This window comes from Astatotilapia calliptera, chromosome 5 (genome assembly GCF_900246225.1).
Source record: "Astatotilapia calliptera chromosome 5, fAstCal1.2, whole genome shotgun sequence".
NCBI lineage: Eukaryota > Metazoa > Chordata > Actinopteri > Cichliformes > Cichlidae > Astatotilapia > Astatotilapia calliptera.
In genome coordinates this window covers 28,009,112-28,081,200 of record NC_039306.1, presented here as the reverse complement: position 1 = coordinate 28,081,200, position 72,089 = coordinate 28,009,112, and the positions used below count along the sequence as shown (strand labels likewise).

Below are 72,089 nucleotides of genomic sequence, written 5' to 3'. Positions count from 1 at the left end.
TGAATTTTGCTCTTCTTGAAAAAGTGTATCAGATATGGAAGAGGATTAGGGCCACCGGAAAAAAAAAAAAAGGTCCGAATTCTGACTTTTTTTCTCAGAATTCTGGAAAAGAAGAAAAAAAGACATGCCCACGTTTTGTTTTTGTTTTTTTCTGGTGTGCACCGAGTGACAGATATTATTAAATCACAACCTGGAGCCAGACAAAGATGAGAAAAGAAGGAGGGCAGTGAGAAGAAGAGGAAAGAAGTGCACCTTTCCAGCAAAGCTCAGACACATTACTATGGCAGACTTCCCAGTGTCCTGCACATCAGAGCCCAATCAAATATTCTATTACATTATTCTCCAATTTCTGCCCCCTATCAACTTCTGGGGCCCAGGGGCCTTGCTAGCACTGTCGGCCGAGGAAATGTTTCCTCTGCATCCATCTGTGGTGATGCGAGGACATATTGGAAATCAAAGCAGGAACAGGAGGAGGGAGCAGAGGGCAGGTCCCTTGGCTCCTGGATGGCTCCTCTTCGGCCAGGAATTGCCACTCTGTGGAAAGAGGTAGTAGGGAGAGGTGAATTTGTATGTTAAATGCATACATGCACACACTCCTTACTGTACATACATCTGTTCATGGATGTGGTTGAGCCTTATGCATACAGAAGTAGAAATACAAGCCAGAACATTTGTTCTTCACTTTTCAAATTTGAACTTTATATATTTCCAGTCACCAAAGTTGAAAGTAGACATGGAGATAGTCACATGGGATTAAATGTGCATTCTCACCAAGGACAGCAAACTCTCACATAGGTCAGGTTCAGCAGAGTCAGACATTTTCAAGCTGAGGAATCAGACAGCAGCAGAAAAAAGCAGATAAAAAAATATCAAGAGAACAAAACCCTGCTCAAAAAACAAGGTCAGAGAAAACTGCAAAACTGAAAAGTAAGGATACTGTTGGTGCCAACCCACAAGAAGTAAGCAGTCTTGAAAAAGGCATAAACACTAGCGAGGACACCCATTGAGGACTCACATCAATTAATAATCTGGCCTCTGCTCAAACTGCCTACTGATTCCCTCTGAGCGGGTTTTACTGAGCATTCTGTAATCTTCCCCTTCCCCAAAATATCCCCCTTCAGGAGACATTTCCTACGGCCTCAACTCATATCTCTGCAACACAGTTGGTCAGCAATGTGGTCCTGGCTTGGAACCACAGCTGCAGAGACTCGGATGGAGTTCATCACTGCAGAGGAGGGCAGAATTTTGGAAATCTGGTATTAACAGGCTTGCTTCTTATAATTTCTAATGAGTTAGTAAAGTTAGCCAAGAAGCATTTATAGATTTAGAAGCTTTGTGCAATAAAAACTTTCTCTCTAAACGTGCAGCTACCCCTAAATCCACTTCGCAGCTTTGTGGTTGGACTGGAAAACATACAAACAAACCAAAATACTTGCTTCTGACGTGTGACATCAACTAGCTTCATGCTGTACTCGTTCTAACTGTTACCAGCTTCTGTTTTTGTCATATTTACATTTATGGACTGGATCACAGGTCCCACAGTTGAGACAACAGGAACCACTTTTTTCAGAACCATCCTAATATTACATTTTAATATTGCATTTGTCTATTTGCACAATATTTCTCTGTGAATAGTCTCTGGATTGTTCGTTTATTTAAACAAATAAGTTATAACTCTAAATATCTGACAGTTTTCTTATCCATCTCAAAAATTGGTACACATGGTATTAATGTGTGTACATTATTATCTGCCCTAATAAGAGAGCAAAATGTTATACCACTACTCATATGAATCCAAAAACCAAATCTGATTTCACTGTGGCGACTATTCTCATCAAGGGCTTCTCCTTATGCACCAGTCAACCCTATAAACCTCAGGCTACAGTTCTCCACATCAACACAAATCCTCATCTAATGAAGACAGATATAAAGGCTTTCTTTTAGTGTTTAGGTATGAATATGTGTAAATACAAAGCTGACAATACAAAGCAAAGATGAAATCTAGCCTAAGGAGATTTTAAAGTGATCGCTACAATGATTCTACAGTGGTTGCCAGATGGTTGCCAACTGGTCTCTAGTCCAGTCTTACCATATCCCCCCATCAGTTTATGATCAAACACAAGTGAAGAATGATGAGAAGCTTTTCCCCTCACTGTCATTCAAACTACTACTAATGGGTGGCGAGTGATCACATGATTCACCCTGGCAGCTATGTGCATTATGCACCCCGAACGAAAACAAACAAGCCACTGGCTTCTGTTTAACCTTTGGAAAAAATGAACAGATAAACAAATGAAAGGGGGAGAAGTGGAAATAATGAGCAACTGATAACCGTCAGCTGGCGGTCAAACGCTGGTGTGCCACATACGCTTTTTTTCCACCTAAACACACACTCACAGTGTGCCCCTCACTCCAATCACCACCTCCCGGCTGCCCAGCAGGAGACTCGGGTTGATCTCACAGCAGTGTGACAGGACAGCAGGAGCGCCTAGGTGGGTGGTCAAAGGAACAACAGAGGTTAGTGAATAGAGGGGCATGATGAAAGCATGTGTGTGTCTGTGGAAAGAGTGCAGTGTGTAGCCACTATGTCCACTGACAGTGGCCTGAAGATCACGCCAAGGGCACTCCAGCCAGCTACTCTTCTAGCCAGCCCCCTGTCTTTAGCGGCTCAGTGTGCATATGGGACTGTGTGTGTGTGTGTGTCACAGCACATGAGGCTATCTCTATATCTGTGTGTGTACGTGTGATTCACCTATGACCAGCTCTGCTCGCTCGGAGGCAGCTCTTTGTCTTTGTGCTGACAGGGTGAAGATGATCGACTGCTCTGTACCTCCAGTTTCACGCCAAAGAGACAGAGAGGTTTATGCAGTGAACACGTTTCACAGTATATGTTAGAGCTTTGCTTTGTTTCGGTGTAAAGTGCCAAAACATTGGATTTTTTAACAACTAAAAGTCAGCTATGTTTGATATTTGGGTAAGTGACTCTCTCAAATGAGATTAAACTAAACTGTGTGTCCAGAGGGATTATATAATATCAGAATATTATTAGTTATCTAAATTGAATAAAGCTCTCAGAAATGAAAACCATATGTCTAAGAGGGTTCATTCTTCACATGTAATCTCCCTTTTTTGTTGCGATAAGCCTGAATAGTACAATGTTTAAAAATGGAGAGGGGAAAAAAGTACCACGAGGGGATATGTGTGTGAAGGCAGGAATGAAAGAAGTAGTGATATGATCATTTGAAATGATAAGGCTAGACTCATGAAGACTTAATTGTTTTTTTTTTATATATCTGAGGCTTTATGGACAATGTTTTCCTCTTCTGCTCTCCACATAAACTAAAAAGATTTCAGGTCATGCATATTCTCTGTATTCGTTCAGACATTCATGAGTAGTGAACCCTTTTCCAGGACATGTCATGAAAATAATTGCACACTTCCTCATCCAGAAAGATGGTCAACATCAAGATCAGAAGGAAAAAAATGAAGCCAAAATGAAATTTGATCTAGCGTAATATAAGAAAAAATAAAGTCAAAGGGAAAACTCTGAGTACAGAAATATCAGAGCCAAACACCAGTATAACTGTGCAGAACGATAATAACCCTTAACTTGGTTACATCTTTGTTTTTCAGGACATTACAGGTGAGAAGATCTTCACCCACAGTGTTGATTGTTTCTTCTTAAAAACTTAATCAACTGATAGGAAATCAGTTGAGCCCCTAGTTCAACATTTGATTGGTTTTTACGGTCATTATTTTCACAGCAAAGATGTCAAGCACTGTATACTTCAGATTTCCACTTTGCTGGTTGACTTGAGTGTCTGTGGGGTTTGGACATTCGATTTTACATTATTTTTATAAATTGCTTTGCCTAAAAGAAATACAAGTTAAAATATAACCAGATTAGTAAAAGCAACTGTGACAGCCCTTCATGAGTTAGTAATGTTTTACGATGACTGGCTAATTGAAGTTTCTCCATTTCTTTGAGGAGGCAGGAAATCATGCCAAGACAGTGTTTCTCTTCCTCTCCTTTAATGTCATATTTCTAAGGCTGCTGATACCATTATGTCGACAAGAGTGTGCTGAATTACGGAGTTTGGCTTGCGTCCCTGGAGAGCATGAGCTGTTGGAATGATTAGTAAAGCATGTAACCAGCCTGCATCTTGTTGAGCCAGACAGACAGGGAACATATGTATGTGTGCCGGGCCTTTTAATCAACACATGGGCTGAGAGGATGCTTGCTACTGCCAAGGAATGAATGCGCTTCTTCCCTCTGTGCTTTGAGGGAAATAAGGTAAACCGCCACAACACGAGTGAATCCAAAATAAACGTGCGCTCAGATGTAGAAGCCAAGAAGCAATAAAAAAACCAAAAACCTCTCAACTGAAAGTGCTAAGCAAAATTATATTTACAGAGTGTGAACAGATAGGAATATTCAATCAGTTTTTATAGCCCACAGAGACACATACAGCAAAACCCAGCAGTCATTGTAATATCACTGGCCTAAATAGTGTTATTAAGCTGACAGTGGCTAATTAATTTTATTGGCGGCTTCATTTTCTCCCTCTCCCTGCGGTAAGAGTCCAGTGTCGTCGATAAACTGTGAGAGCGGTGTGACAGTGACCCTCTGGGCGCACGCAGGCCCCAGCGCCTCCTTACGCCGCCTGCCGTCACTCCCGTCCCGCCAAAGGCTCCCTGTAATTAAGAGCTACGCGCTGGGGAGCGCGTGCGTGCATTTATCTATGGAGCGATACATGGAGGGAGTATTATCAACAGGGGTAATAAAGCATGCTGTAGAAGATAACAGGGACAGATTAAAATGCTGTAAAAATCATCTGAAAAGTCAGTTCGTGTAAATAAAGGGAATCTTGATTTGTAAGATAGCTTAAAACATGTCAGTCTGAACTGTAGGTCGTGTCTTCTTTAAGTTGTGCACTGAAAAGCTGAGGCGTTCAGGTCAGGGGGCTAATACTCGCATCATTTTGTTAACTAAGTCTTTGAGTAGGCTTAACTTAACCACACTCAAGATCAGTAGCACAGAAACTGTTTACTATGAATTCAGCAGTATTTCGGTGCTGCAGTAGTTCGGTCTTCACATTTCCCCAACATCAACACACGTCACCTGCCTCCATGCTTCTTCAGACAGTAGTGGGAATGTGTATTAGCTGTGAGTTTAATCTTATTAAAGAGAACAAGGAAGACTGTTATTGTGGTAAAACGTGTTTTTAGGTTTTATATATTATGAGGAAAGCAGGGCTGTGGGTTAAGTGCAGGGAACAGGGTCTAAAGTCACAATACACTGACAGAAAGATTAACCCACAGTCATGCCCATCGTTTTTTAAGGGATTTATTGCATGAAAACAAATACAGTGGCTTCTATATTGTGCTTCATCATTGGCTTCACAGTGTGATGGTTTTAGCAATGGCTTAACAAGCAAAAGATCTCTGCTTCAAACCCAGGAGGAGACGTAGATCCCACAGTTTGTTGGCCATGCATGTTCACTGTATATTAACAGGAGTACATAAAGGTTAAATGTGTGTGAGAGGAAAGCTGAGAGCTATTTATCCCCGGAGCTTTGCTCCATATTTTCCCTCCCACCTCTTCCTCCTTGACATGGACGAAAGGTGAAGTGAGAGAGTGAGATGATGGGCTTCGCTTCCTGCAAACGTGCTCATCAGCGCGTTGCATTGATTGCACTAATATCTTCTCCGCAACAATCAATGACTCCGTGTCGTCCTGACACCGTTGCGTGTCTCACAGGCTGTCTCACAGCTGATGGAGACAAAACAGGCACATGTCCTTAAAACCGGCAGTTCTGTCTCAATCAAAAGAAATATATATGTTTTTAAATCATTCTTTAAATGTCAGAATGATGTATTTTTTACACCAGTTTGTCTTTCCACGAATTCTTTTTGTTCCGTTATCACGCGTTCATTATCCAGTAGAAAGAAAACAGAAATTACCGGTATAATTCGACCCTAACTGAGAGCTGGTGTCTGTGACTCTCGTGCGCTCTCCATCTCTGGCAGGGTGGCAGGTGTTAGATGAAATAGAGAAAATGAGCTCAGTGGAAAGACCCATTAGATGCCAGCAGCGGGGGCTCAATTGAACAAATAGAAACACTTTTGTCATCTTGGGTTCACCGTAGCCAGCTGAATGCAATCCTATCAGAGGCTAAACAGGAATGTGCAAACGTGCACATACATATGGGTTTGGATGTAATCCAATAACTACCCCGGCTAACTCGCAGGAATCACACAGAGATGTACGTTCACATACAAAATATTCCACTTTAGATCTAAATTGGCTGAATGTTCCCCACGCAGCAGCTCTTTAGGTAGGATGGAAGATTTCACTTTCAAAACTCCGGCAACTTCAGTGGAAGCCTGTAAAAAATACAAACTTTTTCATTTCAACATTTGATTGTGTTTGCTCCATTTTCATTTACATTTATTGACAATAACTACTCTTCATTTTGGGCAGATTTTACATCATATTTTCCCTTATTTACTGCAGCTGTGTTCTTCCTGTCCTGTTATCCATCAACGGCTTCTGTTTTTTCACCTACAGGATTACCAGCCGTAACGTTACCCACCTTCAGGTTATTCAAAATCAATTTTTATCCTGACCTTATTTCCAGCACAACCTCAGTACTTACTGGACCATACTGTATGCCATCTCTCCTCCTCCTCTTCTTCCTTCATCTGTTGACTTACTGTCACTGTCCCGCTCACCTTCTGGTGCTGGCACATGTGCTGAAATCCTCAGAGCAACTTCACCCCTCCTCCCCTAACGCTCGCAAATTTATTAATATGATTTACATAAAGTTAAAGTTCTCCTGGCAGCCAAGGAGGCCGCTCTAAAATAAGCTGTGGCGCTGACAGAGTCAATGTGTTATGTGTGTCATAGGCCCGAGGGGCTCTGGGGGCTGTTGGGCAGGGAACGTTATAGAGGGTCCCCGGGGGTCTGCTGGCCTGGAAATGACATGGAGTGAGGGAAGAGCCCCCATACTCCAGAATCAGTCATCTCATCTGCAGGGGGAGAGGAGGAAGGACAAAGACGCATCGCCCCACCGCAAGGCACGTACGCACACTCGTGGGAAAGGCACGCATGCACTCTCGCATGCACTCTCACACACACTCGCACATGCACGGACACACTCACCGGAATATAATATTTTATGTGTGATTTTTAAATATGGCTTTAGAGAAGGATTATCCAGGAGATGATGCGGGCCGATTATGGTTTCAGGACATCGGGGGCGCTTGAGCTCTCTAGAGAGGCCCAACGCAAGAGTGTATTTTTTTTTCTCATACCGCAAACAGATTTTAAAATAGGGTGAAAAAAAACCATTAATTTAATTTAACATTAAAACGGCCTGTTCACTCAAATGACAGGCATACAATGATGCTTTCTTTTCCTGTATTAGCACGGCTCGAGGGTGAATTTAACAAAAATTATATATTTATTAGGAGTTTATTAATTAAAAGCAGACATAATAAAACACAACTTAAAAATAAAATGACAATTTTAAGTATTTAAAGTTTCTCTATTAATAATGGAGCACTCATAACTCCTTTCAGTTACACAGTGACTGCAACAAAATCCGCTGTTAACATCGTCGAATGACCACCACATCTGAAAATAGCAGTGTGTGGTGTTGCTTACCTACCACAAGGTCAATATCTGCCCGCACCTGATGACAACCAGCTGATGTCAATCCATGCTGACAGCTTTTGGGCTTTTGAGTGGTTTGGGGCCAACCCCACATGGGAAATACAATCTAGTGTAACCAGTAATGGAGCAGAGGTGGTTAAAAGAAGAAGAACAGAAAATCCAACCCACCGCCACACTCGGAGCTATCCAAACAAAACTAAAAGAGAAAAATGTGAAAATCAAGACCTGCGGAAAAACCATTTTGCGCCTGCCTTCGATAAGCCGAAGGCCCGCTTTTCTTTTTTTCTCTCCTAAGGAAGAATAAGTATGACTGCATGGTCTGTGTTACAGCTGTGAAATTATCCCAGCGTGTCTCCTCTGAGCTGCATGACAATGAAAAGGCAAAATGTCAACACCTTGTTTTCCCCGCAAATATTTAAGAAAGCTGTGACTAAAGAAGTCCTCGGAGAGGGGAAAGGAACACAGAGGGGAGAATTAGCCGAAAGATTCGCGTACCGGTTTTCCCTGATGCTTCATCTTAATTACTGCCGTGCAAGCCATGCAAATCCGATTGGTCGTTTATGCCAGGAAATTCATAACCACGGTGCGATATTAATTACTCCGGTAGGATTCGCGCCATATTTGATATGCACGAGGCATTGGCGGTCATTACCAGCCTTGTGTTTCAGCCCTCAGCCCTGCGTGTCAGCGGTAATCAAATCTAAACGTTGACAACAACACATTCACTAATCAATATAGGATGGGAGGGATCCTTTGATGCTGGAATTTTAATCTCTTTTCCTTTCATGTGTGTGTGTGTGTGTGTCAATATACCATTAGTATCTCTCACACATGCACACACACAACTCTATTAATTTCTCTCCCAGGATGCTCATTGGATTTCCTCATTTAAAGCACGTCTTTTATGTTCCATTGTTCCTAAAGACATTAGATTAAGTGGAGTCAAATGCAATTACGGCACACAGTTGTTCAGCGAGGGCAAAGTGGGGTTATGTGTCACATTTGGGGGCAGTATAGGGAGAGAAGATGTATGCCATACTGCGATAATCACGCAATGCTCCCACTTCTCCTAATGCATGACCCGGAGAGAAAGATGAATGGTGGGGGGAGTGGACGACGATGTGAGAAAGAGTAATCTGAATGAGACACCGAAGAGAGAAGATGATGGACAGAGGAAGAAAGCCGGCCCTTAATTCCATCAGTGGAGCAACACTGACCTCTCCTGGCTAACGCACCTCTCCTGTCGGTGTCACTTTGTCGCTCGAAGTCCCCGGCAGTGGCTTTAAAATTGCTTTCTTAAATCATCCAGCGTGTGAGTGAGAGGGAACAGAGATCGAGCACGCTGAGGAGTAGAAATAATGAGGAAAAACACAAAGCACGCGGCCAATTACTGACTCGGGTTCTACATTGCTCTTATAAAAATGTAATCAATCACTCGCTCCAGTGTAGGCCACACACAATGCAACCCTCCCACCCCCCAAGTTTAACACTCTGCCTGCCACAGCAACAGGGAAAGGTCACCCAGGGGAGTGGGGGTGAGAGGTAACAGTGCATTCCAGTTTATAACACAGCCACACTTTTAGTAAATATAGAAATGATGGTTAAAGAAAATGAAGCACTTATAATGACAGTCAGCATTTCACTCTCATCCATATTCAGGAAGAACATGCAGGTTTTGCCTCTGAGAAACCCGAGCAGGTCTCTGTTCTTCTGTAAGAGCCACAGTGGGTTTTCAGACCGGCACTGAGGATGCCACCTGAAACTCACAGCAGCTTGAGCATGTTTGGAGAGGAGACAGGGTGGAGATGATGGTCTATATGGGAGGAGAGCATGGATAACAAACAAAAAGGGAAAAAGAAGCCGTAAAGTGGAGGCAAGTACACTGATGTGAAAGCATGTGGCCTGGTATTCATCCATGAACCCCTGTGATGCTTATATGTGCTCATAAGCAAAGATGAAAGATCCAAACAAGCATGGAGACACACACTTTCATGTCCCACTCTGAGTTCAATTTGACCATCTGCATACTGAGTTTATTCAACTGCAGGCAGCTTCTGTGCAAACAGTTATCAGAAATCATTGAATAAAAAAAAAAAAAATCTGTGTGTGTTTCTGTCTCACAGTCATCCTCTGCCTCGACTAATGATGTGTTGGCATGCGCATCGCAGCCACATAGCCATTCACAGGGCTGGCGCCTGTTAATGGTCCTGGCACCCCAAGCCACCCCAGTAAAGTGATCCGTCCAACTGGCTTAGCGGGCGCACACGCAGTCGTGGACCGAACAGATGCCACTCATTTCTGCTGGCCAAAGTGACCCAGCAATAAGCTGGCTAAGCACCTAAAAAAAATCTCAGCAAGCTAGTAATGAGAGAAATGAAGTCTCTGCTGTGTGACAACGCAGCGTGGCGCCCCGCCACAGTGACCGCCTTTCTCGCTCTCCTACTTTCTGTTTGTCCTTTTCCTGCTCTTGCCAGTTTTGGGGCTGATCCTGGCTTATTTGATATTTTGCTGACCCTCGCTCAGCTCCTCTATCGTTTCCCATGCTTCTTCTGCATCAGTGTCCTCTTTTTCCAATTGCTTTCTCCATCACGCAAAATTCAATATTTTTCTGCACCACTGTCCTCTCACTGGGCAGCACTGGTATGTTTTGTGTGTGTGTGTTTCCATGTACTTGTGCACCCGCGTGTGTTTTGCTGCTAGCTGATGCGCTCTATGACATATTGAGGAAATAAAAAGCTCCTCCGCGGGGACGGCTGTGGCCCACTAATTAAACACCTCCTATGCGACCTTATTGCAGGCGCCAGTTGCCATAGAATCGAGCTGCATCTTCTGGGCCCTGCGTCAAACTGCATCTCCTCCATCTCTGAATCACAGGAAAGAGGGAGAAGGAGAGGAAGGGCAGGAAGCTGCAAGGTCATTACCTCAACAAAAAAAACAACAACCCTCAATTACTAAACAAAATAAGCTTTACACAGAGCAGAGATATTGGCAGACTTGCTTCCGCAGCTCTGTGAATACTTTTAAGGTGGCAATTTGAGAACAATTTGTCCATGATCTGTTCATGTAAATTGCATAATGTGTAAACAGCGATGTGTTTCAGTTTTTGTCAGCTTGCACAATGTGAAGCTATTTAATAGCTTTTTAACGGCGCATGTTCTTAGGCAGCTTACTCTGTACACAAGATTATGTTTATCTCACAGACGGTGACTCGAAGAATGCAGCTCAAATATTAAAAAAAGAGGACAAAATTCAGGATAAACTTTATAAATCTTTTTGATAACATTAAAAAGCAGCAGCTTTAGCAGAGCTCTTGTGAATTAGTGCTGGTGACACTACATATTATAATGCATGGGGGAAAAAAATAGAAACACAAACATCAAGGCCCGAGGGGAAATGTGACTACCAACGTCTACCTGAATTGGATAACCAGGGACTCATTTGCACAGTCTCATTTGGCCATTCAGGCTTATTCCTGACAACATTGCATCTTTAGTCATTAGATGTACTGTAAGAACTTGTTGTGACTTGTCTGATTTTCCCCTCTGGTCATCTTTGTTTTGGTCAAATCTCAAAATCTGACTGCATGCCTGCCCCTCTCTGTCTGTGTTACAGTGATATGTTTTATTGCTAGCTTACTATCTGGGAAACTGCTAATGTCATACAGAACACACCGTGAACGCAGCAAAAAGGAGGGCAGGAAAAAAAAAACACAAGCAAACTGAGGGTTGAAATAACCAAGAGGAGACCTGGGAAACACAGCTGAACAGAATCTAACTACTGAGGCAGGGGAAGCAAAATTAAACATAAAACAGACAAGACAAGAGACTACCAAAATAAGACAGGAAGTAACTAAACATGGAAACAGGAACACAGACCTGATGCAAAGACAAAAAAGGGAAACAAACAATGAGACAAGTCATGCTTCATACAGGAGACAGACAAAACAAATGAGAACTAACAGAATCAAACAAGGAGCCGAATGTTTAATGTTTTGAACCATGTAATAACCAATGAAAGTCAAGCATGAGGATACCACATGCGCACTAAGGACTGAGGGATCCCCAAAAGCTTTTATTAATGCTATTCAGCCAGCAAATGAATGTAATAGTTGGAGAGATCCGCAGGTGTGTGTCTGTGTGTGCTAGTGTGCGTCTTGTGTGTCTGCTAGGGTCAAGCCCGCTGAATGAAGGTGTCCTCTGATTTGGTCCATTGTGGTGCGAGGGTCAGCGGAACAGAAGACTCAGCACCTGTCACCGGTCGAGTCCCACTCATCACTCACCGCCTCCATATGCTGCCCATTAAAATCAGACATGCGGGCACTCGGCTGGCAAAGTCCACACACCCAGTGACCCTCCTCACATCTGTTGACAAAGTCTTAAACACATGCAGCATGGAGAAGGGGGAAAGGACAGTCGGTAGGGGAGGCAGAACAAAGGGAAACGTTTACATGCTAAAAGTTCACTTTTCCGAACGCACAGCAGAGTAAACTGCGTGACAGATGTGCTCTTATCACTCACGGCATCTTGTGTCAGACAGCATGTCTGTTTATAGAGGGCTCACCAGGCTGAGGCCATTACTTATACCGAACAGAGAAACTACTTTTTTGTGTGTGTGTGTGTGTGTGTGTTAGTGGCAAATCTCTGTAGCGCAAATACTCATATTTTGAGTCACTCATTCATAATTCGTTTATGCAGACATGACCGCCACGAGGATTCATCTATAATAAGCTTTTTATGCAACCATAAACTGATTAAAGAAATCGGGACAGATGCCAAACCATTTAATCATTGAATAGGGTTATAAGATACAACTTCAGTGTGCAGTTGCTGTGTTAAAATGTGTCCATGTGGAAACAATGGGCACAGCAAAATGGTTGCGCTATAAAAGTAGCAGATACTGGATGCAAATGCAGTTATGTGCACAATCCCCTAAAGGGTTTCACGATTTGCTTGCCTGAGGTTGCCAGAGGGACGGAGAGGAATTAGTCTGCGGACGTGTTGCTGAGCCTCTCTTCCCTTAAAATTACTCATTTACAGTTTCTCACTGAAAAGAGTTAATTTATTCAAAAAGCAATGATAGCAGCCAGAAAACCCCTCATGTTGTATTGCTTTTAGTGGCAATTTTAATCCAAATCTTAAATGATAAAATGTTATTTTGTTTTTTTTAGAGTCAATGCTTTCTAAATCGCCTGTGGCACGAAGCCTCAGGCCCACTAATTTCCACACCATGCTTTTTTTTTCTTTTCTTTTTGTTTTTACCTGTAACGTAAACACAGAATAAACTAAAAGCCTCTTGTTTATTACAACATCTGATCTGGTTTGTTTTTGGACATTCACAGCAAAGGAGCACAATCAAGCCTTCAACTGATGCAGCGAGAGTACTGACTGAGATCATTTTTTGTCCCACATTACCTTCTATTCTTTGGCTCTGTGCTAAATCCAGAACTGAATTGATAATCCTTCTCCTCACATCTTGATTAATCAGCGCCCATCATGTATTAAAGACCTCATAGTACCATATAATCCTAACAGAGCACTTCACTCTCAGACTGCTGGATTACTTGTAGTTCCTAAAGTATGACTGGGAGGCAGAGCCTTCAGCTCTCAGGCCCCTCTCCTGTGGAACCAGCTCTCACTTTGGATTTGGGAGACAAACATACTTTTAAGATTAGGCCTAAAACAGTTTGATAAAGCTTATAATTAGGGCTGGAACAGGTGACCCTGAACCCTCCCTTAGTTATACTGCAATAGACTCAGGCTGCTGGGGTAATTCCCATGATGCACTGAGCATTTCTTCTTCACTCATCACTTTATTAGCTGTGTTTTTATACACGACTACTGTATTTAATAAATAGTAATTATTAAACCCTGGTTCTCCCATAATGTTTCTTTTATTCTGTCTCTTTCCTCTTTCCTCTCACCCCCAACTAGTCATGGCAGATGGCCGCCCCTCCCTGAGCCTCGTTCTTCTGGAGGTTTCTTCCTCTTAAAAGGGAGTTTTTCCTTCCCAAAGTCGCCAAGTGCTTGCTTATAGGGGTTGTGAGTTTCTTTGTAGTGTGCACTTTATATTACCTTACTAAGTGCCGTAAGGTGACTGTTGTTGTGAGCTGGCACCAAATACAAATGAATTGACTTAAACTACTGTATATTAAACAGATGCCTGAGAATAGCAGTAGGTAAAGTACAGAATATCCACACAGTTATACCAAACCAATAACTGAGGTGAATGATCTGGAGTCTGAAGACTGCAAGCTAGTTAAGGCATTTCACTCCATTTTCACTGCTCCACATGCACATAACATGCCTCAGTCTCCTCGCATTAGATGCCAAACACACCCTCAGACTTTGGTGGCCTATTTAACCATTTATTGGGTTAAAAAAAACATTTGGTGAGTTCAGTGGACATCCAAATAGGGTTCTATCCCATCTTTGCAATCCATCAGCAAAGATCAGGCTGTATCACAGATAGTGACATGTTATTTAACCCTAACCTTAGTTATACGTAATTAACCTTAATTTTCAACATAAAGAATGAAAAATGTTGAAATGAAGTCAAAAAAACTTCCACCCTCTCCCTTTGAGGTGCTGCCCTGCTCTGCAACACTCCCTGCTCTTACAGCCACTCCACTGCCGAAGTGCCCACCTGTGGGCTCTGCAGGGATTTTTGCTCATTACTGACTGAGCTTGAATGTTAGACAGCAGACTCTAACCATATTCTACTGTGGTTATAAATGATTTCAAACACGAATAGCTTAACTTACCTTTGAAAATTATCGGTTGCAGTGATAGCAGCATGAAAAATGCATTTCTAACAGCTTTGTATTTTGTGTGATCAGATCTCAAACCTTTACCTGATGCTGTTCATTGCAGTCAACCTTTGTGCACAGTACACTCAATCCATAGCTATTTTGTTATACTGCACTTGAGAATTACTGTTTATTCAATGTTAGTGAAGATATAAATTTCTTACTTTCATCTTACTGTTTTCAAGCAGTAAACCAAATTATATCTGCATGCCTTGATATGGTTCTAGCTAAAGTTTAGTGATTGTTTTTAATAGAATCAGCCATATGACTGCTTTGCAACAGGAATAATCAGCTGTACGGTTTAAAAGCTGCATGTAAGCAGTTTAACCTGAATTAGACCTTTACTGGAGAATAGCCAGTAGCCGAGGTAAGGACATGCATATAAGTGCGGTCTGAGAGAGAAGCAGAGAAATCAAATGAGGGACTTGGAGTTGAAAGTAAAGAGAGTGTCTGTAGAGATTACACGGATGGAATTCTATGCGCTAGGTGTGCACGCGTGTTTAATTTGGTGTAATAAGTGTACGAATCTGAGTATGTATGCAGGCGCGGTTGCAAAAAGTTTAATGTGTGTAATAAAAAGATTCTGAGAGCATGCCTGAGTGACTGTAAAAGAAATGCAGAGGGCATTCTCTTCAAACGGGTGGTATTCAAAGAGCAGGCACTTTCAAAAGGAGACAGCACTGAGGGCAGCCGAGTTTGAACTGTGTTTGTGCAAAGCAGTCTGCCTTTTAAAAAAAAAGACAAGCAAAGAATTAATTCCTGAAGTGCATTCACTGAGTCTTCTTAGAAAGGGAGCAAATTTTAGGGGATATAAAGAAGTAGTGGTGGAGCTATGAAGACGTGAAGACAGGGGGTTTACTAACTGAGCAGGGAGCAGGGAGAGGAGGGAAGTTGTGGACTGGAAGGCAAGTGAGTGAAATACATGGAGGGTAAGAAAGGGATGGAAAAAAGGGACACATAGAGGGAGAACACTGGCCCGGGGCGCTGCTACGTGCTTTGCCTTCTTTCTCCCCTTTCTTCAGGAGGCTCTCAGAGAGACGGAATAGACACGAGATGAAAAGAACAAAAACCCACTTTCTACATGGACCTATGGGAACGCTTGAGCCAGTGGTGCCACATATAGCTGCACCGATCTGACCTCGGCGCTGCAGGAGTGATGGCTAGTGAATTACCATGTCAGTGGCCCAGTGCCCCGTCACTCCAGCTCCCTCACACGCATAATAAACACACTCTATCACCCGTTCGGCCCAACCACACCGCCCAAAGAGAGCATATTAATTATAGATACACATTAAATTACTTTCATTACCTCCCCTGCTCAGTCGACGGGACAGAGACAGGGATGATGGATGGAAAGGGGTTTGCTTTACTTCCCCAAGTAGCAAACGCCCCTTCTTTTACCTTCTCTCACCCTTTTCTGGCGTGTTCATTCTTTATTTTGCACCAGTTATCCTGTGACTTGCATTTCCCTATTTGTCTTTTGCATCTTTCCCCCAATTTTTTTTTGTGACAACTAGACAATGGGAATGTCTGTTCTCTGTCACATAGAAGAGAGCAAAATGTGCCGTAGGGGAAAATTGCCCCCATCAGACCGTTGTTTGGATCAGCTGAATGAATTAATGAATAACTGTGGTACTTTCAGGACCCAATAGGTACGCTTAATTTTTTTTATACTGAATATGAACCATAGGAAAGAAAACCCAGGTTTGTCGTCGGTATGTTATAATACAGTATTGTGCAGCTGAAGTTGTCAATCAGACACTTTCCAGTTGAAACGTGAATAAAATCTGACTCTACTTTTCTCTGTTCATATTTGCTCATGTATCCAACAGCACTGACTGAAGTACAGCCAAAACATTGACAGTTGTACCTCTAATGACCTCCTGCAATTTGAACCAAATTTTCACATTTGGCTTCATCGCTCCAACAGACCACTGATTTTCTGATGTATACCTCAGCCTTTTTTTCCCCGTTTCCCCTTCTAATAAAACCATTTCCAAAGAGGCTTAAGCAGACAGTCGATGGATCAACACAAGGATCAGATGCATCTCTCAGTTCCTGTGTCTGGTATTTTTTTCTGGTATTTATTTCTTGCTGACATCATTTTCAGATGCTGTTCATCTGCTGTAGGCCTGCTATTTTTTCTTTTGTCCTCCACATGCTCAGTTTGTCCACAATGCCAATATAATGTTTCAGCTAACAGCTCTTTGGGAATCACATTGTTGGTGCAAAAATACTAGTTTTGAAAATCTGGGAATGTTATCCTTGACAGTTTTTGTAGATTTAATTCAAGAGATGATGTCCTCTTGTTGCAAACTGCTCGTAACAAAGTGCCTAAAGATGCAATTTAAAATGTGTTCTTTGGTATGTGTCAGCACAACACTGCCTCAACCCTTGTGCTAGGTGCCTTTTTTTTTTTTTTATCTTTGAATGATTTAGTGTAAAGTGGTTAAAAAAAACATTACTCTAAAAATAGTCAGATGCAGGAACTGGACTGAAAATAAGTGGAAAAGAAGCTAATATCCAAAGAAAACCTTTAGAGACCTGGAGAACTTTCAACTGTGGCTCAAGACTTTTGCACAGCACTGTATTTCCAGTTGTACTCGATTAAACTTGATCTATAAGCTCTCTGATTTGATTAACTTTTGAAATCAATCACAAGAAACCTAGCGTCTGCATGCGCTAATGAAAATGTGGCTAATGTGAAAATAGCACCTCTCCAGTGTCATCTTCTCTCATCCCATACAGTGCAGTCCCTGAGCAAATAACCATGCGCCACATCTCTTCTTTAACCCTAAAGGCCGCTGTAGGCTTCGCAGTGTGTCTGTGTATTTATGTGTGTGCACACTTGTCCTCCTTCGCTGCCTTCTATAAGTTTGATCTCACTGCAGCCAGGAAACCATTACATCGGGTGCCTCTGCTTGCTCAACAACCCCGGGTCTATCTAATCTCTGCTGCTCCGAAACATCCCATTCAATTTCTTCTGTTGATAGATGCCAGTGCTCTTTGAGCCCTTCGGGAGTACATTCTTTCTTTCCTGCTCGTCTCCAACTTTTCGCTTGTGTAAGACCACTAGATTCATCAGGTCAGCCCCCCCTATTGTAAACAACTAGGATCTGATTTGCACAGATCCAAAGGTCAAGAGACAAGATGCTGACAGTCAGCATCCACGCGCCAGTCTAAGAACGTTTCGTGGCGTACGTAGGATGCTTTATGAAGAGTGATACCCACTTAGATTCACACACTCCTGAGCTCGCTACCTCTTTAACACCGACTGACAGTTACTGTAACTGAGAGCTGCCAGTTACACTTAGAACAAGCAGATGCATTCTAATTGTAGTCGTCATAAACAGATAAGGAAGAAGCACTCTAACACTAGCACTACTCTTCCTGTTTACATTTACAGCCACAGATGCTACTTAGTGTTTCCAGCTATTTTGCAATTATATTACATTTTGCTGTAACCTCAGCAGACAGAGATCTACTGGGCAAGACACTAAAACCCATGATGTAAGGAGAAAGAACACCAAAAGAACCCTTTAGTAAGGACATAGCCCGTGTTTATTGAGATCATGATCACATAACATTGCATTAACTGTGAAATTACTAAACAGCAATGCAGAAGTGTAAACTACCCTCAAGCCATTTTATTCACGGCTGTTTATTTTTTGCTCCACAGCACTTTTCACCCAGCATTGCCTAGTCATTGGACCACCTCCAAGACCCTCTGGAGATCCAGAAGTCTTGTGTTTTTTTTTACCATTGGGCATGGAGGACAACATTTATGGAACTCCACAGGAACAAACATTATGAGAAGGGCAGCCTGTAGAGGAGGGTCAGGAGGCCAGAGGGGAGCACGAGGTGAGAGTGAATATAATAATGACAAACGGATTCCTGGCCGCTGCAACCGCAGCCTCGTCTCTCGGGTACCTTTCCACCTTGTCATGTCCAAAGACCTTGTATAATACTCAGCAAAGGGACAGGAGATAGCAAACACGTGTGTATCTGTACTCGCCTGTGCATTTCTAATTTATTGGCCCACTGATTTGCTGATGCGTGTGAGGCCGCACACAGGAGCACTAGCCTGGAACAGCCGGGCTTTGGTTCATTAGGCGCTCACACCCTTAAGCGGCTGACATTTCCAAACTTGTTCCCCAGTTTTCTAATTGTCGTGAAAAATTGGACACAGGCGCCAACATTGAAAAAGCTGCACGCTACATCTTGATTTGATGGCATTTCTTGAGCATCGCCGGATGAAAGTGAAATGCAAAAAAAGCACGCTGGATAGTGCAAAAAGTGAGGAGGGAAATTAAACAGGGCTATTCATCCTTCTCATTTGAAGACCTAAATAATCATCTACATAGATAAACCACATAGTGTCATCTACCATTATTGGTACAATTCGCACATCTTAAAAATATGTCAGATGTGGTGTGTAAATTTCAAAAGAATCAGAACAGTTTCGAAAAGTAAACCTTAAAATTGTTACTCAGATAAAGAAATCAAATAAGAAAAGCAAATACATAGCATTAAATCGATTAACAGTTTATACAAATCCATCTTCTCCATAAAATAAATGTGACTGTTAAATGTCAACACAAAATTATGGCATCATTTTGGGGCACTCGTTAGTTTGTGTTTCAGCTTGAAATTAATAAATACTGACAAACGGTTAAAAAGGTTAAAAAGGTGTCATCATGTGCTGTTGATTACAGAATTAAAGTCAGTTTAAGACTCCAACAACAGGCTTTGTTAGTGTATGTTTAAACTTTACAGACTTTACAAAGACCAACCAAAAAAAAATGGAAATATATGGACCAGCAGACAGGGTATTTCACATACAGAAAGTAGAAGTTATAAAATGTAATCACTGCATGTGCAATACTACAACAAAATATCAGTGTTTTCAGTACGGTGAAAACAACGATGGAAAAACATCACATGTTTAAAGGAAAGTACACAATTCAACATTGCTCCAGAGTCCAGGCAGGTGCAGTTGTACAAATGTCATACCTCTAGAGAGCTGACAGAGTGGACAGATGACTGTAAATTAGTAAAACATGCTGGTCATAATTTCCCCATGAATGTTAAAGAGATGACTGATATTTAAACAGTAGAGAAATTAGCTGTTTAGAGCAGCTAAAGTTTGACATATAGCTAAAGGTCTTAGCTTTGTACTTTGTCACAGTACTCTTTTATTTCTTTGTTGTCACGGGTAACATACCACATTTGCAATTCATGGCATCTTTTCCATCCATTACTACTCAAATGTAACTTTTTTTTTAACCCAGTAAACAAAAAAGAAAATCCCAGACACATCTGCATTACTAGCGCATTATATAAAAAGACAGAAAATACAATTTCATTTCATTTTAAGAATCACTGTCACAGTTTTTCTTCCTCTGTGTGGCCTTAGTGCTGTGGGATAATTTACTCATTTTCTAGAAAGTGTCATGTAACCTTGAAGCATACTGAGGAAAGTAATAAAAACATGAGATTTGCTGTAACTTACTATAAAAACAGAAATCTCTGTCTGTCCACAAACCCCTCCTGAACCATCAAGAGTTCAACCAAACTTGATGCACAGGGTAGCATCATATCATTTTGACAACAAGACCTGATCAACAAACTGTAAATTCCAGAATTTACATTTTTTACAGTAAATATTCGCATCACTTTTCAATTGTGCAGAAAAAAGAACAACAATACAAGAAATCACAGACTGTGTCTGAGAAAACAATGTCTCTCAGCTACAAACAGCGCTGCTTGAAATGTGAAAAAGCACAACAGCTTCACAACACAGCTGCTGGCGAGGTCCACTGATAAAGAGGTGCCAGTGAGTCAACTCAGAAATAATAACTTCTAGTTTTAGTTCCCCATCCTACTCTGTGGAAAAACAAACAGCTTTTTGTTGTTTACAGAGTAAAAGGCACTCATATCGGTTTGCAATGAGGTAGATCAATACAAATCAAAAGGTTAATGTATAATAAGAGTTGTGCCTTCAGAACAAAATAACTGGCAGGATCAAGAATGAATTGCAAAAAGGGTTTTGTTTTTGGTAACACAAAAGGTACTCCAACAAGATGCATTTCTCATTTAAAAAAAACTTGACCCAATACTGATATTTACTTACAGGCTGCACAAACTCACATGCACAGGAAAAAACTTTTAAACTTTCAAAAAAAATTGGTTAACCATCTTCAATTCTTCATCAAGAGCCATAATCAGGTCAAAGTTGTTCATGTATGTACGTATGTACGTATGTATGTATGTATGTATGTATGTATGTATGTATGTATGTATGTACGTATGTATGTATGTATGTATGTATGTATGTATGTATGGCTTGTACAGCAAAACTTCCATCAGCTTTAGCTCTACCGTGTGCTAATTAGCAAAAGTAATTAAAAAAAAGGAAACACACTAAGCTAACATGGTGAATATAGTCAAAAATCTATACCAGTGAGAAATCTCCACGTTTAACAACGTTAAGCAGCTTTGCGCGCCGATATTAGCAATTAGCTCAAGTTGCTATACAACCTGTTAGCATGGCTGTAGTCTCTGTGTTGTCTGCTGGTTGAAAGACTTTACAGCAGAGGTGGGACCAAGTCATTGTTTTGCAAGTCTCAAGTAAGTCTCAAGTCTTTATCCTCAAGTCTCAAGTCAAGTCTCAAGTAATGTCAGGCAAGTCAGAGTCGAGTCTCAAGTCACTGGTGTAAAAGTCCGAGTCAAGTCACAAGTCTGAAATTTTGAATTTCAAGTCCTTTCGAGTCTTTAAAAAAAAAAAAAAAAACGAAAAAAAGCATGTTGCAGTTATATGCTAAATGTAAATATTAGACCATGTAATTTTTAAATCTGTGTTTTTCTCAACACATGACAAAATAGTGAACTTAGAAAATATACACAAATTGTGAAATCGCACCTCTTTAAAATGCAGCTCAATTAAACCTAGCTCCAAGAATAATTTTCACCGACAGTTCTGAGATAAGCTGCATGTTATTCTTGGATGCAGTTTGGCACGACATAGTAACTTCAGGTCACTGCAACAAGTCCAGGTACAGTTTACCGACGGATGGGTACAGGACCTTGAAACGCACCGTGTAGAACGAAAGACCATCGTACGTATCATAAGTTTACCAGTCTCACAAATCGTCTTCATAAATACACAATCGTTAACCGTTTATTAATAGGACCTTTAAGCTCAACGGTAATTAATTAGCAGTGGAAATAATTTCTGGTACGCGTTACAGAAATGTAGCAGTGACAATAATACTGTATGCTGTAATCGTACTGGGCAATTAGTGATACAAAAACCCTGTTTTATCCTGTGAATAAAAGTATATGTTTTTGTCAATGTACCATAATAACAGAAGCGAAACGCAATATTGTGTCAGGACAATTCACTATTTATGCACAATAAATAAAGGAGCATAGCGCGACAATTTCTGTTCAGCGCCAGACTTGCTTGTAACCTATATCACTAATTATGTTATGAAAATGACGCATTAACTACAACAGAAGATTTGCCTTTGTGGAAATGCTTGGAGCAGACTAACCTGTGAGCTGGAGTGTTCTGGGACGTTATATTTGGTCTTTGAATGGCTGCAATCCAGGCCACCCGTCGCGTCTTTGTTACTTCGGAAACATGGCTCGAACAATTTCTCTTCAACGACGTAATCCGATAACAACCGATCTCTTTACCCGTCGGCTTTCCGTGGCTGTCATGCGACCGGCTATTGCAGTTAATAATACAACAGCTTCTTGCCATTTTTGTGTTTCTTTTTTATCGCTGTGATTTCAATTGAAAGCCTGCGTGCGCTAGTACCTCTTGCCACGAGTTCCCAGAATCCTTTGCGGTTTTACCCCTGAATGACGTCACATTTTCAATCTCTATATAATATGCATGTTAAATTTTATATTTGGGGTAAAATATCAAGTCTTTTCAAGTAAACCGGTTCAAGTCCAATTCAAGTCCCAGGTCATTGGTGTAAAAGTCCAAGTCAAGTCACAAGTCTTAGAACATTTTTTCAAGTCAAGTCTAAAGTCATAAAATTAATGACTCGAGTCTGACTCGAGTCCAAGTCATGTGACTCGAGTCCACACCTCTGCTTTACAGTTCATCAAAAGTCAAAGTAATTGCCGACTGACTGAACGAATAAATCAGTCTGTTAAAAATGAGTGCGAGCAAGCAGAAAGCAATCTGTGCTAAGATCAACCTGTACAGCTACAACTATCACCCCGCTGCATTCACGCTAAATAAAGCAATCACATTTCATTTTGTTTCGGCGCTCTCTGGGTCCTGCTGGGCTGCGCTCATCTCCGTCTCCTCAGCTTCAGGCTGCTCCATCTCTGCCGCTGAGATGCTCATCTGCTCCTGGTTCTCTATGTTAGTTTGGTTACGCTCTCGGTCTTTAGCTCTCTTTTCTTTCTCCAGCATGTGGTAGTTGTAGATGTTCATGACGAAGAGAAAAAGCCCGCCAGTCGTGATGACTGAGCCACACATGAGGAAAAGGTACTTGTAGTCGCCAAAGATGTCTACCAGTAACCCTGTGTGGAGGAGGCCAGAAAGAATATTTAAAATTAATCAAAGAAAACACAGCACAGTGAGAGTATAGCGTCTAGACGGCAAGTTTGAAGGTGAAGAGGAAGATCAGACTCAGATATTGCTTATGAGTGCGTGCAAGAGAGCGAGAGTGAGCATAGGCCAATTTGAGAAGAGCCATCTCGGAAATGACGGGGCCATTACACCCTTCTTGGCTCTCCTGAATTGCCGGAAATGCAATTTGGATGGCTGCTACCAAAACGAATCAGAAGAGAGGCATATTCTCAGAACCATAAATATCCAGCTCAAGTCTGCAGAAAAGTGACAAATGTGGTTTAGATCAGATTTCAGCCTGCGGCTTTTCTGAGCCCTAAGTCCACAAGTTGCCCCGACCCCCGTTTTCCCCTCCAGACACGGATCGATAGGCGAATGTCGCTATCTCTCTCAGTGTCGGCATCTAGGACTGTCCACCTCACTGCATTACAATCCCCCTTAAAGCCGTATGGAATCCTGGCAGCTCGCCTCAGAAGCTGAAGTATTTTGAGCAGGATTAGTTTCTGTTTATTTTCTCTTGCTCCTAGAGTCTTCCCTTCTCTTTCCACTATTAAACATCTAGTTAGTAAAGATGACTGTGTTTATTCATCAGGCCAGTTTTATAAAATTGATGTTTGTCAAACATATTAGGAAGCACATTTAGTACAAACATGCTACCGTCTCCTTCTGAAACCAATTAAAGATTATGTTAAACTAAAGGAAATTAAACTGATTCCCTTAGCAGATCTCCTTAACTATACCACCTGCCATCTTTGCAGTGGAAGATTGTGTTAAAATAATGTTTGTGTGACTGAATGCAATGTACTGTACTATACTAGGAGGGGGTCACTTTGCATTTGGATCAATTTCAACCATCTCAATGCCGGCTGTATTATCTGATTGATAGCACTCATCTGGTGCCTGTACTCCAATGACCATCACCCTCATTAAGACAGCCCTTGATTGGCTAAGCAGTAATTAAGTCCATCTGGCATAGTCACCTCTTTTTTAATGTATTCACAGCTTAATTATGGCCCAGGTACAGGACTTTAATGACGAGAGTTTGAACTGAGCGTCATTAAACACCCAAAGCAAAAGGGTAATTACACCCGCTTACCTCACTTCCTCCTAATTGGATTGACCCGAAGGTTTGGGGGAGCAGTAACAAGCAGAATAGGGGAGACATAACGATTGAGCCCTCTGGAGGAGATTGTTAGACGTGCAGGGAGGCACTTATTTACCCTATTAAATGAGCGCCTCGGAACACGGTCGCTCTAGACTAACTGGGGGGCCTGTAACTTTTCACCTCATTAAAAGTCAGGTTGGAGGCAAAGGACGCGTTTGTCAGCAGGATGATATTCACAGCTGATTAAGTCATGTTCAGCTAAACTACTGTACATCCTCACCTTGTTTATGTAGGACATTAGGCCTGTATGAACACTGGTGAACAAGTTGAGCAACAACAGAGAGGATGGCTTGCTCACTGCAATACAGTATGTGTTATTGACAGACATCACCAAAAATGATAAATACCTTTCAAAACCAAATTTCTGAAAACACTAGGGAGCGTACACCCACAAGTATTGTAGTCTATCCTTACATGCATGAAGAAAGATGGCCACAAGTTAAGAAAAAAGTTACATGTAGGAGATGGTAACTAATTTATCGGACAAAATAGGTCTGCCTCGACTTGTTAAGAAAAGCAGTAAGAGTCGTGGAATAAATGATTTAAAAAAAGCATCATTTTTTTTGACAAAAGGAGGAAATACTTTGACTGATATTGCAAAATCAACTCTAGGCTAAAATGGCTATTACATTATATCTCATAGTAATGTTAGTAGCTTTTTTCTTTTTGTTTTACAGGGACAATGAGCCAAAATGCTGAACAGGTGGTCAGTGTAGTACTGTGTGCTAAGGTTGGGGCATACGTAAAAATTTTCCAGCCGACATTCGTCAATCCAATAAATGACGACGGGCGATATATTCGAGCAGGTGACTTTTTGATGGGCGGGGGAATGTAATCACGCACCAACTGATTTAAGCATTTAAAATTTATTTGTAAGTTTCATTTGGAGGGAATACTTTACCTTCTTTTCTTGTTTGTTTCAGTATTAATATAGCTACTTTTTGGATTATTGAATCATTTATTTATTTGAGATGCACTGAATCACACAAAAGACTTTACGTCTGAGGGTTTGGGTTTTTTTTAATGTTCGCTTGAAGAGATATTTTGATTTTTAACTTACTTTTTGTTTAATTTTGTATTGGTTGTTTGGTTGAGTGTGTAAGACTAGGGGTGTCAAATTATCGCGTTAATTGCGATTAATTAATTACAATGCTATTTAGCGCGTTATGTTTTTTAATCTCGTTAATCTAATTTTTAATCTCTTGACGTCATTGATTTTGTATGAGAGTTGCTATGTTATAAAATCCGTTTTTATGTGCTGGGCTCCTTGTGCTTGACTTGTTGGGGGTGGAGTCACGTCGTGAGGTCAAGGTGAGAAGTGGTGATTAGCTTACAGTGTGGATATGGAGGCGCATCTGAGAGTTGTTGGCCCAATGAACGGGAAATTTGTATTTCATAAACGCCCCGACGGCACCATTGACAAAGGTAAAGTGGTCTGCCTAGAGTGTAAGAAGGAGTTTGCTTACCACCGAAGCAGCTCAAGTTTGGCCTATCACCTCAACGCAAAGCACCCAGCCGCGAGTGCAGCAACAGCTAGCAGTGAAGGCGTTAGCAATATAGCAAGCCAGAGCAAAGCTTTTCGCCAAACAAAACTAGAGAATACCCCTCGTATGAGCAAGTCTGCGACCGACAGGCTGACTAATGTTATTGCCAAGTGGATAGCGATGAACTGTAGGCCGATAAATATAGTAGAGGACGAAGGATTGACAGAGGTGTTGCAAATTGCGTCCAATGACCCGTCATACAAGCCGCCGTGCAGGACTACAGTAACGACCAAAATCAGCAAAATGTACGACGGCGAAAAGAAAAACAAACTTGAGATTTTGGCGGAGGATTCTCCCAACTGTGTTGCTATAACCGGAGATCACTGGACCTCAGCTGGCAACCACAGCTATTTTGGGGTGACTGGACACTTTATTGATAGTGAGTGGAACCTCAACTCATTTGCACTGACCGTCATGAGAACAGAAACCAGGCACTTTGCTGATAAATGCGCCGAACAGTTCCTCAAGGTAGCAAATGACTGGGGTATTGAAAACAAGATATCCACCATTGGCACAGACAGCGCAGCAAACATGCTGGCTGCTATGAGAGCACTTCCATATGAGCACATCGCCTGCAATGCTCACATTCTCCAGAGGACCATCACGGTATGTCTCGATAGCAGTGGTTTTGTCGGTGTACTGGCAAAGTGCCGCAAGATTGTTGGTCATTTTAAACAAAGCCCTGCGAGTACCACAGAACTTAACCAACAACAAGTAGCACTCGGAAAGAAGAGCGATCAACTTATACAGGATGTACCCACCAGGTGGAACTCGACTCTCGCAATGGTCTCACGCCTCCTATGTAACCGAGAGGCTGTCCAGGCTACGTTGCACCAACAGAACCACAGGTTGGTCTTGCCAACCGAAGCTGAGTGGGCGAAACTGCAGAGGCTGGAGCTCCTGCTTGAACCATGCAAGTAAGTTCAAATAAACACCTTCCCATTTTAATTATATAAACTACTGTTACATGTGTAAAATCAAAATTAATGAACATAACAAGGAACTTTTAAGGACAATTAAATTGGAAATCAGTTACACTTTGATTTAAATGAATCCAGCTAGGTTTATTTAGCAAACCTCTCCACCTCTGCAGGTATGTGACAGAGCTGCTGGGTGGTGAGGCCTACGTCTCTTGCTCTGTAGTGCTGCCTGCTTTTCGCCATCTGTACCGTGTCATGGACATTACTGATGATGATCCTGCCTACGTGGTGAAGTTCAAGAATGCCTTCCAGAAGGATCTGGCAGCACGACGAGCTAATGGCAACGAGATATGGTTCGAGGTGGCCACAGCATTGGATCCACGGTTTAAGGATTTGAAATGTCTTCCAAGAGAAAAGAGGGAACAGGTAGGACAATAAGGTTAAGCTGGACTAATGAGTCCAATTCATTATCAAATCAAACTTTTATTTATTATATGGAACACAAAGTTCTTTACAAGATTAAATAAAAAATAAAAAAGCACTTAGTTTTAATCACAATCATTCATTCATTCATTCATTCATTCATTCATTCAGGTGTGGACCATTCTGGAGAATATGCTCCAGGCAGCAGAGCCCAGAAGAGCAGATAGTCTCCAGCCCTCCACAGAGGATGATGGACCAGCTCAGAAGAAGAGGAGGAGCGAACTCCTTCTGGGGTCTGACTCTGACTCAGAAGATGGAATTGAGTCTGGAGAGCTGCAGCGCTACAGAGCAGAACCCAGCATCAGTATTGATGACTGTCCCCTGCAGTGGTGGTATGCTCACTCAGGAGTCTATGAAAAGCTGTCAGTCCTAGCACAAAAGTACCTGGCCTCCCCAGCTACCTCTGTACCCTGTGAGAGACTCTTTAGCCTTGCAGGCCACATAGTGCAAAAGAAAAGGGCAGCCTTGCTTCCAGAAAATGTTACCAGGCTGGTGTGTCTTAGCGACTGGCTGAGGAAGAAGAAATGAGACACATGTGGTCAGCATAGCTGCTGTGTCATTTGTAGCCTACTAGAATAGATTGCTTGATGTTCAGCACTTTTTTTTGTGATGGAAGAATACTTTGATGTGCTAACTTGCAGCACTGCAATGTCAGTTTTATTTTTCATTATCTGAAGCAGAGGAATTTCAGTGCTGTATTGCTCAGAAAAGAGCAACTCTGATGTGCTAACTTGCAGCACTTAATTTATTTGATTTTATTTGTATTTATTTTTCCACTTATTTTACAAAAGAATACAACAGTATGTAAATGGTTGCATCTGTTTAACGTTTGTTAAACAATAAATGACTTTATAAAGTCACTTTCTTTGTTATATCAGTCTTTTGGTCTGCCACAATAAGTTGAGGGCTTTCCTCAGCTATTTTTAGGTGAGATTAAAAAAGAGATTAATTAGATCAATTAATTAAAAATCATAATTAATTAATCTCTATTTTTTTTTAATCTCTTGACAGCACTATGTAAGACAGACAAACACTGGACCGACCTGTAAACACGGTTATAGTGGAAAAAAGAATCCAGTTTCTCTTTGTTTCCCTCCCCACCATTGTGTTTGTTAGTTTTTTTTAATTTAAATAAAATGTTTTTGTTTTTTCTGAACATAGGCTACTGCCGTTCTTTCTTTCTATTATGAGTTTAAGTAAATGAATCGCTGCATTTGGGTGACTCTGAGGAGGGGGGGTTTGTTCGCAGCTGGAATACGGTGCTGCTAAAACAGCGCTATTATTTTTTCCATTGACTGCTTTTATTAGCTTCAACCAACATTATTAGCAAACTTACTTGTGGGCAAATAAATAAATTGCTCTTGTAAAAACGATCAAAAGCTTTTACAAGAGCGGTGGGTCCAATCGCCCAACCTTACTGTGTGCTTCCTAATGTGACGTTTATACACTATGATGTAGATTCATGCATAAGTGAATCAGTCTTAAAGTTTGGCATTGTTTTTTCCCCATCAGTTTTGCAACATGATTTTATAACTGCAATGAAAACCAACAATACCACAATACAAACAATACCACCCTAACTTTACCTCGTAAAGCCTCAACAATGAAATATCTGTGGATGTTACAGTGGGCTGCGTTTATAGATATATTTCTGGCACTGCAGTGAAAAGCTGTCACAATAGAATCGTGCCCGCTTTTAATTGACGGCCTGAGCATCATGGGCATTATACACTCGTCTCATGTGCACAGAGATTCTCTGAATCTGTTGATGATAGTATGTACTGTAAATGATAAGATATTCAAAGTCTTCACAATCTGATGTTGAGAAACATTAATCTGAAATTGTTCCACAATATAGACACAGTTTGCTTCTTACTGGTAAACTGCCCATCTGTATTTCTGAGTGCCTCACTAAGACGCTCTTTATACCCAACCTGTTGCTATTGCAAATGTTCTTCCAGCTGTGGTTAAAGTCAGACTGTAAATAAAATGCAGCTTTTTTTTTTTCTTATCTTTAAATGAAGCCTGGATTTGCCCCAGATGCTCCATTATGTCATGAAAGCCTGTGCCCATGAGGATAGATGGCTTCTTTCCAGCAGGAAATCACCATGACGAACTGCATCTTTGTGTGGGCGTCTCATACAATACAAAACATCCATACTCCGTGATAATGCGGCTCTGTCTTACAGGAATGATACTGTTACCAAGCTTTACTGCAACATAATGCACAGCCTGTGAATGAAAGAGATAAACAAACAAATATTGTTTGCAAGGCTGCTCTCGCTTGAAAGCGGTTATTTCCTCTGTAATGGTGGAAATTTCTCTTTTCCCCAAGTGTTTCTGCATGTTTGTAAGTATATATTACCTTGCTCTTTGCCTCAGTTGTAGAAAGAAGCAGCGTAAAGCAATCTTAAGTGATCTAAGAGTAAACATGTGTACTTGTGTAAGAGAAAGACAGAAAAAGGATTATGTATGAATGAAGGATGTGTTACCTGCAGCAGGTGGTCCCAGCAGCATGGGGAAGCACTCCACGATCGTGACAAGTCCAACGGCGCTGGGGAAGCGCTGATTTCCCATCAGATCCATGAGGCATTCAAATATCAGGGCGAAAACCATCCCAAACCCCACACCAAAAAATACTGCGTAGACCACCAGGAGGGTATAGCTCCTCATCAGAGGGCACAGCAAATGGCACGTTCCATTAAAAACCATGGCAAAGCTGAAGAAGTACTGAATTCTAGGCCTGATCCACTTGCTGTTGGCTACCAGGCCGGTGCCGGGTCGAACAAACATGTCAACAAAGCCCATAATGGAGAGCAGGTAGGCCGCAGAGTACTTCTCAACACCTTGGCTAACAGCATAGGTAGACAGGAACACAATGGGTGCATACGCTCCAAAGATGAACATGACATTTCCTATTAGGTAAATGACAAAGCCCCTGTCCCTGAAAAAGGACAGATCCACAAACTTCTTTGTGTTCTTCATACAGCTTCCTTTTATCTTAGTCTTGCACTTATTTGGCCGATCCACGTTTTGCTGCGGTGCACAAGCGAGTGTCTTACAAACAGGTCGCATGAGGGCTCCAGCAACACAACAGTTGAGCATCAGACCCCCCAGGATAAGGAGGCTTCCTCTCCAGCCATATGTGCCCAGTAGATATTGGTTAAGAGGAGCCAGGAAACAAAGGAACACTGGACTGCCAGCCATAGCAAGTCCATTGGCTAAAGGACGCCTGGCCAGAAAATATTTACTGATGATGGTGAGAGATGCATTCAGGTTAAAGGCGAGTCCACAACCTGCATGTAGAAAGATTGAAAACATCTCAGTCACATTCCAAAAACCCTCAGGAAGAAAAACCCTACTGAACCTGAGCTCCAAAGGGTACTTAATTAAATTAAGACTAAATCTGCCGGCTGCTCATTAAGGTTCCATCTCATTTCACTTTTGCCATCTAAAATCTCATTACAGGACTCTGGAATTATTTCAGAAATAATTTCTCCATTCAAGTAGAAATAAATTGGAGAGCCTGGGTAATACATTTACTCACTTGCCTTTCTATGCAGAAATTTTTAATCTAATTGGACCTTATTTTGAAGAAGATGAAGAGTTACAGTTAGATAGCTACGGTGTTTAGAATTTCTCCCTCTAATGTCAGGGTATTCTTATGATGCATAAAGTTTTTGTTGTTTGGTTGTTTTTTTAATGCATTTAAATGGGGATTTACTATATTAGGCTTTTAGGGGGACATAAAAAGTGTAATTTAGCAATTTTTTCTTTTCTAATGAGGAATTTCACATTATTTTGACTTTAAATTAAAAAGACTGACTGCAATCCCAATAAATGTGACATCTACAAGTCACCGAATTATGACACTGTCCCCTAAAACTTAAGAGGAACACTTAATCATCACAGTATAATAACATATGTTAAAGCTGTTGCCAGACTTGTTTTGGTGCAAGTGAAAGTGACAACAGGTTGTCTTCATTGGAAAGGCAACCTCCAAAAAGCCACATGGCACCATTTAGTTGTAATCCAGCTCCTCCAGGATGGCACATCACCTTCTCAAAATGGTTTGCTGTGTCTCCCAGCACAGTCTCAAGAGTGTGGAGGCCATTACACAAGGAGACAGAGCTGTAAAGGGGTGCCAACCCAGCAGGAGTGGTGTCGGCTCCTTTGTATGGGAAGGAACAGGACCCAGCAAAATGACCTCCAGCTGGCAGCTCATGTGCATGTTTCTGACCAAAGTGTCATAAACAGATTCCATGAAGTGTTCATAACCAGCACCGTGCAGCTCCAATGGCATTCGCCAGAGAACATCAGAACTGGCAGGTTCGCTGAGAGCTCATCTGACAGATCTGAAAGAGTCTGGAGATGCTATGGCAAACCTGTGGTCTGTGGCCACCACATGCAAAACAGTTTCTACGTTCCTGGTACCCGTTTTAATGCATAACAGTGTGTTTTAAATGATCACGGAACCCCAAATCATGACGTACCAAAAATAGTAACAGAGGAATTTTCCATGCATTTGTGCTGTCACACCTGGATTATTGTATTGCCTTATTTACAGGCTTAGATAAAACATCTTTAACGCCTCCAAGCAATGCAAAATGCTGCAACCACACTAACACATTCTAGTAAATGAGCTCACATTAACCCTGCTTTATCATTTTTAATTTGGCTCCCAGTTGACTTTAGAATTTGTTTAAAATTTCTTGTATTACATACGGACTAAATGGACAAGATCCAAACTATATATCTTGTCATCATTTTGTGTGTGAAAAGCACTATAGAAACTATTTAAATGACGCTCTTAGTTCAATTATAAATATGTACTACCATCAAAATGTCCTAGAAAGTGTTGAGATTAAATTATTTGAAGTGCCTCAATTCTATGCTTTATATTAACTAAAATGCCATATATATAGCCATATATAGTGTAGTATTAAGTGGACACAGCCCTGAAAATAAAGGCATTAGATTACATGTCCTTGGGGGATAGAATGCTGTAGACTCTCGCTCACGCTTGCCTGGGAGAAAATAGATAACAGGGGACCATCTTCTAGTAGAAAGTTACTGAAACACTGTTGTTTAGACTAGAGAGGGACCAGCAGATTGATTGTTTGATTGTAACTGATTGTTTATTCTGAGAAAAACAGGTGTGGGATATTAAACTGTTTTGTGATGCATTATACTGCTGATTTATAAGAAATACTCTTTCCAGAGAATCATGGCCTTATTTTTCTGATTAGAAAGAACAGAACATACTGCACAGGAAGGCAAGGTCATAACTTACGCTCACTGAGAAAAAGAAAGAATCTGAATGTTTAGTTTGGAGGGGGGCCGAAGCTTTGAGAATGTGAGAATCGGTCAGACACGTCGAGATTTGCCGGACACCCTCCTGTGCACATCTCCCGTCCGCACATTTGTAATGCTCAAAGTGTTGTATGGAATAAAGACAATTGCATTGATTAAAGAGATTGTTGATTGAGCATTTATACACCGAGTGTTGTTCTTCCTTCAGCCCAAAATTCAAAGAGTTGGTGTATTTAATAAAAGTCCACTGTGTGTATAACCAATGCAGTCAATCTTAGCAACACAGATTGTTAAAGCTGAGGTGTGTGCAGAGAGACAAACCGTGAAACTGTTCATGTGATCTTGTGTTGTGCTTGAACGGTGCCAGGCAGGTGCTCCAACCAATCAGAAGCATTCATTATTCCAGTGACAAGGACAGCATACCTCACCAGCTTCTCAGCATCACAAACACCAGTGAGAGAGTGAATGAAGGAGTATACGAGGAGGAATAATTCTGAGATGTATTTCGCTGTGTGTGGGGTGCTTTTTTATTAACGTGCAGGTGTTTGTGTATGTGTAAGCATATGTCTGCATGACTTCTAGGCAAAACTGCCTAATGCCTGTGTGTCAGTGCACTAGGCACAGGGGAACAGTGTAGAGCCCACACATGCCCCAGGCACCACACATGGCCCAGCCACTCGCTGTGCCTATTAATCCTTCACAGGGGCCCTTGGCTGGGTAATGAGCCTCTTAGGATGGCAGAGAGCCCCCATGTGACGAACCTGATTGGAGCTTACGGAAGAGTACAGAGGGCCATGGAAGATCATGCTCTCTGGGATCAGAGACAGTTCTGTCTTAATTACTGTCCTGGTCCTGGTCCCCTCGGTGCTCTAACTGCACCCTAGGAGCCGGGGCAGATGCCCAGGGCCTTCAGGAAAGGCATGGCAGTCTAGTTATGGGGAGCAGATCTGAACCAAGAGATTCTAAAAGGGATGTGAAAAGATGCAGACTGCCAACATCCCAATCCCACTGGGACCAGGATTGATGGGAATGCAAACTGAATGGTAAACAAGTATGGCATGATATCTTGGTTTTAGTCTGTGATCAATTATGAATTCCCAAAGTGAGACCACAAAAAGTAAAACCTGTTCAAGCAGCAGTAACACATACTGCTTAGGAATAAAAGTACTGTACCTCCAATGACGCCAATGCAGAAGTAGAGATAAGCGATGGAGCTCCCAAAAGATGCGGTTACCATAGACACTCCACACATCAGTCCACCCATGATGACAACTGGTCGGCTCCCAAAACGATTGACCAACATGCTGCTCACCGGTCCTGCAAAAACAGATGAGCACTGAGAACGAGCAGTACATTCTTGTATTATGTTACGTCTTAATGTCGCCAAAGTTTTAGTAATCCGGGTACCTACTACTTCAAGGTAAACTGATGGGTCTAAACCAGTGAAATTCATCATGTGATCATAGGGCTAAATTCTGCCACACAATTTTGTAATGAATAGCTCATTAAACAAAATAAATAACTTAAAAGATGAGTTTCATGTTTTTTTTAATGTCTGTTCATTTTATCTGAAAAGCATTATTATTTGCACATTAGCTGTTGAGCATCCCTGATCTAAACCAAGGGCAAAAGGACATCACAGAGGGTGACAGAAGACCTCCACAGCAAAGCAACCTGGCAAGTCATTAAACATTCCCCTGATAATGTAAAACACTACACCCAGTGATCAATCAGCAATTAAAAAGCCTTTTATATGCTGTCACTCTTTCCTTCATTCATAACCTTGCCTGAAAGAGTGACATTGAACCACAAGTCATTCTCCAGAATAATGAAAACCTCTATATTCTTATTGCAAACTACACAGGCTTCTCGAAAAAAAAAAAATTAAAGGAACGGTTTGAAAACGCATCAGATCTCAATGAGGAAAAAAAGATACGTATTCTGATGTGGACAGTGTTAGGAATGAAAAGTTCACACATCATTTGAAGGCAATAAAAGTGATCAACCTGCCCCCCAAAAATCAAAGTGGAAAAAAACAATGCAGCAATGATGCTCAGTTGTATGTCCCCACATTACCCTGTATGCATGTGTGACAACGTTGGGGTGTGCTCCTAATGAGACAGCGGATAATCTCCTCCCAGATCTGGACCCGGGCATCACTGAGTTTTAGCAGTATCCTGTTTTAGCAGTTGTCTCATTGTTGCCCCTCTAGTGCAGTTGTTGTTAATTTCATTAACACCAAAGTGGGTGAAACTGATTAACAGCCCCCTCTGCTACTTACCTAATCAATATCCCAGCAGTTTAACTGAACTGATGCTATACTCTGATTAAAAGCTGTTCCTTTAATTGTTTTTAGCTGTGTAGTTCAGTGGTGGTAGCAGTAATAGATTAAATCTTTTTGTTCCAATTTCTTTCATTTTTGCACTAGCAATGTGATCCTTAAAGAGCCATTAGCTGAAGACATTGCATATCTCAACATGGTGCAGTTTGTCCAAAAAGAAATCTAGGAAAACTGGACAAGTAGAAGTTGTGTCCTTGGGAAATAGGGAAAAAGCATTCTTAAGGGAGCCCGAAGGGAGAAAAGGCTGAGGTATTCCCAGTTACACAAGAACTGGACTTAAAATCAGTGGCAACAGGTCTTATGGAGTGATTCATCCAAATGTGAAACTTTTGGTTCAGATCAATGAGTGTCTACAACCAGTGGAGGCTCTGTTATTGTTTGGGGCTGTACATCAGCCAGTTGTGTTGGGCATCTTGTCAAAACTGATGGAATAATAAATACAGAAAAGCATTAACAGATTTTGATCCACCACACAAAGCCGTCTGGAAAGTGTCTGATTGGCAAAAACTTCATTTTTCAGATCATGATCCAAAAACACACCTCCAATGCAGTAAAAACATACCTGAATTTAAAAAAATAAAAATACAAACTCTCGACAGAAAACAACAAAAGGCAGCCAAGATCCAAACAACAGCTTCAAGAAGCCTGGAGAACTATTCCTGAAGACTACTTAAAGAAATCAAGAAAGCGTGCCTAAGACAGATCAGGCTGTGTGAAGAACAGAGGGGGTCATACCAAATACTGACATTCATGCTTGTTAGAATGATACAATATTTATTCTTTTTACCATATATGCTCTATTTCCATGTATGATTTGACATGTTTTAATAAATTGCTGCACCTGTGTCCCATTTTTCTAGCAAAATATAAAGGAATGAAGGGTGACTCAAGACTTCTGCACAACACTGTATGGGAAATCAAATATCCACCCAGCTGTTTATACAGTTACACAGGTTCAGAGCAGGGTCAAAGATAGATCATCGTTTTCGCTGTAGCCGTGTCACAATAGGGCATCTCTTGTTCTACCACCGTATCCATTTCCATTATAAGTTTATCATTGTGACTCGTTGAGTCAGAGGTTTCCTGAAAAGGCTGTCATGTCTTTCCCATGGGGGCCTGGTGTCAGACCCCACTGTGCTGAACCTTCCTCTGATATATTCCCCTCTTTCCTTCTCCTCCGCTAGGTGACATTGTTGAATCCTTGCCAAGGACAATATGATAAAGTCCTGTGCCTGAGCCACATTGGAGGGGAATATTTCACTAGTTAGGCCGCTCTGAGTTGAGTGCAGGTGAGTAACATAGCGTGCTGTCCTGCAACCTTGAAAGCAGATACTAACAAACTCAGGTTAAAAAAAAAAGAAAAAAAAAAAAAAAGAAGACGACAAGAAGAAAATCACACTAAATAAAAACTCAAGATTCTACTTTTTTCTTTCAGCAGTGAATAAAATATTTATGTCTTCACAAAATCGTAGAGAATACAGTTTTTGTTACCTTTATTTATTCTCAACGTTAGTATTTTGAAGACAGTATATAATATATCTAAGTAGGGTCTGATTTGTGACATCTGACTTCACTTCTACAAACCCAAATGTACAATAGATGTCACATGCAGTGGTGCTTACTTCCATAAATTCCCTTTGGACCTCAGTGAAGAGACTTAAATTTAGGTCAGGTGACTTACATGGAAGCAACGTTCACTTTATTAGGCAGCGGGTGCAGTCGCTCATGTGAAGCCAGTTATACTCGTTACTGTATTTCTCTAAATCTAAATTACAACCATACACAACAGTCGTGCCTTTGCAGCGGACACAGACACCACACAAACGATCTTTATGAAACTGGGATTTTTGTGTTTATGATGCTTATCGCCAAGTACAAATGCACAGAGCAGACTTCTCAAAATACTGATCTGTCTGCTGTCGGCTGGTTTGAAGCTGTGCTTTAGTAATGCTTGATGCAACTTTTTACAGAAGGTGTAGAGAAAGTCTGATCAACAGACCACGATCGGTGCTAGTATGGGGTGTACGTGGTATGTCAGAGCCCTAGGACAACTAAATAAAACACAAAAGAACAAGAGACCAAAAAAAAACTCAGTCTGGTTAACCTGCAGGCTATTATTTACAAGCCAATACAAATGTGTTCTCTAGTAGTGATAAGAGTACTGATTTAGAGGTGCTGACTACAAAAGGTGTGATGGCCTAAAGGTATGAGGCCACACTACACTGCATTCCAAGCAGCTCTGGGTTTGAGATTATCATATTTATGCTAACCAAGTGGTTTATTGATGTAGCATCACAGCTGACAAAAACAGACTGCAGAAGACTATTCAAATTCAATTCAGTTTTATTTATACAGCGCCAAATAACAACAACAGTTGCCTTAAGGCGCTCTATATTGTAAGGTAAAGTCCCTACAAAAATAAAGCATACAGTAATGCTAACTATGTGGATAGGAAAGCTTAGAAACAGTTTAACCAATAAAGCACACACAGAGTCAACTCACCTCCTGCATACATGGCAGCTAGCATAATAGAGGAAATCCATGCTATTTCACTGTAGCCAGCCTGCAAGTCTTCTTGAATGTCTTTAAAGAAAATGGAAAGGGCTTTGGGTGTGGAGTAGGCAAACCCAATGGAAATATGGGCCCCAATCACAACCATCCAGCCCCAACCGCCATCCAGGGGCTTGGAGCCCAAAACATCTGCTGGAGCAGGAGGCATGTTCCTGTTCAGAGTGTACAGTATAGGGGGACACAGTGTTACAGTCGCTGCATGCATGAACAAAGCAGTACAATCTAAGTAAAACACACAAGCGCATATTAATTAAAAACGAGGAGTCGGATTTCAAAATAAAAGTCTCAACATCATTCTAAACTTGCTGACAGGTAGTTGAGACATGGACTCACACCGAACTTAAAGTTCGGGCTGTTTTCAGATTCTGCGACATGCTAGACCACACCGGCCATGTTTGTAAACAGAAGCGGGGGAAATAACCCGCAAAACTACGCAACAAAGCAAGCTCTTGTGTAATATACTGCTGCTGCTGTTGGTGGTGGTCATCATAATGGGAAATGTGTGATTTCTTCCCTAGACGTATTAAAATACAGCAAGACCCAAAGGTCTGACACTGCAATTCCACATTAGAGTTTTTTACAAGCCAAGATAACTTTTCCGATCACTCCGTCTCGTTAAACCGTTCCGCGCAGAGTGGGGCAGGAATGCTACTCACCACCACGTGGACAAAGAAACCGGTTAACCAGCGTGTGTGGATATACTGCAGAAAGCCTGACTGCATCTTACCGTTCACTGAGCGTCTGCGCAGCCTCTCTTTACGAAGTTCCTGACCAAAGTTTCACCAGCCTACAGCTTTATTTGACTGCTGGTCACATGTCGCACACATGGGCCCGAGGTGATCCGATTCACTGAATCAATGGGACATGAGCTTTGTCTCCTCTGCGTTTTTCAGCCACACTGCTGTCTGCGGCGGCATTCAGTATGACAGCCGAAGGAAAAACTAAATTCTACAACTACTAAGCTATTACAACAGGAAGAAAGCTGTTACGGCTGTGTGTCCTTTACCTTTGGCAGACATAAAATGTTTTCATGTACCTAATGATGGTTTTCAGGCGTTTTCCAAGCCAAAATGAGTTAATCTGACCCATCTGATCTGATAAATTGAGGTCATAATCTAACTACTCAAGATCCGCCTCTTCTACCCGGTGAAATACACACAGACTGGACACTTTATTAGGTATAGCTTTCTAGTACTGGTTTGGACCCACTCTTGCCTTCAGAAGTGCTTTAAAACTTTATTGTACAGATTCAACAAGGTGCTGGAAATATTTCTGATCTCAAATGTGCTTTACTGAACTGAGATCTGCTAACTGTGGAGGTCATTTGAGTACAGTGAAGAAAAAAACCAGTTCAAGATGATCTGAACTTTGTGGCGTGGCATATTATCCTGCTGGGAGCAGCCATCTGAAGATGGGTACATTATAGCCATAAAGGGATGGATATGGTTGCCAATAATACTCATGGAGGCTGTTGGTGTTTAAATTATGCTCAGTTGCAATAAGGGGCTCAGGATGTGCCAAAAATAAATAAATAAATAAATAACCCTGACACCATTACACTACAAACAGCTGCCTGAACTGTTGATATGGGGCAAAAAGGATCCATGCATAGACCATGGACAGCAAACTCTAACCCTACCAAGTGTCACAGCACACAGCATAATCTTCCTGTTCTTAGCTGACAGGAGCGGTCTTCTGCTTTTCTAACCTATTTGCCTCAAGGTTTGACATGTTGTGCATTCAGAGATGCTCTTCTGCATACCTTGGGTCTAAAAACTGATCATTTAAGCTACTTTTTTATAATCCTATCAACTCAAAGAACACTAGGCATTCTCCTCTGACCTCTGGCATCAAGGCATCATCCAATAGTGGACACCTTCTCTTTGTTAGGCCATTTTCTGTAAACCCTATAGATGGTTATGCAGGAAAATCCCAGTATTTCAGTAGTTTGAAACACTGAAACAAACCTATCTGGCACCAACCATTGCACACGCTAAGCCATTAAAACCACCCTTCTTCCCCATTCTTATGCTCAGTTTAGAGTCCACCAGGTCTTCTAGACGATGTTTGCAAGTCTCAAAGTGTTAAACTACTGCCATGTGATTAGCTGAGCAGATAAGTTACATCTGTTCAACTGCTCACTAAGTGTCCAGTGAATGTAAATGACCTGGCATAGCTTTCCACTATCTGTGACACAGCAGCTACAGTATAAGTATCAGAGAAGTTCAAGGTAGGAAACATTTTTAGGATCAAAAATATCACAGTGGAACACAACAATATACAATTGAGGTCCAAAGGCCTCAGTCACTTGAAAGTTAAAAATAAACAGAATAAAAATAAAACATTTCACTTTTAATAGTTTTATTTTCAAATTATGTGCAAGGTGAATTTCACAGTTGAGCTCAACAACCACTATAACCTGAAACCCAAAAAAACCAAAAAAAACCAACAGAAAAATAAATGGATTAAAAAGACACAATGGAATAGCACCCATAGGTGATGCATGAAGATGACCAGAACGAGCTGTGTTTGGCCGCACAGGGCAGCCAACTCTTAGGAGAAAGCAGGTTTTATAGCTTTGTGTATTACATGACTGGTGTTTGAAATATGTTGTAACAATGCAGTTACTTCAACTGTAATGCTTAGTTTCAGTGAGATGTTCCAAAGATACTACTGTACTACGAGGTGGAGGGGGGCAAATCAAAATATATCACTCGTGCGGGTAATTTTTTTTTCCCCCTCAACAGAACAGGATTACTCTATTATAACTAAACAGATAATTATGTAAAGAAAAAACAAAACAGCCACTAGAGACAACAAAAAGAAATCACATCTATTTTTCAAGTTATAAAAGAAACTGAAGATAACTTTAAAAAACTGTGCAAGTACAGCAAATCTATAGTACAGTATATTACACATAACAAAAACAACTTAAATACAGTACTGGGTATCAGTAGAAATCCTGAGAGTTCTCCGTTCCTGGTTCGCAAATGGCTGTCTGTGGACAGTCGAGTGAAGCCCAGACCCACTCTGACCCTTTTTCGTGGGAAACATTGTTCAAGCTGGGTTGACTAGAAATCAGGTTAAAGTCAGTCAACAGTGAATCTTCTCTCGGAGAAGTTAATTATATCCTCAAGTCCTTAATGAATGCGACTTTTCCTGTATTAAATGCCAATGTAAATCTCTTAAGATGATTGCTATATGGTTGCTAAAATGTTTTCACTTAATAGGAGGGCACTCCTTGCTTAGATAAAATACACAAGAAATGTGTAGTGCAATGATGAAACAGGAACCTGCGTGAGGAAACTGACGGCACTAAAAATGTCACACTTTGACAGCAAACGCCCTCCAGTGGTGGCGTTCTTCTGTACAAGATTGTCAAAAAAAAAAAAAAACAGAAAAAAGCACCAGCGCCAAAAGTTTGTATCCTCTGTGATGACGTGTAAAGACGGATTCATAGCTTTACGAGGGTGCTTCGTAAAGTTTGCAGTTAAGGACCGCTGAAGTGGCGAATTATTCAGTGCAACGCTGAGTAAGACTTTTCAGATATTCTTCATCAGGAGGAACAGTTTTTGATTCTGATGCCCCTTTTTTTCTAGCTGCAGGCACATTGGCATCACAAAAGATCTCCACGAAAAATCCGCATCACTTCAGCCAACAGCCAAACAATCGTTATGGGTACTACTGATCTTCGCTAGCAGAGACGAGCACACAAAACAATTAATGCACTTTTAATAAGGTAATACAATGTAATATAGCCTAATCACAGTTCCAAGATTTATTGCTACCACAAAATCCGTTTCCAACTTCCACGACAACTATAGTAAGACCTCAAATGCTCTTTTGGCATTACGAGGAAGGCTATTGGAACCCTTTTTTTCAAGCGTTTAATAACCCGGTGTCAAAGAACAAACTCAGAGCTCAAACTCAGAGCAAACACTTGTTTATATCAACACAACGGCCTGAAATGTCCCTTTGCTCCTAATCAAAAATCTCTGAAGTTTCTGAGGTAAACCTGTTGGTCTGAATGAGCCACTTAGTGTTGCAACAAATTTGACTCCGTCCTTGTTTCTCCAATGTGGAGAGTGAATATTCTAACATTTCACTTAATGGATGCCAACTCAAAGCAGGAAAAAAAAAAAAGTCTGGAAGCCGCACATAGTGTATGTTTGACACACTGACACCTGTGGAGGAAGAGTGGGCAATAAAAAGTTACCATTTAACTTTCAACCTTTAAAAACACTAATGTCAATCACAAGCACACTTCAAATTAAAACTTGCATATGAAATAAACTGAAGAGAGGCATAAACGCAGAACAGGAAAAAAATCCACACAAACCTCAGAGCCAGCAATCTACTAATGACCTAAGGTACTCATCTTACCCGTATGAATATATCGTTTATATGACTATTTGTATATTTCTATATCTATATAGAGTTTCACTTTATGCTGACACATAGCATCCATATCTCCAGAGGCAACACCCTCAGTTCCATGCTTATCATTTGTAAAAATTCATACACACATTAATCAGCCACAACAGTAAAACCATTTACAGATAGCACTAATACAACCCAATCCACAGAGGCCCCACCCTGCAACTCAGGGGTTTTAACGTTGTGGCTGACTGGTGTATTTATGCACCTAACACAAAAATAGAACAACATGGCTCGACAACAAGCAAAAAAAAAAAAAAAATAGTATAATTGCACTTATGAGTCATTGTACGGTTTTGTTAAACAAGCCTCAGTGTGGGTAGTTGGTGCTTTCTTGAAGAAAAAAAAAATACTGCAATCTTTAAAAGCACCCCCATTTTGATCATTTTAAACCAGAAGTTGAACAACTTAAGACTTAACCAAAAATGGTGCATGTGGTGCAAACCCAAGGTAACACCAGGCACAAGGCAGGCAGGACCACACTATCCCCCCTCTGCCTCAGAGATGGGGTCCACAAAATTCAAATACCTCAAAGCACTTTCTGGAGACACTGTGGATAAAGTTTGGCCACCACGCATTCAAAATGGCGGCCCAAATCCCAGAGGCGATCGGGTGTCTCATAGACTTTGGTCCATACATCTGCCTCATCGTCATACTGGTAAAGGGAGTTCTTCCTGCTAGTGCGAAACACATGCTCCTCCACCATGACTTGTGTAGCTCGTACAAACAGGTGTAGCTTGCCTTGCAGCAGCATGGCCTTGATATACGGGCTTGTGGCTTGGTCAAAGGGTAGATCTTTCTTGCGGCTCCATGTGTTCTTCTCAATGTCGTAGACCTCCACAGTAAAAGTACGCTGGTGGTTTCTGCAGATCCCAGCTATGTAGTAGATGCAGTTTTTATACAAGGCAGCCAGACCCTGACTCCGAGGGACACTCATTGGCGCCAGATGACTCCAATAGTCCTTACGGGGATCATAGCAGAAGAAATATTCACCTGTGCGAAACAAAGAGACAGAGTTATGATCAGATGCATTTAAATGGTTTTCATATGCAGTATGTCTGTTGTATTAATATCACTTTATTTACATATTTTGTACAGATAAAAACAAACAAACAAAAAAAACATAATTGCATAAGTTCCCCTGAGCACAGAAAGACTCACCTTGGAGGACGTAGATACGGTCTTTGTACTCTACAGCACTGTGAAACTCCATGGCCACTGGCATTGGACTGACTGCAGTCCAACAGTTGTCTCTGGCATCATAGCACTCTACTGATTTTAGTGCATTTCGCCCATCACCTTCATAAACACGGCCTCCCAGTGCATACAGCTTCCCGCAGCAGTGCACAAGCCTGCATCCAATTCGGGCTCTCAGAAGAGGTGCACGTGGAAGCCATCGGTTGCCTGCATGCTCGTACTGCCAGAAGTCACTCTCTGCTCGATGGTCTATGGACACCTCGCTGTTACTCGGACGGTACCCACCAGCAATGTAGATGTCATTTTCTGGGGACACCAAGATGCCAACCTCCCGGAGATCATTAGGTGGTTTGCAGAGTTTGAACACCCTTCCTGTCGCCGTGTCCAGACAAGGCACCGTCTGCTTCTTACCTGAGTGTTTATGAGCAGCATCAAAGCAGATGACCATCTCAGAAGCAGTCATACCCAGGCGCTGTGGACAACCATTTGTGCCAGTGAGGCGAGCTTTGGCCTCAGCAGAGTCTGTTGAAAGGGAGAGGGCGCAAGCAAAGGGGGGAGGTATCCGATTGAGAAAGGCCTCATCCAGCAAGGGCAGACGGATACACTGGGAAAAAACCTCAGCTAGATGAGTTTCACGGCCAGACAGATCATGCTCTAGCCAGCGGACAATGCTCTCATAGACATGCTCTTCCTTTTCCACATTGAGGTCATCATTATTCAAAATGCTGACCAACTGCTCCTTGGTCATCTGGAGGAACTCTTGCTCCCGTGATACACACAAGAACTAAAACAAAAGAAGTTTTAGAGTTTCAGTTCAGACATTACAAAGTTCGGTGTCAATGTTGTTGACTGCCACTGTTCCAACAAAAATAAGACATTTGCCAAAAGCAGGAACTGTGTCACATTAAGTCTTTAAGCTCTTGATGAAGACCTGAAAGACTATAAAACAGTACTCTAAATTATTTATCAATTCCCCTGGCCACTAAACAAGGAATACATAAAAGTAGAAAAAGCCATAAACACAAAAAAGAAATAAAAAAAATTATATCAGTCGTCTACCAAATTATCATTACATATTAGTACCAACCAAGAAATTTAACACTCAGTACATCCTTAGTTTTTTGGCAGCCAAATGTCCTGGTCATAAAGAAAGCAGAACTACAAAAGTAGATACCACAACATGTCTAAAAATTGTGGTATAAAATAGCTGAAGGCATTCATTACATCACAGTCCAAAAGTAACGGTTAATAACCAATTTAGGCTTATGTTCAACTGACCTTCTTGCGGATATAATCCTGTGAGCGTTCCCTCAGTTCCTGGTGCCCATATGCATCAGCAAACATAAAGACTCCTATACAGTTCTGAGGGTCAAGTCGGCTGATCATGAACTGGGCACACTGGTCCTGCAGAGCAGGAATCTGGAAAATGCTGGCTGCAGTGAATAGGGCCTGGACATTAGACTCAGAGAGCGAGACCCTGGATGTGTAGGCATAATCTAGGACAAGGTGCATGGATTCAGATTCCACGCCAACAATTCGAACCTCACGCTGACTGCTCTCTGTAAGGCCACTGGTGAACATGGACCTAGAGGAACATTTGAAAAAACACAAATTATTTTATGATTATTATAAATTCTCATCTTAAAAACTGAGAAAGTTTATCAGAAAATCGTATTTTCTAGACAACCTCTAGTCAAAATGACAGTGAAACCAAGAAAGAAAGCAACTAATAAATATTTGTAAACAAACACGTACAAATGAAGGACATAGGCACATATGCAGTGCTTAATTTCCTACCTAAAATATGGGCTGATTGCAGCAAGAACATTTCTGTGGCATGAGAAAGTCTTGCCATGGTCCACTTCTACAACGATGTCTGTGAGCTGTGCTTCATCGTACAAGGCTTTGAGCTGCTGCAGGATGTTACAAGCATGAACAGCATCTACCCCATTGTAGTTGGTGATTGGAAGCGTCCCATTTTGTACTTGTAACAGCTTCCCTACCTCTGAACAAGAGCAGAAACAGAAAAAAATATTATTATCATCTCACTTTAATTTTTTCTGTCAACTCTAAACACATGTATAACTGACATGAAAACACAAAATGCTTCATGTATATACCAAAGAGCCCCAAAAATTAAGGAAATGCTGCAGAAAAAAAAAACTGCCTCACAGACACTCTAGATATGCAAGCTCTAGTTTGCTACAAACAAATATCACATGCAGTATGCCAACAAAATATACTGTAAGAGAAGAATAAAGACAGTGCACGAGGTATGAGTATTTAAAGCACTTTAATCTCAGTATCTTTAGTTGTTTTGACGAATGCAAAGTGTCAATTTTGAGAATGAATCAGAAAAGAAAAAAAAACCCAGATCCCTTTGACTGAGTTAGCATAAGACATAGGTCAGGTCAGGTCCTGAGGATGTCTAATGACAGGTACCTGAGGTTACCTGGGGACACAAGATCAGGAGAGTTGTAAACAGGTTGCAAAACCACACATAATCACATAATAATGATAATTACTAAATTCTTTAAACAGTAATACAGCGTACATAGTCAACAGTGCTCTGGTTTAAACACTCATTTATGTAGAAAGATTTTTTAAATTAAAAATTAATAGATTATTACAGAAGAAAGGACTTAAATATGATGTTAACATACCTGACAATAGCAGCCACAGCTTCTGATCTGGAGCTACCAATTCTTCTGAAGTTTTTGTTTAGCTGCCAGTGTAGAGCTCTGTACCATTTGCCTATTCAGTTTATACAATGTGCATTTTTAATACTTAACTGCTATATAGTCATTTGGAAGAGCATCAATACCAACAGTACCGTCTTCAGCCCATCCAGCTGACACACAATTTTACAAACCAGCTGCAGACAAGCAGCCATGCTTCCCTCATTAGCGGCTGAACACATGAAAAACGCGAGTATGTCTGTGGTCTGGAGGTATTATAAAGTTGATGACAACAACATTGCCATTGTGAGATATGTAAACTTGGAAAAGCGACCCACTTCAGTACTGGAAAGAACATGCTAATCAGCTTCCCAGTATCGACCCAGTTGCAACCCAGTATCTCATGCCCCCTTTAGCTCTGTGGACAGTGAGAGCCTTTTTAGTGCCGTTGCAAACGTCCTTGATGAGAACAGAAACAGGCTCAAACCTGACAAGGTAGAGATATTAGTTTTCATTAAGAGAAACATACTATATTTTCTGCGAAACTTACTACTGTGATGACAGTAAGAGTTAGGAGTGCAGTTCCTAAAAGCACATTACTGGCTTTGCAAACACTGTGGATCTTTTATTTTTTTATTTGTTTACATGCCTGCCGGATATTTTAAGTTGAGGTGCTATTTGTTTTTATATTAGACTTTTTTTTAATATTTACTGTGCACTAAAGTCCATAAGTGAAGAATTTATTTTATTTATTACTTGATTGTTCAAGCTACCTCACAAAAGTGCTGTGTTTGTTAACAGAGCTGTTAAATGTTAAAATAAGGTGAATTAAATAAAAAAATGAGGAACATCCAGGATCTGTTTGTTCGCTCTTCTTTATTCTTTTTTTTTATGTATTATAGAAGTATCGGATCGGGACTCGGTATAGGTAGACACTTAAAATCAAATGACTCGGACTCTGACTCTATGGCAAAAAAACATGATCGGGACATCCCTAACATGAACAGTAGTTTAATCTTCACAACACTGAACATCTCTTAAGATAAATGTTAAGAGGTAATTTAAGTTCCCATCAGCAACATCAAAGTATTAAACATTTATCATGAATATTAACCTTGTAGCCACACACATCACCACTAACTATTAGCATTTACATAAGAAAGGCACTAGCTGTGCGTTAAGTTATCATTAAGGTAATGGCTAGCCAATATGACTAATAATAAAAAGATAACATTAATGTAGCAGGTAAGCAGCAAATGTAATCAGTCCTGCTCATGTGTAATGTTATAATAGGCAGTGTTAGTTAAAGGTGTCTATGTAAAGTGTATATAGGCAGTGTGAAGTGTTTGAACTGTTTCTGCAGCTAGACAGCAACAGCAGCAGTTAGAACCTAGCAGACTAACTCTACTTGATCAGCAACAAAAATATAGTGCCAAGTCAAAAGAAGCAAAGCACAATTTCAGACAATCTTAAAATATCTGTCATATTTTATTGTGGGGTTTTTGCACTAAGTTCAATAATATAGAAACAGTGTTATCATTGATGTTACAGTTTGTATTGTTGTCAGTTTTTTCATTTCATTTTCTTTCTCCACTGGCATTGAAGATGGGATTTTCTTAGACAGTGCTATTGAGTTTGAATTTCTAGTATCATAACTACTCTATAAAGCACACAGCCTCTAACCCACTGCCTAAGAGATTTCAAAATATCTGAATTTCCTTAGTGTTAGAGCTGGGCGATAGAACGATAACGATATGTATCGCAATATAACTTTTACTCGATAGAGAAATTAAGCTATCGCGATAGACCTCGCCGCTCTTGTCCTCAAAAAAAAAAAAAAAAAAGGTCAGCCAATCCAAATTAAGTAGCGCAGAGCCGAACCAATCACAGCCGCAGCGTCACGTCGCGTGACTTGTTACGTACAGCACAAGTGCCAAGCCCCACATGTGTATTTGTTTGGGAAGCAGCCAGCGGGTAATGGAGGAAATGAGTGTGCCGACTAGAAAAATCAACCGAGCATGACCGAAGAGAAAACAGATGATGGTTCCAACGCCGGAGAGATTGTCAAACAAGTCTGGAAATACAATAAACTGGTGCATGCGTCACACTGTGCGCCACGTTATTGTTTCGGTGAAATAAATTTCTACAATACTGTTACTGTTAATTCTACTCTCTGCAGTGTTTAAATGCTTACATATACACACAGTTACTGTCCGTCCACACATACGACTCTGTTCTGCTTCTATGCCCCAGCTTTGTTTACTTTTTCCCACCGAGGCTTCTAGACTTCTGATTGGCCAACATTTCTGCACGGTTAGGAATCTAGCGCCACCTGCTGCTTTGGCATGTTCATAGCAGCGTTTTCCTTCATTTCTGCTTTTATGTGTGGACGGGATTATTTTTTAAAACGAAAACGGAAAATCTCCGTTTTCAAAAATACCAGTGTACGTGTGGACGTAGCCTCAGTCTCTGACTGGAAGCGCTAATTCATCATTCGGCTTTTGTCAGACTAAAGTAACTGTTAAAACTGTTTGAAAAGCTCAGCTATACAACAAGGAGAGATTGAGAATTTCCTTTTAGTTCTCAGTTTATTTGATATTGACAAAAGTTAGTCAGTTTTGTCTGTTCTTCTGTAAAACAAACTAAGATTTATTTTTAGAATTAATATTTTGTTTCTAAGTGGAATTGACAATTTAGTCTGTTTTGTTTGTTCTATTTTGAAACTTAAACGCTTTAGTGGCTGCCTTTTGTGTAGTTTGCAATATTTGCCTTTATTTATCTGAAAAAGTCTCATGTTCCTTAAGTACATCTACCCTGTTGAACTTATTATGGGAAATAAATATTTAAATAAAAACAAGCTGCTGATTATTTCACATTTTACTTGTGAGCAACGGCACATTTAAATCTTACAAATATAGTTATTTGGCTTATATCATGATAGATATCGTTATCGCCTGAAATGAAAAAAAACAAACATATCGTGATATGAAAAAATCTCATATCGCCCAGCTCTACTTAGTGTAGATGACTAGAGTGTAAATACAAGAGTTTCTGTGATCTTACTCAATCCCTATGTTTCACAAACTTTTAAGCAACACTTACTTGGAGATTATTTTAGACATTGTAGGTAAATATTGTTACTTTTCTAACATAAAAATCTTCAAAAGAAATACAAAACCTTCTAATTATTTTATATTATAAAGCAATTTCCAGCTGCTCCCTTGTCACAGGGGGCCACCAAAGTGGGTAGCTTCACATGTTTCTAAGCTGGATGCCCTTCCGGCCCCCAAGGGGATTTATGCCTCCTTCTGGGATTAAACTGAGGATCTTTTACTTGTGCTATGATATACATGATATGATATACAGTTTTATTTTGGATTTTAAAGACATTCAAATATATAAGGAAATAAACTCAAATGACAAAGAAATGTGCATTACATGAAATAAAAATTAATCAAAGCCCAAACTGGAGTACAAAGAAGTATGCACATGCTTATGCGTACCCCATGTTCAACACTGCCAATTTAGCAGGATCATCATTGTGGTACCCTCATATACATGCATACACTTGACCCACATTCATATTAGCATAAATATGAACCAATACATCTTTATACAAACATTAATTACATATTATTTAAAAAAAAAAAAAAAGTCAACTGAATAAAGCTTGAACATTGCAGTTGTTCCATAAATGAAAATACAAAAAACAGCAAAACTGAGGGATAGTTTTTGTTAGGTAAATCTCTAAACCACTATACTATGGAGCCACACATTCTTTTTATAGTGTAATAACATAAATAAAGTGTGGAGTGTGTGAAAACCTGATGACCAAATTTTAAGGATGTATGCCACCTGGATTAAAGGTCCAGATATAATGACTGATACAGCTGTATAAATATAACTATTTCCTGCGCTATATTTGCTTGTTTCTAAACTTGTACCGAGAGATTGTTCCCTTTCTCTTATACTGAATGAAAGCAGCAGGACAATACATGAGCCTAGAAACTCGTGAGTACAGCAGTGCTGCCCTTATAAGCGTACACAAAGTGAACGTCTTTCTTATCACATGTGTTATATCAAGTTATAAAAGTGGCACACCAACTTTATGACTGCTGTAAAGCTTCACTTTGACTTATACGGTATACAAACTTACAACAAATGTCTCGGGTTGTGCAATGCTGACAGGACAAAGACTCTCGGTGGGTAAATAGAAAACTACTATCACACCAGGTGGTAGCTAGCTTGCTAACATCTCTCATCGCTGCCCTGTGCCTGCAGTAACGGTCTGGTTAGCTAATAAGACTGAAAACAAACTTGAAGAATAGACACTAATGAAGAGCGACGCTGTACACAACTTCGCCTGAATGCTTGTGTTTCATAAAATACAGTAATGCTCGCGGTTGGCTTAGCTAGTTGAGGAGCAAGCTTAACTTTTAGCAGACAGCTAGACACCAAGCTAATGCTAGCAAAGCTTTCTTTGACACAACATTGCGAGATATAAATGGCGACAAAAATCTGAAGTGTTTTAAGTGTTGACGTCTTCATCTTATAGAAGCATAAGAGTGTGTAGCGCAATGTCTAGTGTATTCGTTTGATGACTATAGCCATTACTACAACTTGTCTAACCTTTGTCTCTTGTCATAAACAAGTGTTTACACAGTCAGCTGTGGCAGCGAGCTAACCGGCCGAAAGTTAGCCACACAGCTAACGTTAGCTACATAGCCGGGCTAACGACAGCCAACAGTTTTGAGGAGTCGTTTAGAACCTGACCTTATTTAATGAAACTGCAACATGTCAAGACCCCTTCGTTTAATCTGTAAAGCTACGCCTGGTGAACACATAAACTTACATATTCTAACTTTAAAAAGCAATATTTAAGTACACAAAACAATGAAGATTTTGCTAACCTCCACTGGCAGCCATTCTCTCCAGTCTGTCTCAGAGCAGACCGACAGAAACGTCAAATGAGTGCAGAGCGGAGCCCCGGAAACAAGGAACAGCCAATCGCAAGAGGAGAACGGATCTCAGAGCCAATCATTTTCCTTTTTTCTGAAATAGGAAAAAGTTAATACTGCATGGATAAATTACACACAGGGCACTCGGTTAGAGCCAACCAAAAGAAGTCAAATCAGCAGTATCTAAACAGGTGCATCCAAAGCAGAGGTTGTTTTCATATATTGGTGGGAACAGTGGAGGTAGACATAAGTTCACCTGCAGGCAAAAGGCTAACTGCACATGGGGATAAACACATTACAGTAGCGTCTTAACCCTCCTCTCGTGTTAGGGTCGGCACCGACCCATTTTAAATTTCAAATGCATAAAAAAATCACATACATTTGCTTATTGTATCAAGGCTTTTTGACTTTGTCAGGAACCTCTATTTCTACAAAATAAAATAAAAAAAATTATTTTCACTAAATTATAAAATGCCCTAGTTGAAATTATGACCTTTGTGTTGTTAGGGTCGGTTTCGACCCAGGTATAATATTATGAGTATAAAGCAATAATTAAAGCCAAAACTGAAATCATAAGTGCACTGTCAGCTAAAACACTTACAGCAAGCGCCTCTCCTAATCATATGAGCTTTAGGGGATTCTTATTTTGCATGTTTTTTGCAGTATACCTGCACAAAAACAAAACAAAATAAACACGGGCATGTGAGGTGAATTCACTATTTGAGTGGCCATTTGACTTCCAGAGTGCACATTTACAATTTGCAGCATACAAAAAATGAGAAGAAGATTCACAGTGAGCTAAGTTCTGGATCATATTTTTGGTGAAAATGAAGGAGAGGACACAGAGCAGCAGAGCGATTCAGATGGGCAGGTTTCTAAGGAGGAAGACAATGTGGACTATCATCCAGAAGACACAGACACATCTGATCAGAGGTGGAGGTCGCTGGTGCTGAAGCTACTCCTGCTGAAAGATTCAAGTCCAAAAATGGTAAGATCTTTTGGAGCTCAGTACCTCATGATGTACATGGCAGGGCAGCTGCTGCAAATGTCATCAAAATGACCCCTGGAATCACAAGGTTTGCTCTGACCAAAGTCAGTGACATCAAGAGATGTTTTGAGATATTTATGCCATTGTCACTAGAAAGAATCATCATTACTATGATAAACCTTGAAGGAAAAAAAGTCAATGGCGACATGATGAGGAATACCTGGATGCTTTCATTGTTCTTGCTGGAGTGTACAGATGCTGCAATGAGGCCACTGATCGTCTATGGGATGCATCGACAGGCAGAAACATTTTCTGGGCAACGATGTCACTTCACACATTTGATATCATTTTGATTCAAGAGTCCTCAGATTTGACAACAGAGAGACCAGACCGAGGTCTGACAAGCTTGCTCCCATCAGGGATGTCTGGGAGAGATGGGTGCAGCTTCTTCCACTGATGTTCATCCCAGGGCCAGTGACAGTGGATGAATGTCTTGTCCACTTTTTGAGGAAAATGCCCCTTCCGGCAATATATACCCAGTAAGCAAGGGAAAAACGGCAGAAAAATCTGGGAAGCCTGTGATGCAAAAACCAACTATGCCTGGAATGTACAGATTTTCACAGTCAAAGCTGTGAGTGGCACCCCTGAGAAGAAACAATGAAAATGTGTGGTCCTCCATATGACCACTGGACTGCAGGATCACAATATCAGCTGTGATATTTTATTTTATTTTATTTTTTACCAGATATGACCTCGGACAAGAACTTCACAAAGGAAACTGAGGTGAAGCTGTATCATTGGGAAGTGATAAAAAGCCCACAATTACCCACGGCTATAACCAAAACAAAGGAGGAGTGGACTTTTTCTTTTTTTCAGTTTATATTAAAGGTCTACTGCTGAAAAAAAACAAACTTTTTTTGTCTTTTCTTGATGTAAATGTCTATGGGTCGAAATTGACCCGTAACACCATCGATGTCATTTTAGTTATTAATCTTAAAATGAAAAAAATCAATAAAACAGATTTATTTAAGAGATGTGTCCTATACCCCTCAGTAATACTCAGGTAACACAGAAACCTTTTATTTATTAATATGATTCTCTTGAGGTTAATTTTACAATTTTTTTTTAATTGAAATCGAGGGGTATAGTGACAAAAAAAGACCCAGAGGCCCACACCAAAAGTATTAAAACCAACATTTTCATGGATAAGGAAGCCTAACAAGGTAACCAAGAGATGAGAAACAAATTGGATGATAACTTATTGTTTTTAGTATATTTTATAGCTGATTTAATTCACGGGTCAAAACCGACCCGCTAACATAAGAGATGATAACAGAAAGCTAACACGAGAGGAAGGTTAATGTACAACATGCTTTTTCGGTTTGCAGAAGAGTGCTGTTATTGATTTATAGCGCTGAAATGAAAGCTATTTAGACTTCATATAAATAGTGCAACATGAACGCTGAAAAAATAGATGAGTATTTTTTCAGTGTAATATAATAAGAAAAAACATTGCATGCCATATAAAAATATTGTACGCATCAATTATATTATATCGACATAGATTAATATTGCTGGAAAATATATTTTTAAATAGCAAAGATAATAATGCATTTTACTATAACAAGTGTAGGCAAAAGACTCCACATTCTTGACAACCATGTGGTGACACATGTTAAGAGCCATAACCAAGATGTTTTGTGGATTGTGGCATCCTTGCATTTAGCCAGCAGGATGGACACATTTATGTTATGTTCCAATGCAGATCTTGTAGTAACATATGCCATAGGAGGCAAATGTTCAAATCAGCGTGACAGCGTATATTTTGAAGGTTAATCAACATTCATTGTGACTGCATGCCTAATTCTAGACATATGATCTGTTTCTAGTACTTCAATATCTTGGGGGAAAAGTCTAAACACCAATGAAACACCCTACAATCCAGTGTTGCATTACCTTTATTGTCTTAATAAATAGTAAATCTGCTGTTAAATTGCATGTCAGTGATGGGGGCCACACGACTTTGTTAGTAGATAATCCCTTGCACCTCACATGCAACCCTATGTAAAATACATTACCAGTAACAAATACTTTGTTACTGTACAGAGCAGTATCTGTACTTAACATAAGGTTTGTTTCTGACCAGCTTTTTTACTTCCTTCGTTTTTAGACAAATATCTCCTTTCTACTCCTTACATTTTCATTACTTGTTTATTACTGTAGGTTAAAGACATTTGTGGGCAGTTATTATTTCATGTCACTGCACACCTTCAAGTTGATTTGAATCTGAACAGAGGGAACAATAACACACAGAAGACAATTTCTGGTGTATCTATCACCAGTTATCAGGATTTGTGATATGGTAACTATAAAATAAAGAAATGTCCTGTTTTGCAAGTTCCCTTATGATCTGCAGCATAGCACCTACTCTGTGTTTGATACTTAATCAATCTAATCCAGTCCTTTGTGGCCACTTAAAATATGTTTATAGAGCTGTGATGTTAAACAAATTTCCCACGTGTGGGACTAATAAAGCTTATCTTATCTTATCTTATCTTATCTTATATTTGTAGCCATTTCTGCTGCCCTCTTTTTCCTCTTACCTGGATACGTAAAGGATATTTAAAAGTCAAAAATTGATTGCAAATTCTACTTTGTGATACGAATAATCTTTCATTGATTTCAAATGCAGATTTCAAACAGGTAAACAAATATAAAAAACACACACAAACTGTCTTTCTGTGCAGTTTCTAACTAAATGTATAGTTGCTGTAACTTCACTCACAGATGGAGATGGGGTTGAAAGAAAGACATGACAGGAGAAGAAGAAGAGATTGTTATTAAAGGGTAAGACTGCTCAGTGACATTTGATAGTCTAGAAGGTTAAAGCTTCTGTAATGTGACATTTTTTGGATGTTGGATCTATACCTGATGTGCTGCTGGATTTCTATTTCATATTGTGAAATATCTTGCAAAACAAAGTGAAGTGTACCTTATCCAAGAGTAGCAGAAATCCAATTAAATTTAAGGCGATGATGCTGATTATACCAGCTTGATACTGCTGGTAGCTGCGGCAACATAACATATTTTTATGTCTGGTTAAATTGACAAAAGCAGTGAATCTCAGAGCAGCAACAACATAAGTCAGCATCACAAGTCACAGCCTGTACACAAACTGTACAGGCGCTCACAATGCCAATCTTAGGAACCTGCTGACTCACTTTAACCTGTGACTGTACAAATTTTTCTGTTCAATGCATTTTTAAAAAATTCTCTTGGTTTTTCTCTGCTTATGTTCAGCATGAATTGATTTGATTCATTAGAATTAGAATTTTAGTTGAAATACTTCCCATGTATTAATATTATTTTATTAATATGACACAAGGTTTAGTCTGCTTTGCAGAGAAAAACACCTGGTAGAAACGTCCTCAAAGAGCTACTTTTTACTTTTACATTCGAGTACATTTCAGTGTCTATACTTTACTGAAGTGACAAATATTTGTACTTTTGCTACCTCTGTACGTAAGTTAACATTCATGTTAAATTATCTTATTTTACCAATTTTGGGAAGGTGCTCCTGCTGCTGGCCTGGATTGAGCCAAAGACTGATTGTATCCTCTGTGAAATCCCTGGTTCACGCCAAGGCCATATGCTTCCATGTGTGAAACCTTCTAAAATAATGACTTCTATTTATGGTTAACCTGCCTTTGCCTTATGTGCTGTCTCTTGGCCTCAGTGAAATGATGCCGACCATTCTTGTTACTGTGTGTACGTGTTCTAAGCACAGTTTAGAGCTCAGTACTCAGTATTTCTCATGTATTTAAATAGCCAAGAAACATGGCTGCCGGGTCAGAGAAACAGGTGCTCACGATGTCACAAAAGCATGATGATGAAATGGCTTCAGGTTATTGCCACAGTTGTCCTCATACACCGCACTCAGTCAGTAACTGCAGAGTCCCAACACCTTGTAAATGATGCTCTAGGAACTTCTTCAAGATCTTTATCTGTCCTGAAAATGTTCTCCAGCTATTTTTTTGAGCATGTCCTTCGTGGTTGCCAGGTGCTGAAGAACTTGCAGGAAAGCTAACTGTATGTGAAACAGTGGAAATGTTGTGCTGTCGGTCAGTTACTACATCACACCTTGGGAGCAGGTAATTGTTAGGTTGAGGTTCATGAGCTTCATCTCCTCCAAAAAACACCACCACTGCCCTGTAGACATCCAACCAGCTAATGAAGGCTGCTCCCCTACACCCTGAGGTGCAGGCAGGACTCTCCCAACACTCAACCACTAACTAAAAGCTACATCTTTGCTCATTTTACTTTCTTTTCATTTGCTTTCTGAGAGCAGAAGGTCCTTCAGTGGGTCCACCTCTCATTGCTCTAAGGCCAGACACACAAACCCATACCTCAGCAGCCTGCTCTCATCGCACCCCCCACTCGCTGACCCATTTTTACCCTTTGACATTTCCTGCTCACACATGGTCACATGTACTTTGTTCCCACTCTCCATCTCATCTTCACTCCTATAACTTTGAGTGCTGAAAGGCTGTGAAAGGCTGGAAGAAAACTACATACAGATTCATGGATAGGTTATCTTACCATTTCCTAGTCTGCATGCAGTACACATTCACATCTGAATGCCACTTGAGTTCAAGACATACATTTCAAGCACTTTGACACATTGAAAAATACATTGTCATAGTCAGATTCTGTACATTGTCTTCTTTTAGATGTGGTCATTGAGCTTAACATTGAGGGAAAGAAGGCCCTTTTCACTTTCTTACTACTCTTGTCCAGTCGTCTATCAGCCTGTTCTGTCTGTGTCCCTTTTTTTTTCAGTTCGCCCCTCCTTCCCATCTCCACCTCATTCAGGTTGTAGAGAGGATCACAATCACAGTCTCCGTCAGACATCTGCTTTCTCTTCTTCACCAGCATCAGTGGCTAGACTCCAGGGGAGCCCTTCACCTATCGCTATCAAAATAGTTCAGTTCTCCTCGTTCGTATACCTGTAATACATTTGTTCTGCTTTCATCCAAATAATATCTCCTTATTGAAATTCACATTTCTCAGTTTAACACATCAAACGAGCCTTATCGCAGCGCTTCATTTCTGCAGGACACACGTGTTAGAGCAACAGGACTGTGTTGCTTGAATGGCTTGGCAAACTATGTGTACTGTGGTTGATGTTTTTAAAGTGGGGTAAATTGAGTTTTAATTCAGTCTGGCATGTTTACGCTTATCCTTGAAAAACCAGGTGAAGGTTTGATTAGCAATGACAGTAGATGAAAAATGTCTTCGTGCCATAGCAAGTTTAATTGGCATGTTTTTTATTATTAAATCACTTTAAAATAGTGATTTTCTATGAGAAAGATGGGTATATTTGTTGCCACAATCCTATCCTTCTCTGTTTGTATTCACCCCACACACACACACACACACACACACACACACACACACACACACACACACACACACACACACACACACACACACACACCACCACCCCCCACCCACTTTCCACCTCATTTTTTAATCAGATAAATGAGGCTTGATGGCAGAAAATAAAACAAACGTTCAGCCTCACGCTGAGATTTAAGTCTCTATTAATTTATAATGTTGGCCAATTTTTAAGCCTTTTAATTCCGACATTGTGTTAAAGGGTTCAGATCGATACTGTGGCATTACTTACTGATTTATGGCTAAGGGTGCTGTGTTAACATAAACCAAAATAAATATGTTCTTGGGGAAACAACCATTTTTCTCCTGCAAATAAAGTCAAACTTGACTATTTCATTGCACTCTCTATTATTATGTTGATTACATCTTTCATGCTCTTCTCATGCTGTCAGCAATAATGAGGCAAAGCCCTGGGTGGCCGTGGCAGTTGATAATTTGCTGTCTGTCTGAGCTGAGCTGGGACTTTGCTGCAGTGGGTCATTTGGCATTCATGTGACAGCACCTGCAACCTCAAAAGAAATAGAGTAATTACTCTGTACTGAAAACTGTGATTGCCATGTAATCCCCATAATTGACATACTGTCTTTTAATCACTACTGCTTTTATGAATGGATTTACGCCCCCAATAGCGTAGTGGTTAACACAAGCGAACAGTCACTGGTTTGATTCCAGTCAGAGATACAAATCCTATTTGGAGTTGTGCCAGTGCAAAATGCTGACAAATCAAACATCAGAACGACCGGTTGTGGCAAGGGAGGAGTTGAAAGTAACCTTTACTAGTAAATTTATAAGAAAATCTCTCTTTTATGATTATTGCTGAAAGTTCAACAGAAATTGTATCAGTTAATTAAAGCAAATAATTAACCTTCAGTCTGTGGGAAGTGACATTTCAAATCCTTCCATTCTCTGGTTTTAACCTTTGAATAAAAAGACCCCAAAAACCTCTCTTCGAAACGTTTTGCTATCTTTTAAGCAACTTTAAGTGATACTATAGCTTCACTCAGCATTTCCATATAAGCTGACACTTCAGCTTATATGAAGTGTCGGCTTATATGGAAGTACTGTGTTAGTACTCCTATCGCTGTTGGCCTTGCCAACTTATTTTATTTTATTTTATTTACAACTTTTTTCATATTTTCATGATTCTGTTAATAAATGACAAACTGGTAATTTATGAACCTGCAGTTAACCTGCAATTAAATGATAATTAATGTTGTTGACTAACAGAAATTATTTTGGAAACTAACTGTAAAACATGGCACGGATGCTAAAGGCCCTCTTAGAAGAAGAAGACTTGACACGTTAATGATGACATCACTGGGTTTGATCCCTTTTTGCCTTCAGAACTGCTTTAAACCATCATGGCATTCATTCAATCAGGTTCCTCTAAACATTCTCAGAGATTTTAGTCCATGATGACATGATAGCATCACACAGTTACAGTAGAGTAGTCTGCCACACACGCATGTTTTGAATCTTTTTTTCCACTACATCGCATTGATCGATCCTCTATTGGAATTTGAGTCCAGTGAACTGATGGCGATGCTGAAGAAACCAGTTTCAGATGACTTTACCGTTGTGACATGGTGTGTTATCCTGGTAGAAGCAGCCACCAGAAGATTGTACACTGTGGCCATAATGGAATGGATATGGTCAGCAACAACACTTAGACCAGGCCTTGTTTCTCCACTCCTTCATGGTCTGGTTTTTGTGGCCACATGCAAATTCCAGCCACAGCTGACAAGGGCAGCACCTGGTGCGGTCTTCTGCTGCTGTAGCCGATCTGATTGAAGGTTCAGCCTATTGTGCATTCTGGATTGCATGGTTGTAAAAAGTATTTGAATTAAGGTTGTTGTTCTGATCTCTGACCTCAACAGGGCAGTTTCACACAGACAGCGGATGCTCAATGCTCACTGAATATTTTCTCTTGTAAACCCTGTTCAAAGCCACTTAAATCACCGTTCTTTCCCATTCTGATGCTCGGCTGAATTCCAGCATGTCATCTTGATTTTGTCTACATATCTAAATGCACTGAACTGTTGCTATTAGACATTTGTGTTAAAGAGCAGTTGAACAGATGTACCAAGTAAAGTTTGAGTGTAGCGTCTTTCTCTTTCAGTTGTAACGTTTAGCATTAAAACTGAATTTGTTTTCCAGAGAGTTTAGCATTTTCTAAGCAATGCAGAGTGTTTGTACAGTCACACATTTTCGATCATCCCTGAAATTGAGCAATGAGAAGGTGAGCTGCCGTCTCTTAGCTTAACTTTGAGAATTTCCATGGGTGGCGTGTAGGTAAGATTGCTCTATATTTGCCATGCAGTACAAATCAAATATTCTGGGAATTTAAAAGAAGGGGAAACACATGAATCTTACAGTTGTTTCATTACAAACCAAAACTGCTGACCTGAATCATTATTCACATCCACAGTGGATGTGATTTTGATATCAGACCTTTGATGTGTATAATTTTTTTGATAAAAATAGTTCTACACAGAAACCATACAGTCAAAACCGACATTATTAAACACTAGTTAACAGTACTCCTGCATGGATTAACCTCCGAGCATTCTTTTCATACAGCTTATGATTGGTAGGTAGGACTTTGTTCCAGTGCCGTCATCAGTGCTGTGCAGGCTGGAAATGCACCCTAATGCTGCGTAACACTGTAAAATGACAGAAGAGGAGACAAATAAAAGTACAACTGCAATCTTAGCAATCGATTTCACATTTTTTTTCCAATTTCTTTCCATTCAGCCACAGTGCAGCTTGTGAAATTGGGCCCGGCTACTGTTGAATCAGAGGAAAAAGGCTTCCTGGGTTTGCAGTTATTTGATGATAGCTCTCGTTTCTGATTACCTCCACCGCCCGCCCATAGATGTCCTTTTTGGATACATTGAAACTGTTCACCCGCTACTCTTTCGACTTTCTCCCCATCTTGTGCAGCATTTTCTGGTAACAGCACTCTTAACAATGCACACTATATTATTATAGTGTGCATTTACAACACGGCACAGGTTATGCCCAGCAAATGACAGTAAAGGAGGTGTTTCAAGGGAATACACAGGGTTACAACTGTTTTTTCTGTCTCATGCTTATCAACTATCTGCTGGTTCTAAGTGAGGTAAATGCACATATCTGAGTTTATTATATCAGCAGTTAATCATGTTAGCGAGTGTCTATAGAATTTGTCAACAATTTGGGGAGGATTAAATTGCAGAACAAACAAAAAGGAGACAAGATGGAATGCATGAGGAAGATGAGGCAGGGGGTGTAATTGCAGTTTAAATGTGTGTTTTTGTCAGAAATGGAGGTAATGGGTTATTATATCCCTCTGGAGGCCTGCAGTGGAAAATGCCTGCAGATGTTGTGAAGGGCCATGGGCTCCCCCACCACGCCACTCAGGAGGAGACAAATAGGAGCACAATGGGAGGCTGCTGTAAATACAGAGTTGGAGGTCCGTCTCCATCTTTATAAAGTCCCTTTCTTCCTCTTTTTCTCAGACTTTCTTTCTCAGCAATCCCCACCTGAGTAGCTGATGAGCAGATGGTCTGAGTTTCCCCAAAAGCACCTTAATTTCCAAACAATCCCACTATAGCAACTCAAAGTGCTGACAGAGATCTTTGTTAATGGTTGTTGTTTAGCGGTGTAACTTCTAGCTTAGATGTTTTCTAGGTTTCGTTTCAGACCTTTTATTATAGCACAGTAATGCAGTAGAAGATGACTGTTGGTAACACTTTAGCGTCCCAAACATAGACTGTATATAAATGATATACGTAGCCTCTTTATCTGACAAAATGAAGCCAATGCAGCATTCAATTTAATGGTCAGCAGTAAATATTTTCCTAATGCCCTAATCAGACGCTAATTTTAAATGTTTTTCACTACATTTTCTTAATTTTGGTGCCCAGCAGGGTGTGCAGTAGGACTACCGTGCATGAGCCTCGTTTGTTCAGTTAAGTCCATAGCGCCTTCATAACAGTTAGAAAATACAAAATGCTCAGCTCAAGGTTTAGGAGCAATCACTGTGTCTTTACACTCACCAACCACTTTGTTAATTACATGTAGCTAGTACTGGATTGGACCCAGTTTTGCATTCAGAACTTCCTTAATTCCTCATTGCATGGATTCAACAAGGTGCTGGAAATAATCCTCAGAGACTTTGGGCCATAGTTAAATGATAATGGCACACGGTTATTGAAGATTTTTTGGCTGCACATCCATGCTGTGAATCTCCCAGAAAGGTTTTCTATTGGATTAAGATCTGTGACTCTGGAGGCCATTTGAGTGCAATGAACTAATTATCATCTTTAAGAAACTAGTTTGAGATGATTTGAGGTTGATGGCATGGTGCCCGCTGGAAGCAGCCTTCAGAAGATGGGTACATTGTGATCATAAAGTGATGGAGATAGACAGCAACAATACTTGGGTAGGCTGTGGTGTTTGAATGATGGTACCAAGGGGCTCAAAATGTGCCAAAAATGTACACCACCACTGGCCTGAACTGTTGATGGATGGATCCATGCTTTCATGTTGTTTGTTGGTTGTAATGAGTGGTTATTTAAGTTATTGTTGTTTTACTCAAAGCAGTCATTTTGGTCATTCTCTTCTGACCTCTGGCATCAAGTAGGCACTTTCACCCAGAGAACTGCCGGTGGATCGTTTCTCTTTGTTGGAACATTTTCTGTAAACACCAGAGATGGTTGTGTGGGGGAATCCCACATCCCACCAGATCAGCAGTTTTATGAAATACTAAGACCCATCTGGCACCATCAACCACTGCTATGTTTAAACTCACTTTAGTTTGAACTTCAGCAGGTCATTTAGATCATGTCTACATGCCTAAATGCACTGAGTTTCTACCATGTGATTTCCTGATTAGATAGTTATTCTAATGAGCATTTGAACAAGTAATGTATTAAACTGGCTGGTGGATCTATTTACTATATGCAGTCCTTGGTCAAATCAACTCAAGCGCCATATACCAGTTTTGAGCAGGTTATGCATCAGACAATGTATTTCCCTTAAGCATTAAAATCTGTGAATCCTCAAGTTGAATGAGGCTGTGTTTCCACTTGGTCCTGGACTAAGAAAGTATTATTGTTGTTATTATTCTTAGTGTTATTAGATTTTTTACACTTAAGCTTCTGTATGGTATATAGCTATGAGAGATAACTTGTTTCATTTTGTTCCCAGTCTCTGTACTTCCTTCTAATACCTTGTTTTGCAGACAGAAATCAGTCTGGTATCAGTCTTTTTCAACTGTCAACAATAAAGCAAATATGCTTATTCCCCAAAATGTCAGACTTTTCTCTTGTTTGGCTGAAGATTGTTTGGTCTACTTTATTTGCAGCACAGAGTTTAAAGGTCCAAGAGAAGTATTTTATATAATTCAAAACAACATAGACACTGAATTCCTCAAAATTGAGTTCATTTGAGGAGAGATCAGATTGTACAAATATCAAAGTCTTTTGGAAGCTGCCTGAATATTATCCAGTCTGTTGCAAACACAGTGGGCAGCCTTATCCTGTGGTGATATTAACCATTCATGCTTTCATAGCTATAAGATGGAAAGAAAATCCTCAGTTTAGCAGAGACGAGCCCTAGAAGGATAGGTCTTTTTTTGTGTGCGTGTGTTGCTGCTGCGGCGGAAATGTAACGGAGCTAATAACGCCGGATCAAAAGCATTCTGATCTAGTTGCCAAAAGCCACGGGGCCTAGTAGGCAGCCGAGGTTTGCGCTGCTCCAACTTTGGGGACGGTTTCAATGGGCTGCTCCTGGGTGACCGTGCATTGTCTGCCCTTCAAGTTGGAAAAGCAAACAAATAAGGCTATGCTGCCTCCCGCTGTGAGGTCGACTCATTTGTTCCACTTGTCCGGCTGATGGATTTGGTTTTTTAAAATTTGGCTTTTTTTAGCCTCCTGCTAATTAGTTAAGGGAAAAAACACGCACTCCACACATTTCGTCCAATTTGACTAGCCTCTTTTTTTTTCTCCTTCTAAATCGCCCTCCTGTGATCATCTTCACAGACTGTGCATCCACAGCATGGTTGCACTCGGTCTATGAATTAGGCAGAGCCTGAGTGTCCTGGAGGCTCTAGTCACCCTGTAGGAGGGTCTATGAGCGGTAACAGATTAGGCGGGGCTCCCTGGTGTGTACTGCCATGCGCCCATGTGTGAATACTCTGTCTGTCATCAGCAGTAAGGCAGTGGCATGGGTGGATCTATCAGCAAATCCGACTTGCATGGAGAAAATTCTTAGGTCCTGGCAGAAAAGGCTGGGATGGGCTTTTTCCCCCCCTCTCTCCCACTTTCCTTTTACATTATTTCAGGCCCCAGGAGAGTATTCTCCATCATGTCAATGTAATGTAGCACACAGAGGCAATCATGCAGCCTCTCTGGCCTCGAGGCTGCCTGCTCAGAGGAGAAAATGCAGCTTTAGCACTTAATCATCTCACCAGTACCTGGTGCACCAGTCTATGAGAAGGTTTTCCACACAATATGAAAGCAGATCGTTAATGGTGGCTGTGTTGTTGCGTAGTCCCCAATGGTTAAGGGGCTTCTCCATTGACACCCCCCCCCCTACACACACACACACACACACACACACATAGTTGAAGATCAGTGAATACTCAGACCTATGCGTATGTTGGCCCAAACCATGCGGAAAAACACCACAGCTGGGCGCCAATGTTACATGCAGACACCTGCTGAAACATTTGGATTCATGACTCCCGTCTCCTCACTGAGGAGCGCACTGCAATCAGAGTCATTCTAGTGTGATCAATGCCACACCGCTGAGGAAGACCATGCATGCTGAAGCAGTGATGTGGGGCTTTATTGATATTGCCTTGCATGCATACCAGACATTGGTGTTTCAGAGCTGCACGTATCACATTTGATAGGAAGTGGATCCGATACTGCCTTAATGTGCTGGTCACACTGGTTGGGAAGGCCAATGACAAGAAGGGAAAAAAAGCGTATGTGTGTACATGTATAGAAATGAACAGAGCAGTGTGTGTATTATCAAGTGATTGATCGGCTACACGCATGGCTCCAAGGGAAGACATAGGGAGAGGTCAAACAAGACTGTTCCAAATAGACCTGTCGGAATGAGCCTCGGGGAGGCCTAACTGGTTAGACAAGGGCAATACTTTTTTACCACAAGTGCCCTTGTTTTACTGTGCACGGGCTGGACAAGCCCATGTATTATTCACTGGTCTCACTGGGTGATAAATGGGAGGCCTCCATTCTAAGCAATGGAATATTCACACCAGTGCTTATCTCTTTTAATCCCATGACTGCAGGCCAAGTCACTGAATTAGTGGGCAAGGCATAACAGTGCCATTTAAACTGCAGGGGCAAGGTTGTTTAACTAGGAGCTATTTCCAAAAGCTCTTTTTTGATGAATACGTCTGGCGGCGTTAGCTAGTGTTCTTTTTAGGACGTACAGTATTTAAAAAGAACACGTGTTTTTATGCTTTGGAATAAATCGCAGTTATGTCCGTGCACTGTAAATTACCTGTAGCAGTTTGTTTACCATCTGTGCGCTCATTTATTTCCCTTCCCCTCTGTGTTTTATCTACAACATAAAACCAAAGAATACACATATCTGCCAGCACGTGGTTATTTTTATTAAACTATTGCTAACACCAGCAACCGTATGGCAATATTTTAATGACTAACTCGTGTCATCTCATAGAACTCGCAGTGATGAGTTTCTTTTATTTGGGGCTATAAAAAGATAATTAAAAAAACTTCACACTCTTATGTCTGTATATAAGAACATGATGTTTGGGGGTCTGTAAATGTACAAATAATAAGGAAGAGAATGAAAGCTTTATTGATCCATTAAGGAAACTCTCTCCATGTATAGAGTGAGTTTATATAAATCTATATATAAGTGAGTGCCTTGATCGGAACAGGATTATTAACCTACGGTGTTATTGATGGTGGGAGGAACCAGAGCTCCCAGAGGGGTTCTGCACTCAAATGGGAGAACGTACAACAACTCCAAATCTCTGGCCAAGTTCGAACCCATTTGTGTTTCTTTTCCCTCCGCACATAATTTATTTGAACCAATTTGATTTTATGTTCATATCAGGAGCTTAATACACATTCAGATCCTTTTACTTACAGAATAAGATTATTCTTTGCTTAACTTCATAGAAAAGATGCTTGCACAAACAAATAAAGGCCTCAGATACAAAAAAGTTGTTTAGTCAAAGGATAGCATTTTGCAAGGGATACTGTAACATTTCAATCTCTATCTAAGGAAGGAAAAGAAGCCAGTCAAAGGCTAAAAGCAAACTCTTGTACAAACTCTTGCTTTAACCAGTCTCAATCTAGGTTGTTTCTGATTTAAATGCATGACCTGTTTATTCACAGGGCCAGTGGCGCAATGGATAACGCGTCTGACTACGGATCAGAAGATTCTAGGTTCGACTCCTGGCGGGCTCGAAGTGTGTTTTTGACACCTGATTTGAAGGAGGAGGTGGAATAATCAGGATATGAAGAAAGAAAGAGGTTAGTTTAGGTTAGGGATAGAGATTAAAAGGAGCTAACAAGTGGAGAGCACTACTTAAAGCTGACAACAGTGATGGACAAAAGATAGATGAAGAGTGAAACTTTCAATAACAAGGGTTATTTCCTCACATGTAGAAACTACAGAGGAAACAGTTGAGGAACCACACCATGCAGATATGGTAAAAGAGTGAGCATTATTAAGGCATCATGCAAAAAAAAGAGAGCACACTTGTTTTGTGCTGATGGAGAAGGTCAGAAAGAGCTTCACTGTTTCTTCATGTTTCTAGAAAAAGGATATGATAAGAAGGCAGAAGAGGGACTGTGGTACTGCATAGAAACAGGAGGTGGGTGCAGGGCAGGGAGGGACAGAGCGAGACTGATGTCATCAGTACATCAGTTTGTAAGTGGCATTTTAAATGTTCACATTACAACTTGCAAGATGTGATTAGTGACATACCACAAGTTATTTTATTAGCATCTGCACTGTAGACCTACCTTAACTTTACCTTACATTACCTTAGAGCTAATATAGCTACTATATAAAAAAAATAATCAATGTACTGTTCAACAAACTACTTCCTGTCTTGCTAAAAAAAATCCCAATAACTCCATGCAGCCCTGCCATGGTCATATTTCAGCAGTTTGGAAGAAGCTGGATCCTGTAGTCCAACTACACCGCCAGCCTTTGTTTTCCCTGCACAGAAACTGGATGTCTGCCACGGAGCTTTCTAGAATACTAATGACAGTGGTTAGCGAGTCAAAGTTACTGACCTGAGGTGCCGAGATAGAGCACAGAGCAAGGAGTGGTGGAGCTGAAGCTCAGCCATAATAAGACTGGAAATGTCATAGTTTATTACCTCTGGTGTGGATTGCACTCCACAGGTTGTGGCTGATAGCGAACTCCACTCATTCCCTATTCATCCTGCTGTATGGATTAAGGGTGGATGATGACGGGGGGAATCTCGACAGTCAGTGCAGACGGGGAAAATGTTTTGCATTCTTTCTCCCCTGTTGGAAACATGTCTGAAAGGCATGCTGTAGTTAGTGTTGGACTCCAGATGAAGCTCTGCTTAGTGGATTGGCAGAGAAGGAGCACCTGAACAGCCTCTGGAAGCAGCGTGTCTGGGTTTTTTGGTTGTTGTTGTTTGTTTTTTTTTACTTCTTCATCCCATTGTTCACCTGCCCTTTTTTCTCGTGTTATGTTTTTGTTTGTTTCATTTTGGAACTAACCATGTTTCTGGCAGCCCATTTCTCCCATTTGCTCTGCCCATCATCTCCCAACTTTTCCAGTTTCATTTTAATTCTGTTCCACCCTCTTCCTTCTCTCTCTATCGCCTTGTCTCTCTGCAGGTGGGGAGGCTTGGAAGAAAAAAAACCTGAAAGAAAAAATGAAAGAAAGGCGGCTATGCTTCTTTTATGCCCCTCATGCCTTTCCTCGAACAAGGCGAGGGTTAGACTTGTCAGGCAATTAATGTACCTGCACATGGCTACAAGGAGCCTCTCCATTAAAAACAAAGCCAATTCATTCATGGATTGGAGGATAACCCCCCCCCTCCCACACACACACACACACACACACACACACTCCTTCATTTGTATCAGGGTTAGAGTAATTACCCCCCGTGCAGCTAATCTATTTCTGCAGCTACTGATTCATCTTCTGCATCTTCTCAATCTGTTTGAGGTGGTCTCGCATATTTAATCTTTTTTTTTTCCAAAAGTCACTTTTTATTCAGTTTTTTTAAATCACTGATTGCAAAATCTTTGATTTCCAGCATGAATTTCAGCCGCTCTAAGAGTTTAGCTGAAGCCCGGGCTTTAATCCTTACCGTACATCAACCACTTGGTAATAATCCATGCGCAGAGATTCATGCATTAATGCAACAAGGTATAAATATTAATCATAAAACACAAATTAACATTGAAGCAGATTATAGATAAAAGCAGCCGTGGGAAGAAATGAGGGGTGAAACTTTTTTAAGTCGGAAAACTTTTGAAATTTTACAGAAAAAAGTAAATCCGCACAAAAAGAAGTGAACAACAATGCAATGCTTCACACACGCTGCTCAAGTGTAAAATTAAAACATTTATTATGTCGGTGCGTCTCTTTTTTTCCCCTCCTATCATGCGATTCCTATCTTCACAACATCGAGTGACTCCTGAATTTGTGTGTCTGTATAACATTGTTCCCCTAAAAATGCTTTTTAGAAGGTTTAAATTGAACAGCTACTGAGTACACACGTTTCCAAGATAATATCCAAAGTCCAAATGCTGCCTATTTTTTGTGGAAGAGCAACATTGCCATCTATCACTGAGAAACAGTAATGCAGCACACACAGGAAATAAAAGAGTTGCATGTAAGCTGTTCAAAGTTGGGTTTTTTCTGATGTCTATGAAAACCTCAAAGCGTCCAACTAACCTTTTAATATTTCTCCTGCACAAACGACACTGTTTTTATCTTACCTGTCTGTATTCTATAGCACAAAAACCTTAAACATCACTGTTACAACAGCACGAGGAAGCTAGATAAGCCAAAATAATGAACAGACAACAACAACAAAGGGGTTCATCTACACCAAACTCCTATCCCTCTGTGTGCAGTTCTGCTACGGTGGCCTCAGATGAGAATACTCCACGTTCAGTGTGAGATTTATTCATTCCATTTACTTCCAGGTGTTTTATTTTCATGGGATGAGGTGATGCTGCACATTGGTCCTGTCCTAAAAGTCCCACCAATGGCTTGTGTGGATGTGATTTCATTTATCCCGACTAATTCACTGAAGGGTTCGGGTTATTTAGTGGCCTGCCAGTGTGAGAGACCACAAATGAAGATGGCCAGAGTGCTTTTATTTGGTGCTGTGTTTGCAGTGGTGGCATCATTGCGTGATGTGCGACTTTTTTCCCCTTCTTTTTATTAGCATGCAAATGTATAAAGCACATCCATGTACAAAGACACCGTTGTCACCACTGGCAGAGATAGTTTCTTTCCTAACCATAATTTCATGCATTTCATGTCACAGATCTGGATGCCACGCGGCCCAACTGTTCTCCCGTGAATCCTAATTCCACATTCAGATCGCTTTATTTCTGAGACGCCTCTGCAAATCGTGCCCTTAATTAATCAGAATGATGCATCGATTCCACCTTCCCTCTTCCCTCTTCCCTTTCCTCGACAATTTTAAAGGGCTTGTGAGGAGCGCGTGAAGAAATGGAAACACAATCAAAGCAGTGGAACTACCCAGGGAAAAAAAGGATACGACTTTATCAGATGTAGCATTTGATTACCCCGCCTGTGCTTAAAAATCTGCAGAGAAGAATGTTAAAAAAAATGTTAAAACTATGCAGGAGTTCAAGTGCGTGTCTGTAAATGCACATCTACCAATCAGAAGTTCCAGCGGGTCTCGGTCGCCTATTTTTCAAGCTTAGTTTGCCAGGTTTTCTTTGGGGGAGCTTTTTTTTCAGCTTTGGCTACCTTCTGGTCTACTTTCCCCTCCCTCCATCCTTTGCTCTTCAGCTCTAACAGCCCCTGACAGCTGGAGATGAAATAGAAATTTTGATATCAAACACCTACACAAAGGAGGGCTGACCTTTGATCAGCGTGCTGTTTGATGTTGTGACATAAAATTTGCATCATGGGAGCCCTGGCAGCGGACGTTACCGCAAAAAGGGGTAATGCCAGAGCCCTGTCAGGGAGCCGCGAAGGTCAAGGGCCTATTAGGAAGGAACAAGCCCTCTAATCCCACACAAGGGCCCTGCAAAGCATTTGATGTTCAATGCACAGAAATAGAATGAAAAATTGAGCCCTGAGAAAAGAGCAAAGACATTAAGAGGTTATTTCGTATCAGCCGCTGAGTGAACAGGATAGGCAGGGCATTATAGAATTGTTCTTATTATACTTGATGTTGTGTTTAGATCAAAAAAATTCATAACCTCAGCTGGTCAAACAAGATTATGCTCTGCAAGTCAGTCGCTCTCGCCTTGTTGAAAGCAATAACCTGTGTGTCTTTAAAGCATTTCGTACTACACAGATCCTCGCCAGAAATAACACTGGCGTGCTTTCTCAGGTGTGTGGCGGCGCGGGCTACTTTAGAGCATATGGCACGCTCCGTCTGAATGTTGTCTATTGATCTGTGGACAGGTTGATCAGTGGAGCTCTGAAGCTCTTTAATTATTCAAGCTGGCACGTCATTTTTCATGCTCGCTGTTATTCCACAAGACCAAAAATAAATGTGTCACTCCCACTTTCCATCTTTCATCTGGCCATCGGCTTGCAGCCTCATTAGCTGCACAGCACAGTTGAAGGAGGAAAGGAAAGGAAAGGAAAGGAAAGGAAAGGAAAGGAAAGGAAAGGAAAGGAGAGAGAAGTTGACATACATTCCTCATCCCTTGTTCAGCACACGCTGTTTAACAGGTCTGCTGCACTATGTCAGACAATCATTTGATCTCATTTCAGGCAATATCATCATCTTTCCTCTCGGTCCTGTAATCAATATTTCAGTTACATTTTTGCTCTCACTTTAAAGCGCAGTCGTGATGCATGCCAAAGACTTTTATAAATCGCTGAAGACAGTGTTTTGTTTGGTTAATTTATGACAGTTACTCATATCAACTTTGACTTTTTAAGGGAACATCCTGAAAAATGCGTTTGATTTACTCTCTTACAGGTTTTTCCTCATATTACTCCACCCCTGCACATCTGCAATGAAGCGCTGTCCAGAAAAAAACACAGAGGGATATGCTTATATTACTTTTAAATATGTAAGCTTGACTTGAGAAAATCTGTTTTACTTTGGCTTTGACTGAAATTAAACGTGGATTTTTTTCCACAGAAGGAGACTTTCTGTTTGTCGTCACATACACTGACATAGTGTGTAAGATGATATAGCTTTTATTAGTCCCACAGTTGGGAAATTCACATTATCACAGCAGCAAAAATGAAAAGGAACAAAATAAACAGATGCAGCAATAAAAAAAAGATAACCTATATGAAATATACACTAAATGAAGCAGGAAGGAAAGTCTATATTACACAACGTAGAAAGAAATATCACTTAAATATAAGCGCAGTGGTTCAATGTGAATAGAAGAAGTATGAAAATCTTGAAAATGTTACCTAAAGTCTATCTAACTAATATTCACATACGCAATACAGGTTAATACAGAAAAATACTACTTTTTGAATATTTAATAATCTCTCATTAACTTTAAAATATTATTCCTGGTGGATTAATGGCTTTTCCCCATTAAAGCAAAATTAAGAACCATAAGAACTAACATTAGCATTAACATCAGCTTAGACTGATGCTCAAAAATGATACAGTAACTTGTTTAATGTTGCTTGTGTTGAATCTATGTTTAGGCGCAAGCCCTGATCAGTGCATCGTCTTTTTCATTGTCTATCCCATAATCACTGCATTTTGATGAAACCTGCCCATAATGTGAGCTGATAACAGCTGACCAAAATAACAGCACATATTGGTCCAATCTGATATAAGGCACACTACTTAAACTGTGCTTAAATTGCTGCTGCTGCCTGTGCACGCTGCTTTGCAACCCACCTTCCATTTAGCTCCTCCTGTTTGTGCTGTTTTCACGTCTGTTTTTTCTGTTCTGTGCTCAGCATCGGTTTTCCTCTTTTCTTGATGTGATAGGGGTACTTCCGCCTTTAATGAAAGAACAATCATTGTGCTTAGGATAGATGTCCATCCCTAGTGAACTTAAATCAGTCAGAGTTCAAGACATTTTCTCAAAATGACATATTTTTGTACATTTTAATAATCCAACAGGGGGGGGATAAAAAAAAGACCAGATAGAATCTACTGTATAACATTACCTCAGTCACCATATTTTCTGACACCAGTATGAGGTAAGACTTTCCAGGTCAGACATTTTTAAGACTCAGGAGTTTGCTGGCCTGATCAATAATTTTGTTCTCTATAATTATCTCACTGTTGCACTCATTAATTACACTTTCAAGGCTCATTTCCAGTGCTGGCAACAGATGCCCATTCTGCTGGAGCGTCCAGGGAGGCGAGGGCGAGCTAGTGGTGGTGGCAGAGAGAGCAAGGCCTGATTAATCCTCTGTCTCTCTGTCTAAGGTTGGCTGCCACTCGCAAGGGGTAAAATGCAAGCACTCTGTCATTTGAGACTTCACCACGTGGGAGACAAATGAGGCCTTTGGTGGCCAAATCGATAAGTTCCTCTGATGAGCCAAATTTAGTGAGTGCCGCTTCTGCTTTGAAGTAATCCTCCAAACAGTCCGGGGTAAGGCTTTTCCAGAGAACTTACTGTGCAGTGTTTTTGGATCATCAAAGTGAGAGAAAACTCACTTGGACCACTAGCTAATTCTAATGCCTAAGACGTTATATTATGAGCAGTTTTTTTTGCAGTGCAAAGCATCAGTTGCTGGTCTTTACACTAACCAGATGGCCTTCAG

General features: G+C 40.7%; 3 protein-coding genes and 1 non-coding gene across 5 annotated transcripts; 2 read left to right on the top strand and 2 right to left on the bottom strand.

The window, feature by feature from the left end:
- Positions 1-22,551: 22,551 nt before the first annotated feature.
- On the bottom strand, positions 22,552-38,421 carry LOC113022820 (monocarboxylate transporter 2-like). 2 transcript variants are annotated; one of them, XM_026168670.1, is made up of 5 exons: positions 38,073-38,421; positions 37,348-37,568; positions 33,678-33,821; positions 29,684-30,487; positions 22,552-23,030 (listed from the first exon to the last, which is right to left on the bottom strand). In XM_026168670.1, exons 2-5 carry the CDS (start codon positions 37,562-37,564, stop codon positions 22,756-22,758), a joined length of 1,440 nt encoding a protein of 479 aa, XP_026024455.1. In that variant the 5' UTR covers positions 37,565-37,568; positions 38,073-38,421; the 3' UTR covers positions 22,552-22,755. The 2 variants fall into 2 exon arrangements, with proteins under 2 accessions (XP_026024455.1, XP_026024454.1); XM_026168669.1 differs by having other exon boundaries at positions 38,144-38,421.
- LOC113022819 (zinc finger BED domain-containing protein 1) lies at positions 22,963-28,051 on the top strand. The gene is made up of 3 exons (XM_026168668.1): positions 22,963-26,705; positions 26,882-27,134; positions 27,303-28,051. The coding sequence occupies exons 1-3, from the start codon at positions 25,588-25,590 to the stop codon at positions 27,717-27,719; spliced, it is 1,788 nt and encodes a 595-aa protein (XP_026024453.1). The 5' UTR covers positions 22,963-25,587; the 3' UTR covers positions 27,720-28,051.
- A 1,823-nt stretch (positions 38,422-40,244) lies between the features above and the next one.
- kbtbd8 (kelch repeat and BTB (POZ) domain containing 8) lies at positions 40,245-50,745 on the bottom strand. Its single transcript, XM_026168667.1, has 5 exons — positions 50,639-50,745; positions 44,848-45,055; positions 44,329-44,635; positions 43,015-43,834; positions 40,245-42,846 (listed from the first exon to the last, which is right to left on the bottom strand). Exons 1-5 carry the CDS (start codon positions 50,652-50,654, stop codon positions 42,383-42,385), a joined length of 1,815 nt encoding a protein of 604 aa, XP_026024452.1. The 5' UTR covers positions 50,655-50,745; the 3' UTR covers positions 40,245-42,382.
- Positions 50,746-65,514: 14,769 nt separating this feature from the next.
- On the top strand, positions 65,515-65,587 carry trnar-acg (transfer RNA arginine (anticodon ACG)). The gene has a single exon. It is a non-coding gene; the product is annotated as a tRNA-Arg (tRNA).
- The last annotated feature ends 6,502 nt before the right edge of the window (positions 65,588-72,089 follow it).

Coding starts and splice junctions, on each gene's coding strand:
- LOC113022819 (XM_026168668.1), top strand. CDS start 25,588: ATGGAGGCGCATCTGAGAGTTGTTGGCCCAATGAACGGGAAATTTGTA. Junction 26,706..26,881: donor CTCCTGCTTGAACCATGCAA/GTAAGTTCAAAT, acceptor CCACCTCTGCAG/GTATGTGACAGAGCTGCTGG. Junction 27,135..27,302: donor CAAGAGAAAAGAGGGAACAG/GTAGGACAATAA, acceptor TCATTCATTCAG/GTGTGGACCATTCTGGAGAA.
- LOC113022820 (XM_026168670.1), bottom strand. CDS start 37,564: ATGCCTCCTGCTCCAGCAGATGTTTTGGGCTCCAAGCCCCTGGATGGC. Junction 33,822..37,347: donor AGCTGCCATGTATGCAGGAG/GTGAGTTGACTC, acceptor CTGTTTTTGCAG/GACCGGTGAGCAGCATGTTG. Junction 30,488..33,677: donor CTGCATTGGCGTCATTGGAG/GTACAGTACTTT, acceptor TTCTACATGCAG/GTTGTGGACTCGCCTTTAAC.
- kbtbd8 (XM_026168667.1), bottom strand. Junction 44,636..44,847: donor GCAATCAGCCCATATTTTAG/GTAGGAAATTAA, acceptor ATGTTCCTCTAG/GTCCATGTTCACCAGTGGCC. Junction 42,847..43,014: donor CCGTATCTACGTCCTCCAAG/GTGAGTCTTTCT, acceptor TGTTTCGCACAG/GTGAATATTTCTTCTGCTAT.